At 46.0% G+C, this 72,089-nt stretch overlaps 1 protein-coding gene across 1 annotated transcript; it reads right to left on the reverse strand.

Annotated features, from left to right (window-relative positions):
• Positions 1-20,120: 20,120 nt before the first annotated feature.
• Positions 20,121-52,551, reverse strand: LOC147662011 (uncharacterized). Its single transcript, XM_086951187.1, has 2 exons — positions 52,486-52,551; positions 20,121-21,634 (listed from the first exon to the last, which is right to left on the reverse strand). The coding sequence occupies exon 2, from the start codon at positions 21,395-21,397 to the stop codon at positions 20,429-20,431; it is 969 nt and encodes a 322-aa protein (XP_086807313.1). The 5' UTR covers positions 21,398-21,634; positions 52,486-52,551; the 3' UTR covers positions 20,121-20,428.
• Between the last annotated feature and the right edge of the window lie 19,538 nt (positions 52,552-72,089).

Here is a 72,089-nt window from a genome sequence, read left to right on the forward strand (position 1 = left end):
GAATAAAAATATGATGATAGCCCTTGTACAACATGGTGGTATAAGCGTTCTCTGTAGTTGATGCTTGTTTTATCTCTACAGGTATGAATAACCATCCAAAGTTCCAAATGATGACACTGACCACAAAGGGCAGTTGATGGAAATCCATACTATTTCTTTCCCCTCCTCAGGGTTTCCTCTGGCATGGAGTTGTACTTGTGTTAGAAAAATTCTTTACCAACACTAGCTGTCACATAGACTAATGGTTTGTCTTTGTCTTTAGCCTCCACCCTTGTTCTGTGATATTTTTACATATTTCTTCTCTAGACCGCCAGTTTCGATGTGTTTTTTCATTAATTAAATGAATACAATAAAAAAATGAACTTATCAGGCATCTCCATTCTCCTCCGGTCCTGCTTCGCACCAGGTCTCTGCAACGCAGTGGAACTAACTTCTCCCCGCTCTTTTCTTTTGCAATGCTAACTGCCAAATCAGGAGACTGGATGCGCAGGGTGTCGGCTAACCCTTGTTTACTTACTCTATATCCTGCCACTTGATAGGACACAGGGCGACTTTTCAAAAAACGCGTCACCGCCCGAGCAGAATCCTATCTCCAGAGGCCTGCACCACATTAGGCATGCGCAGCATGCCTAATGGTTTGTGAATGTGAGAGAGGGGCGACGCTCCTCACTCACATGCGCAGACGGACCATCTTCTGGACTCCTCGCCTGCGTGCGCTGTGCCTTGACGCATGCGCACTTTCACCCGTGACGCACAGGCCGGCCAGGAATGTAAACAGACGAATTCGTCTGCTTACATTCCTGTTGCCCAAACTGCAGTGACCGTTTCTTTTGTAGGGCGCCGCCCCGTTGCCCCTATGGACCAGCCGCCACTTTTGAGCTTACAGATACGTCAGAAAAACTGACGTATCTGTAACTCCTTGCGACATGATGCGTCATACTGTAAATATGACTCATCAGGTATGTTGCAAGGAGGGTGCACTGAGAAGTGACGCATCGCTGCTTTCACGCAGCGATGCGTCATTTCTCATAAATGAGGCCCAGGCTATGGAGTCTGTGGCCATAGGGTTAGATTCCTGCCATAGATAAGCGGGATATGCGCTCTGGCAGGATTGGAGGCTCGGGTGTGCTTATACACCTCTTTTTAAAAAATACATTTGAAAAAAAGCAATGGATTGATTACAATGATTTCCCTCGGTCACAATAACTAACTGAATAAATATAAAAGCCGTAGTGGTGTCATAGGCTTAAAGTTTTGCTGAACATTCATGCGTCCGCACGTATCCCTAGCTCTTCATGCCTTGGTAGAGCTTGAGCATCAGAAATAACAGCGGTATTACGTCTACTGTTGCTTTTATTGTGAAGTGAGCGTGGGAACGAGCATAGGTAATGAAGTATGCATTCATGTTCGGTGGTCCAGCAAGGGCTGGGCTCAGCTAAGCTACCTGTACCGTCAGTGATAGTCCCGAACCGGTGGTTTATAGTAACCTGCGGGTTGGACTCAGCTAACTGTATCGTGAGTCGTCAGGAATGCCACATATATGCTGTGATTTTATTGGAAAGTTGAGCGTCTGAAATAGCAGGGGTATTAAGTGTATGCATTCATGTTATGCTGTTGATTTATTGAAAAGTTGGTAGCATAATAGCATGTTAGCACAGTCTGAGCCGATGAATTATAGAAACTTGTGGGCTGGGCTCAGCTAACTATCATTAGTCATCAGGAAAGCCACATAATTACTTACTCTGTGCTGTTATCCTGGGCCCGCTGAACCCCTATCTGGCTGACTGGTTATTTACTGTTATAAACGACAAGGGAAAACCCAAAAGGAATTACACTAGGGACCTTGGGCAGTAGTATATTTCACAGAACAGAGGACCCTAGTTATTTAGGATCATGCAAATGATAGACATACACTAAATAGTACGTATGTCCTTTGTCCAGCCAGACAGGGATTTATTAGTTTCAGTGTTTGATACTGGTTCATATAGTAAACATTTATACACAAGTGGGCACAACCTGTGACCCACAAAAAACAAGACAAAACAGGTGGAAACAAGTTATGTAAGGGCGCACAAGGCGGTCTGTACAAGTATTCAGTTTTACAGACTTGGATACGTTTTAACACCATTGTAAGTAACGTTTTGTGACTTTATAGAAAACATATGGTGTCCTTTGGTCGACGACGTTTTGATGCCTTTAAAAAATGCAAGCATCATCATCAGGACAAAAATAACATGTTTGTCTTGAGAACATTTTCTAAAAAACTCAGCCTGCGTGGGAAACGCGCGTATTTCCAGAATGGGCTGAAGTGTAACGGACTTTATTCGTATTACACTGAAGCAGTTTTAGCCGGCCAATTCGGACGATGGGCGGCACGGCGGGTTACTAATGTAGATGGTTCATAATGCGATTTTCAGCGTCGCTAGCACGGCAGCACGTTGCTCCGGCATAAGGGTTTTCAATGTAGTCTTTCTCGATGGCAGGATGGATGGGGTTCTGGTGCTGCCGTGCTAGCGACCCTGAAAATCACAAGGGGTATGGGCGTCGGCAACCCAGGAGTCATTCCTTGCAAGTTAGGATGGTAGTGGCAGACCGGGGACACAATATTTCTTTGCTGATATGTCCCGGCGTCAGCGTCCACAAGTGGTTTGTATTATGTAATAAATCATAATTAAGGGGGGCGGTATTTACCCGCATGCTAACAGGCTCAATTCCTAGCTGGTACGCATAGCCCTTTCCTACCAGAGGGTTATTCAGCTCCAAAATACCCAGGGGGATGAGCTGTTGCAAAGTGGTAGTAATGCTTTACGGCTGCGACTTGGACTCGTTGCCGGCGGGAATAAGGATTAGAATAATGTCAGCTCTGATGCACAACCTTACTATGTTAAAGGTTTGGTGCAAGTCATTTGGTAAAACGATGAAATAAATATATATGATACCGTAGGCTTTCTCTACTTTGAAATTTAATAATACAGGGTTATAGTGCTACCTATTTTGCCCACAATACCAACACAACTGTTTGATGCCTGGACAAGCCTAGTAGAGGCCGCAGAACCAAGAAATGAGGTCCTATTTTGGAAAACAATTGACCACCTGTTTTTTAAAGATAATGCAACAGGGAGAATAGAAATATTGGTCTCTCACAAAGACTGGATTATGCACTTTGAGAGTATTTCTAATCCATAAGCCTTAAAAATTTGCAAAATAAAGAAGAGTAAATTTATTTTAGTTGAACCCGTAAAAACCCTACCAATCACGTCTGATGGAATTAAAACCGCCCTCCATAAAAGTGCTACCGGTAAAGCCACTGGACCAGATGGGGTGCCCATCGATATTTTTAAAGGTAATGTGGATTTTTGGACCCCAATTAAAGGTATTTTTCAGCCGCGTTAAGGGGGTTCTTGCCTGCATCCTGGGCAGAAAGTATGATCATCCCAATTTTTGAAAAAGGAGACAGAGGGAAGGCAAACTGTTATCGACCCATATCTCTTCTGGACTCAACCTCCAAATTAATGGGACCAATTCTGGGGAGGCTGGAAGAACCGGAAAATGAGAATAATATTTTCTCTGAAGCCCAGCATTGGTTCAGAAGGGTAATTGGAACGGTAGAACAGTTCATAAACTTGGAATTACTAATTGGAAAATCTACATTACTAAGGAGGGTTCTCTTCATCTTTGCTTCGTAGATCTAACAAGTGTGTTTGATCTCGTTAATCATGTCAAACTATTGCAAACCTTGAAAGAGCAGGGAACACCCACTGATATTATTGTATAGCTGTCCCAAATTTATACATTTTTAACTTCCAGAGTTCGTTTTGGGAAAAATGGGAACTGTACAGAGGATTTTAGAGTTACCAGGGGAATACGCCAGGGCTGTGTACTGGCGCCACTGCTCTTTTCTTTATATATAAATAATATAGATACCTACTTACAAAATGAAACTGTAGATACCCCAAAAGTTGGAATACGCAAAACTCCAGTCTTACTTCATGCTGATGATGATGTCCTTTTATTGAGGACAGCGAATGGCTTACAACATTTAATTGAGAAATTTGCTGAATTCTAGTCAAAAAAGGATTTAAAGCTAAACCTTACCGAAACATTCGTAATGACATGTGGGAAATCTAAGTTGAAGCAGAAACAGCACCATGTTGGAGGAGTAGTTATAGGGAGAGTCCCAATGTTCTTCTATCTAGGTCTTCTTTTTAATAGTAAGGACTCTTGGAACCACATATCGACTCATGCAGTCTGAAATTTTTATGAAGAATTAAAGGAATTTTCTGGTTTTCGTCAAAAATGGGAAATAAACCTATAAGGGAAATCCTCACCCTATATAGAAGTAAGTGTGTGATGGATGTTTGCCATGAGTCAGCAATATGGGGGAGAGAAAATATTACGCCCTTACAAACACAAGAGAACACATTTTGAAAAAGACTATTGGCAGTTCCAAATCCCACGGCCAATTTTCTAACACATAAAGAACTATTGTTTTCATATATTAGTGATTTTATTAATATCGCAGGACTTATATTCTGGCGAGGGTTATGGGCCAAAGAGGAGAACAAATTTACAACGGATATGAAAAAGGATTGTTTAGCCCTTATCCTAGTAAAATAATCCCTTGGCTAGAGCACATCTCCAAACTACTTAAATATTGTAAGATGGACTTTAATAAAATAGATCCGGGATCTATTCTAGACATAAGTAAGAAAGATCTGAAGTTGAGATATACTATTGCCAGTGAACAAGACAATTATGATGATACAAGAGAGAAGCAAAGTGTTATTATTTACTGTGAAATTCCCTTGGTGTAGGGTATACAAACACATTTAACACTACACAAGTAAGGAATACCCAACACAGATTTTACCTAACAAGGCTTAGACTTGGTACATTACATTACTTAACTGCATTTTCCGATAAGGAAAAGTGGTCCTATAATTTACGAAACTGCCTGTGCAATGGAAATACCCCACAGTCCACGTTGCATTTTTTAATATTTTGTACCTTCTATAGTGATATCAGGAAAACCTTGATTATAAACATGCTTTTAAATTTCTATGTAGCCTGGACAATATGAAAACTGTGTATTCTGTTATTCGCTTTATAGTAAAAGCAATTAGGAAAAGAAGAGAATTAACACATCTAGATGCATTATTGTATGAGAAACCTGACGAGATTAACTAGGTCTGTCCAACGAAGAACTAATTTAAGAAGCCCCAGAGAGGTGTTTGTCGGTGTCAGCCCAGTGTTGTCTGTTGCCTCGAGGAAGATTAGAGCAGACAACGGCAGAAACGGCAGAAACCAGCAGGTGATAAATAAATTACTGGGGAGCCGGCTGGAACCCATCTCCACGAACCTCACTCTGTCAGGACTCCACCGACAGCCCAATTGGAACATCGAAACTGGCTTGGTGCAATCCCACCAGCCTGACAGCAACAGAGAGAGCCAGCCGAGAAGCCCGTCGCCAATGTGGTCTTCTGTCTCCAGCCGCAACATCTAACTACAGCGGGCAGAGCGCCGGCAGCTGAACGGAGTACTTGGGACTGGCACCACAGTGGACTGGCACTGCTGCAGACTGGCACCACTGCGGACTGGCACCGCTATGGACTGGCACAGGCTGCAGGCTGGCACTGTTGCAGACTTGCACTGCTGTGGACTGGCATCACTGTGGACTGGTAGTGCTATGGACTGGCACCGCTACGGACTGACACCGCTGCAGAATGACACCGCTGCAGAATGGCACCGCTGCAGAATGGCACCGCTGCAGAATGGCACCGCTGCAGACTGGCACCACTGCAGACTGGCGCAGCTGTGGACTGGCACCACTATGGACTGACACCACTGCAGACTGGCACCGCTGTGGACTGGCACAGCTGCAGACTGGCGGTAACACTGCTAACATCTAAATCAGGCCGAGTTATGCAGTGCTCCGCAGGGAACGGTCAAGTCAGAATATGAGTCGCTTCCATCTTTGATTATTAGCGTCCTCGCATATATTTTTTAAAAGCTCTTTGAAATGTGCTCTCTCGAAATGTGTGAATCTGGGAAAGTTTAGAAAAACATATGAATTGGAAAGAGTTTGAATTGCAAACTGCGGTGCCGCTGTCAGATACCACATCAGGTGCGCAGGGGACAGACGCATTTTACTGGTCCTAGTAGTCCAAATGTGTCCCCTTCCATCGATGCTGGGAGCCCCATAATGGATAATCCTTGGTGAGTGAAGAATGAGGCTTGTCTGACAGTGGCAATTTCCTTTTTTCCATGGTCACTTTGGGCTTAAAGCCTAGAGACACCAGGGGAATCAGGGGACATATTAGCAAGAACCTCGTTAAAATTATCACCGTTTTAGCGGCAGGAAATTCCAATAGAAGCCCAGGTTAGATGTCCTGCACATCTAACCTGAGCTTCTATTGGAATTCTATAACGCAAACTAGCAAGCCCATTATCGCAGTTTTAGCGGCAGTTTCCTGCCGCTAAAACGGTGATCATTTTAACAAGGTTCTTGCTAATATGCCCCCAAGATCCCTGCACCTGGAGAAAGCATAGGAACTTTGGTGTTTTTAAAACAGTACATGGGAATGGTCCGGCTCACCTCAGAAAAAAACTGAAACCGTATATTCCTTCTCGACAATTGAGGCAGCGCGATCAGCGGCTATTGTACCCTAAGAGGATTAATAAAATCAGAATGGGTGGCCGCTCAATTTCACATCTTGATCCCTCCCATTGGAACAAACTGCCAGACGACATTTGCGCTTGTCCCATCCTCAGTCAGTTTAAAAAACTTCTTAAAACCTGGTTGTTCAGTCACTAATCAGTTGTCTCTTCTCTTCTCTGCCTGATATTGTGGCGCCAAGAGATCCCCTTGGAGATTATTTGTTTTGCGCCTAACAAACACTAATAATAAAGTGCCGAAAGTAGAACAGGGCTGACGCAAACCTAAGGGGCCAAGTTTATCATTCACACAACTGAGGTTCATGATTGCTAATGCGGGGTTCTTGTGACATGTTAATCAGACATGAAGCAGAGAGGTTCATGAAAGGCTCCATGATTTCAGAGCATGTTATCGGTTATGCGTACTTTACGTAGCAGGAGAAGGTGTATTTGAAACAGCGCTATGTACCATACAGTACGTAGTGCTGTTAGCTAGCTTAATCTTCCCAACAGCCCCCAGTGCCGAGATTCGCCTTAGGGGGTGACTCTTGCGCTATACAAGTACTGGATTTACTGTATAATACTACTGCCCCGTCTTCTCATATCTAGAAGTTCACAATGCATTTTCTAAGTTATAGAAAATAAATAATACATATTGAGAAACAATTTGTGTAAAATATGGGTTTTGAAAAAACCTACTACTGATAGACTATTCTAATTAGGATACAGAACCTAAAAGCTTGGACTTTCATTCATGGTTGGATCCGGTACCAAAGCGATTCATCTCTCCTGATCTTCAGACATACCGTGTGTTCACAACACTCCTCCTGTGGTAATCTCTGGCCATGGCTGAGCCCGGCAGGCACTGAGCGGAGGTACTCTGATGGCAGTACACTGTGGCCTTGGCTGTTTCCAAAGGACACTGAGCTTGTAGTATGGACTGTACCATTGCCCGGAGCATGGACTGTACCCTTGCCCGGAGCATGGACTGTACCATTGCCTAGAGCAGGGACTGTACCATTGCCCAGTGTCCATTGCCCCTGCATGCGATAAATACACAGAGGGCATTAGATACAGGGCACAGACAACAGTCTTATACATTAGACCCAACATTATGGAAGATATGTAACTCTTACTTATTAGACATGTCAGAGCTGGATAGATGTTCTTGGTGTCTAAGCAAACACTGTCTCACCACCCTTTGATAATGTTTGTATTCTCCCCCATGCAACTCCTTGGCCCAGCCCGGCTTCTTCATGGCCCTTCCCGATCCAGAATCCTGGAGCTGGGCTTGGCTGACATACCCCTCAGATCTAGATGGATGCAATGGTGGCCTGTCTTGGGTGGGCGTGGACCCCGTACCAGACGCGACTGCGCCAGTCAGGTCACAGTTGCCTGGACCACTACTGGGCTGTTAATGACCGGTTCACAAGGGCGCAGAGAGGCTCTGAAATGATGCTGCCCGTGATCTGCTGAGGTTTTAAATCCGATTCATGAACAAATATCTGTCTCCGGAGGCGGAGCTTGTAGAGCACAGATAATGACCAGATGGGGGAACCCCCACCCACAGTAGAGCAGGCCACTAGCAGGAAATTGAGATTTTAAATATAACGTGACAGAAATATGAAGTTAAAAAAAAACATTAGTAGAAGTATTGGGGCAGAACAGTGCTATGTTCCGCGACTCTTCAATCACAGCACTTCAAGACGGTATTTTCCCTCTATCATACCCCGGCCAGAATAGCACAATGGGGTGGTACGTCAGGTATAACATGCCCCCGCTGCAATTCAAATGAAGCAGATATCATACACATGTTCTCGCAATGCCCACAATTGTTTACTTTGAAAAAAGCCATAGAGGACTTTCTTGATAAATCACTCAGCCTTAAGATTCAACTCACTGATAAATTAGTTATACTAGGGGTGGGTTGCACGGCAGATGATATGCCAGTAGAGTTTATTTTTGTCTCACTCGCAGTCTATCGTTTATGTGTAGCAAGAAACTGGCTGAATAAAGCTCCCCCCTCATTCCAGGAATGGATTGCAAGCCTTTTGTCAATATACAACCTTGAAAAAGCAATTTATGAAAGAAAAGGAAGGAGGGCTAAGGCTTTAGGTAATAGGATATGGCAACCTATTACGGGGTGGAAAAATAGTAGGATGAACCCAGCACAGTGATTCTGTTTATTTCCTCCCTTTATTTCATTTTATAAACAGTTGTCGTTTTGCTATCAATTGATGTATAAATGTGGGCATTATTTATGTATAGGTTTTTTTTCTATATGCTTTCTGTTTTTGGTATTTCACAAAATGTATGACAATGTACTTAAGTATTTATGTAATCAGTTTGTGCTGTAATCAATTGCAGGACAACGCTGAGAAAAATTCTTTGAAAATGTTTAATAAAAATTTATTAAAAAAAAAAAAAAAGAAGTATTGTGGCCCAAGACTTTGAATGTAAACAACAAAAATATTTTGTCAAAAATATCGTTTGTAAGAATCTTAAACAAAAACAAGTAAAAATATAGTTTTTTTTTTAAATAAATATCGATTTGAAATGTGTTTTTTAAAACCGTTTATTCTTTTAATGTAACATGCATATTTATTCATTTCAAGTATATTTTTTTAATTGAGGGGAATGGCTGGCCTTGCTTCAAGATGGCTGCTAGTATGCGAGGGCTGCCGCATCGATCCCCGATCCCCATCCATCCCGACAAATGGGAGGAGCTGGCAACGATGCGCGTGGCAGCCTGTGGCGGAGAAACGTTGGCAGCATTAATGGGCACATTGTAGTGCGGAGCAGGGCCCTGGCAGCAGCGCAGTGGCGACTAGGCAGAGCGGCGCCGGCCCTGAAAAAAGCTGGTGTCGGGAGCAGACGGAGAGCGTTGTCCGGGGAACGGAGCTGCCTTGTGACTGCCCAGAGTTCTGCTGGGCCCCAGGTAGGACTCTCTGCTCCAGAGGGCATTTGATGGACTATACTTACATTGAGGTCAGATGTAAAGACTAGGTGTCCTTGGTAGGGAGATAACGCCTCCATCCCTTGTGGCTCCCTCTGTGGAAGCTGGACATTGCACTGACAACCTAGGAATAACTCCCTCCTTGCTTTGTTCACGTACCTTAACTGACTTCCAGGTCCTAGTCAGGATGATGAGGCCTCGGTCCGTCAGGGACACATCTGGATTGCAGTAGCAGGGCCAGGGGGAGCCACACCGCTGCAGGAGGGCCCGAATTGGCAGAGCAGCAAGATGCACACAAGGCCCCGGCTCAAGATGATAAACTTGATCAGCTAATCTACATGGTTCACACCTCCAGGCTGGTGTTGGAGGGTAAAATAGACAAGGTAGCAATCGACCTGAACATTCTCCAGGAAGACTATCTAAGATGACGGACCTATTCAAACGTCTTAGGGAAAGGTCTATTCGAAGTTAAGGAGCTCTAAGACCAGCTACGCCACCTTTCCAGATGAGAGGCGAGTCTGGAACAAAGAGTGGAGGATGCAGAGAAGTGTAGAAGGCACAAAACATCCGGATCGTGGGCTTCCTTGATGAGACAGAGGAGCAGAGCTGGTTGCACACATGGAAGGTTGGCTGACAACAGTAGTGGTCCAGCATGGTCTCTTGAAGTTCCTTGTGCTGTAACAAGCCCACAGAGTGCCAGCGCACCCTCCACCAACAGGGGCACAGCAGAGACTAGTGGTTGCACATCTCCTGCACTGTAGGGATAGGGTCCTGGTGCAGTAGAGGGCACGCATTCGTGGTCACATTGAAGCAGCTGGGGTCAATATTGCCATATTCCCGATCGATCCCCAGCAGTAAGAAGCAGATGTAATTTATGGCAACCCAAAAGGCCCTCCGGGAGGCAGGAATCTGCTTCGCATTGCTCTTCTTTGCTCGCCTGAAAATCATAGTGGAGGAGAAAACGTGGTTCAGTGTCAATACGGAGAGTGATTGGACCTGCCTAGAAATGCACAAAGCAGGGACAGACACTGTTACATGCTCCAGGTCACTGCAACCAAAGCACAAAGAAACTTTAAAAAGCAAGGCTGGGAAGACCGACTCGTCCCTCTGAATCTCAGACAGCGCTGGCGAGAGCAGCGGCTCAAGTGCCGTCCATCTTTCATGCCCAGTGGCCCAAAATGGACAGCGAGTAGTGCTCAGAGTCATCTCCTGGTTCTAAGAACAGAGAGCACACGCTGGGATCTTTGCAATGTGGGCCAGCGGTTACTCTGCAGGCAGCAAAGGATGTTAGCTTTATGGGGACTCTTACTCATCAGCCCCACAACAACCTGACTTTGGGGAACCACCAGAGACTGGCTGAGAGGAGGTCGTAAATGATCGATACTCGGTACAGTCTAGCCAGCCATATGGCCTGAGGCAATAGCTGGTAGTCACATTTAAGATGGATCCAGGCAACTGCAAATTTGAGGCTGCTGCAGGAGAAGCCACCTCTTTCAAGAAGGCCCAGCAGACAGAGTAGTACTGGGGCGGGAGGTGTCGAATGGTTTTGTGCTACCAGCTTTGCATTGGTTTGGCCAGCTGTCAGGGGAGGGGAAGTTAGGTTTTCTTGTTGTACTTGAGAAGGGTACGGTGATGCCTATCTTCAGGGGGGAGGAGGGAGCAGGAGAGGGAGGGGGGAACATATGAACAACACACGTAATGCAGACACGACCCTCTAGGTACAACTTCCTTACCCTGAATTTCAGGGGGATGGGCTCCATGGCCAGATGGTACAAAGTCTTAACATGGGGCTCAGAGCAGTCAATGGTAAGTCCTCCTCTGGCAGGAAAGTGGCCAAAACATACAATAATATGTCTCATTCTAGTCGCATGGACTGCATGTTTCTAGACTTAAGACTTTGGTCACTCAAGATGGATATGTGTATCCTATAGAGATTGAACCATAATCCCCGCTGTCTCACTATGGAATCTTTTTGAATTAAAAAAGATGCCTAACTCACTTCAAGGATGGATACTGGTCAAACGACACGCGGCGCGTTAAATGGGCCCAAGTTGTTGACTCCCGGACATTTTGCTTACAATTACGGAGGACCTAGCATTCGGTTTAAAGGAGGTGTCCACTAGGCTATCTAGCGTTGGGGACATAGGGACAATTATTGGCTCTAATAATAGCCTTACTTCCTCAATCCTGCATCATTAACTCGCAGGCCCCCTTTCACAACAAAAAGTTGGTAGGTAGTAGCTAATGCTCTACCACACAACCCCTTCTTAATGTTCCCAGCTAGAGAAGTTAATAAATTTGTTTTTTTCTACTAGCCGGGGATTTTTTAAACTTTTTCCATTTTTTTCACTTTTTCCACACTCACTAGTGTTAGGTCCCTACACTCTCACTGATACCCATGCACCTACACATAGCCTCTGTCACATCTTAAGTGCTCCTGCGTATTTCGTCTGGTCGTAGCACGCCCCGTCCCGTTATAGAGGCGGGAAGACCCCTATGATGAAGCATGAAACTAACGGTTTTTTAGTGTGTGAGGGGTATTTTAACAAGCACATTGTGCTCCCATCTTTCCATGCTTAAGAGAGAGCCTAGTACCACTTCCAAAATAGTTTAAAAATTAAAAAACCATCACTTATTCACTTTTTTGATAGAATCTCTTTGGTTATACAAGTCTAGCTTTGGAGGGTGATTCTGTCAGTACCTCTACGCTTCTCTTTTTGGTTTGAGATGGAAAGACCTCCAAGCTGCTTCTTCTGTCAAAACTGTTAGATTTTGGAACCTAGTTAAGTGGGGTAGAGACGGGCAAGCCCACCCACCCCATAATTCTATTGCCCTTGTCCGTTGCTCATTTTTTCCATTTATAGTCTGAGGTCACTTCCTCTAATGCTGCCAGGAGTGAGCTAAATGATCCATTGTCATCTTTCCCTGTAGCCTCAGTCTGAGGTCCATATGATGGTGCAGATGTCGCTAAAGCCATATATGCAGTTGGCAGAGCCAGGCCCAGGCAGCATTCCTGCTGATGTATTTTTGCAAGATTGGGCAAAGTGGTCTAAGTATCTACTCATTCTGGCGAACGCCATCTCGAGTGGTGTCCCCATTCCTGCTTCCTCCAAGGGAGCTGCACTAATTCCTATTTATAAAAAAGACTGGTGCCTGCCTGGGAACTAGTGGCCTAGTTAATTGACTCAGCCCAAAAATCTTTGCCCGACTAGTTTTGTTTAAAATCCAGGATTGCATAATTGATAATTATATCCTTTCACACTTGCAAACAGGTTACCGCAAGATCAGCCCCATCGATCACATTTTCCGTTTCCTACTTCTATACTGGAGGGTGTGTAAATCGGCAGAGGCGGCATGTATGCTACCTTCGTCGACCTCAAACCGGCATTTGATTTGGTTCCCCATAAGTAGTTATGGTCATTCCTCCTTGACTTGGGCAGGACGTTAGATCTGCTTTCTCTGGTAATTTATATGCACCAAGGTAATTTTGCCCAGGTTCGTTGGGGTGGGCGTGTTTGCCAAAGCTGTGTTTTGACCCCTACTCTGTTCTCCTTGTTCCTAATGGCACTGTTCATTTTCTCTCTTGCTTTCCTACCAACGCCCTAACTCTAGCCAATTCGGAAAACCCCATATTGTTGTTTGCAGGGGATACTTTGCTGATCTCGGAAACACCAGGATGTCTGCAACGTGACCTGCACCATTTCAAGGAGTTCTGCAGAGTGCGAGGTCTTGAGAGAAATGCCATCAAGACGAAATATATGTCTATCAAACAACATAGATCTTGAATCTAACCTACTTGTATACTGCGATGCTCCGGCTCTCACATGAGAAAAAAATAGTATGTATGCCGAATGTAACTATGTAAAATACTTTTATGACATGAATTGTCGAAGTAAAACTTATTGAATTGCTACTAGAATATAACACACTACTAATGATAATAATATTAAAGTATACATTACAAATCACATGCAGGCAACGGTATTAAGAAGGTGGACCTGACAGAAGGTGTAAATGGGAATCATGAATCTTCTGGCACCAACCTAAGGTTTGAAGAACAACATATGTCCCTGAATGTCATCACAGGCAATGATAGATCAATAAGTCAGAGTTGTAATCATAATTTTGCTTATGCTAATATGACCGAATGGCCACATTTCTCTTTGGATGTTTTTATGCATTATATGTATTTAATATCATGCGTGTTTTTATTGCTTTCATAATTTTATTATATTTTTAGCGATCAAATAAAGCTATGGTGAATATATTTTCCTAGAACAAATATTCATGACATTTAGAATAGATAAAAGCCATCATAAAATGTTCTTTTTGATTGTCCTGATGCGTTCAATTACTTCATTTTGTGAGTAAGAGGAACGCACGGTTGGAATGGTCTGCAGATTTGTAGAGCGCACTATCACCCAGCAGGGTAGCCCGATGCGGAGTAGTTGTGAGTCTAGGCATCCCTTGGGCCTAGTGGGACTACTCGAAGCGCCGGGTCTTCAGCTTCTTGCAGAACTCAAGAACCGAGGAGGAGGTCTTTCTGGGTAGCAGCAGTTTGTTCCAAGTTTTAGGATCTATGTACGAGACATTTCGACCACCGAATCTGGTTTTCACTAGGCCTGAGATTTGTGCAAGTAGGAGTCTGGATGAGCAGAGGTGTCTGGAAGGTTTGTGAAAGCAGATGTGATTGTTGAGGTATTCTGGGCCAGTCTTATGTATCACCCCCTTTTGTACCGCTTTTGGCAGCCATAAGTGTGGCAGGGTATGCTCAGACATGAGTCCCTTGCTCACTTTGCCACTGGATTCAAGCAAGCCGGGCTGAAGACGGCTGGAATGCCAGAAACCGGTCCTCGGAAGCTTGTTTCCGGTCCAGGGAAGGCATGGCTTGGCAGTTCGGGCTGGACTGTTCCCATGAGGCACAGGGTCAGACTGATTTGCATATAGCCATGTCTGAACTGGGGTGGCAGAGTGGGCTAAAGAACGGTGATGGACTAAACCCAGATCTGTTGACTGGGTGTGAGTGTTTGATTGGTTCAGATGCTCCGTCCATCACTACCCCCTTTTGTACTAGTCTTATGTAGTGCCTTGAAAGTATGGCAAACGTTTAAATTGTGTTTGCCATCAGCGGGGAGTAACAAGTTCGCTTTTTACTTCACTAATTAAAGAGCCACAATAAGATTATTGATGTTCAAACTGTCAGTGAGTTGTTGCATCTGATATTTAATAGATGCAACAGAATCTGCCTTAGCCCACAACTGACAAAGTTTACCAATGGTATGTATAGCGACAGCAACAAGAATAGATGTAGGATTTGGTATGTTAGTTGGGGGATCAGGAAGGATATTATTCACACTCTCACTGTAATTATAAATTGCATGTGAAGCATAAAACAGTGTACATAACAATAGGTGTAGCAGTTGTAACAATACACATTTTGTAATAATCAATGAGTGAGCAGGGTTAATTATCTTCAATTGATCCCTATGACTTTAATTTATTCAATATTTGTTTAATGGCGCAGATATCACCTGGCCTTCATAAGGTGCTGGAGAAATTAGGATGGAAGCTGTGGTACCTGGCCAGTCTCTGGTAGTTCTCGGTCTGGTGGTTGACTTTCGGCTTGTACAAGACAAGCTCTTGCAGATTACAGTGGGGTTCACACAGATAGATGTGAAATGTGGAGCTTTGCAATGATTTGAACTATAGTTAGACGATCTGACAAGTAATATCCACTTACCATCTGACTAATAATCACACTTATCATTTGCAAGTACCCGAGAGGTGGTTTCCGAGAATAGTATTCCTTTTGAGTGGCGTTGTTAGGGCTGTGAGGACGCAACTAGCGACTTGTGGGAAATATTCTGCGTTGTGCGTTCCTGAGGATTCTTGGGTTGCTGGCAGCTCAACGAGAGGAATGTCTCAATAGTATTGATCTGGTGACTATCTAGTGTCAAATCAGAATGAACAGAACTGGCCACATGGTGAGATTTATGACAATAAAAACCTTATGATTCTTCTTTCCTCCGCGAGTGGTGGGTGTTTGTAGTGGGAGGTGTTATCTCCAACACAAACAATACAGTCATGAAATAAAGAGTGTAATATTCCAGGCCAAATTCAAAATTAGCAGGAGAAAACAATTTATGAATAAAAATAACACTTTTGGAGCTCATTTTTGGATTCCAAATGTAAAAAGGTCTATAAAAACAACCCCTGACCCGGGGTTACCCCCTACAGACATCTTATGGGAGTAAAGCGCATTTGCACTTCTGCTGGGGAGTGTTGTTTAGTTCGAACTGTAATTCTGTGGATTGGGGGGAAAAAGATTTGGCCAAACGAGGGGGTATTCAATCTAGGTGTGGGTGGCAGAGAGTAGCCAGGCGGCATATAGGTGCTTGCAGTTTAGCTCAAAGGTGCAAACAACATGTTTAAAAAAGTATCCGCACCTCTGTGAAAGGAGTGGGAGCGGCTATTGGCCCTGTGGACTGAACGCCCCTTTGATTGATGTTCAAGACGTGGGTGGGAACGAGCACCATTCAGTATGGCACTCTGCATCACAGATGGAGTCCATCATTCAAAACTGTTGCTGGTGGCTGGCAGCTAATTGGCAAAGAAGCAAATCTGTTGGCTTGGCTCAAAGCTGGCACAGTAGGAGGTGAATCATGGCTCAACATGCATGTTGTCACTGGTCTAAGCCATTTTAACATAATTCTCCTCTTCAGGAGAGTTCTAGGAGTTGCCAAACCTAGAGCCCTTTCGGGGGTATTCTGTGATCAGCTGTACTCTGGTTAAAAAACCCTTGCAACATTTCATCTCGCAGCTTCTTGAAGCAATTTCATCCAACCGACAGTGTTTGCAACATAATCGGTCAAATAATCCTGTGAATCAGAATCAAGCCCTGAAGGCAAAGATTCAAGTTGAACCACCTTCATCATGTTAGACTGGATAATGTATACTGCTCAGCTTCTGGCATTATGCAGAAAAACCAGGGTAAAGGGTGATGAGTGGGATTTTTTTTAGAGTGGAAACAATCCCCATGTTCAGGGTCTGTGATATACAAAATCAGTAACATTTTTCAGAGTATGTGGGAGGAGTCAGATTTATAGGACGGTCACTCCAAGCCACACCACAGAAGCCAAGATGTTCGGAATACTGTCTGGTTACCAAATGTAGAATTTTACAGCCTTCCGGTGAATGTCTCAGCTCTTGTGTGCTTCCTGAGTTTTTATTTTATTTTTAACTGAACATGAGTGACAAGACTTTGCCTCAGAGATGCATTTTAATTTTATTTCGGCACATTACAGAGTTCTGTAACTGAGGGTGAAGAGACCCTGGTAATTAACCCCTTATACTTAGCAGGCTGCAGCGCTAACACTGCTTTGAGAAGGGACTGGGGGCAGGCAAACGCAGACAACCAATAAGTTGTCCGCCTTGATCCAGTAGATCACTTTGCCTGAACCAATGAAAGCAAACATTTAAGGATGTGTGGACTTAATCACCTGAGGATTCAAGAACAAAATAAATGGATGTATTTCAGGTGTTTTCGGCAGGTTCAGGTGATATAAGAAGCAGCTTAGGACCATATGTACAGATTTTAGGGATAGGGGTTTCCTAATTGCGATTCTCTTTGAATTACAATTAGGAAATCGCTATCCCAAATGTATGAAACTCTTTCAGTTTTATTCAGCGATTCCTAGGTTGTTGCAAATCTACCTACCTCATGAATATTCATGAGGTAAGTCGCAGTTTGAGACCCACTAGGAATAGCAGCCATCATAGATCACCATATCTGTGATTACTTATTAATGAAGCAACTTTTTTTTAATTAAATGCAGCCGATTTTCTTTAACGGAACACAGGATGCATTTTGAAAAAAATGTGAAGTTTAATTTAAAAAAAAAAAAAGGCAGTGGTCTCCATAGGACCACTCCCTGCTGTTAAAATATATTCTTTTTGCTGTTCTCAAACGGGAAGGGGTCCCATTGTGAATGGGTTAACCCCTCCTTCAAGGAGTCAGTAAAACTTGAAAATTATACAACTGTAATTTGGTCGCAAAACATTCATACATCTCATTCAGATTCAGTATTTGGGCGGGACGTCCTAAACACGCCGCTTTCAAATACTGAATCGCAAAGACAAACTGAAATTCACAAGTCTGCTACCGAATCACAACTTGTGTTTTGTACATGTGTAAAAGTATGTTTTGTACATGTGCAAAAGTATGTTTTGTACATATGTAAAAGTATGTTTTGGGGCAAGAAACGGTCAGACTGCAAAAATGGTTTCTACATACGGCCCTTAGCTTCCAGTGAGTTAAGCTTCAACAACTGTCAGGCAGCCTGGCCTCAGTCTCACTCATGGATCAGTTGATGAATGCTGATAATTGATGTTAGTCCGGGATGTTGTTGACTGATGTCAGCTCTGGTTGTTGGAAGATGTTACTTTATTGTGAGTTCTGGATGTTGTTGCCTAATGTCAGTTCTGGGTTTTGGTAACAGATGTCAGTTTGGGTTGTAGGTGCTGGATGACCCCCCACTCCCAGCCCCACCCCCGATGCAAAGTTGCATCTATCGTGAAAAATGACGGACCATATGTATTCTGCACTATGAAACATTAGGATCAGTTTTACAGTAGCTTTTTCAAACACCTGCACTTCTTAATTTGTGCACAGGGGCAATATTACCATATTTCAGATGTTTGCGTGATTTCATCTTTATAGATAGACTATTTATGTTTTCTTCTGATTCAGGTCTTTGAATAGGCTTTCATTTTACACACAGCAGGAGTCATAACAAAATATCAAGCAAAAGAAGCATCATATTTGAAAAACTGGAGCCGTCGGAACCTCGTTTCTCGCTGTCAGACGACTACATTAGCCACAATGCCAGAAGCTCTGTCACAAAACTATAAAGAATAGAACTTCCATATCTACATCAGGAGGAAGTATTTATCCAGGGGCTTTTCGAAAGCCGTACAGAGCCTTGTAAACAGACACACGCATCGTACCTTGTATCCAGTACCTATAACCTTGCCCATGTGACGACGAGATACACCTAAGTTGCGCTATTTACACTATCAGAGACCTGCAAAAACATGCCCATAATCCTGCTTTTGTGACGGCGAGAAACTCAAGTCGCTCCATCTACACTATCAAGACTTACAAATATACGCACGTACCGTACCTCCTACACAGTGCCTATAATCCTGTTCCGGTGACGGCGAGAAACAACTTAGGTCGCTTTATTTACACTATCAGATTTGTTTCTCGCTCTTTTGGTTTCCATAGACCTGGCTCCAAAAGAATAACACAATCCTTATATATCATAGCAAGCTTGTGTTCCTCTTGTCTATTTCATCCAGACATCCCAACCAGACATCAATTCTGGTGCTTAACTAAGTTGCCCATCACTTTTACTACCCTGGAATTCTTTGAAAGAAATTTTCTGAAGAAAGAACATCACCTTTGTCAGCTTGACTTTTTCCATATGTATATCATAGCGACATAACATATTTGGCTTCTCCAGAAGAAGGCGCTGGACGCCGAAACGCGCGTCGAGGATTATTAAGCCATTTTTACTATTATGTATTGTGAATCATGTATGACATTTGCTAATTTTTTTATGTATTATGTTTGATTATTTTGTTATCTACTTTGTGTATATATAATTTTATGCTAATTTTTGACTATATGTATAAATAAATACCAGAACTTGCATTTATTAGTAGCTTCTTTTTTCCTACAATTCCTCTTTTTCTAAATCATATGTTTTTGCAAACTTTTATTATGATTGCCTAGGTTGTTGATTATTGAGTAGTCATAACAAAAGATTCCATGAGGAAGGATACGTTAGTGAAATGTTCTACATTACTAATCTTTACACTATTGACAAATACTATCAATATCATCCGTGCAAAAATAGATACATTCGTAGAATTGATTGCGTTTTCACTCTCACAGTCAATATCTTTGAAGTGGTTTTAATAGGCCATACAGGGCAACAATTGGTTGCAATTTGTTTTTCTAGTATGACAACGTGCCAAGGCTAGAGTCTCTTTGGCTTTTTGAATAGCAGCACATTTAAATTACCCTGTTGGCTTTCATTCATTAGCTTGTTGTAGGAATTTAGAGAAGAGCATTTCAGTTAACTGCTTCCACTTTTTTGCTCATCACAATTTTCTTTTTTATATATGTAATCGCCTTGATCTTTTCCATGAGCAAAGTCACAGGAGGGAGCAGCTCTCTTACTACTGCAACTTATTTTATGTCAATCTGCTGAACGTTTGGCATGAGAATGTTTATAAAACAGTGTGAGTGTGTTGTGGGTGGGATGTGTGTGGGTGGGGGGGTGTGATTAGGGGTGAATGGGGTGTGTGGTGAGAGTGCATTGGGACTGGAGTGCGTTGGGGGAGGCGGGGACGTTGGGGGGAGGTGGGGGCGTTGGGGGGAATGCAGGGTCGTTGGGGGATTTTGTCATTTAAAAAAAAGCCCTTTACAAGTTCCACCTTAAACAGGTTTGCAACTAAGCTAGATTTGCGCTCACCCATTAAGTCAGATTACCATTCTCACTTTAGCTTTTCAAAGATATTATTTCTCACGCAAACCGGATATTTTCTCCCTCATACGCCTAGGCAGACTGAGTTATTCATACCTTCAAACACTAGCCGCTTGGTTTTGCAGCGCACTGCTAACTGTTTTGGGGCAATTCCATGCTATCTCATCAGTAAGACTGATTTCACTGCACTTGTAGGGGTTCAGTTCAGGTTAATGTCCATATGTTGTACTTTCTTTTAGTTTACATGGAATTATGTGAATGAACATCATTCCTGAGCGGAGGCGTGCCTAGCGTGCGTTCTCTCATGGTGAGTCAGGCTAATTTTGTGGTTGAATCCTTTCTGACATTCACTGCACCAGTAGGGTTTTTCCCCTGTGTGAGTTCTCTCATGCTGGGTCAGATGAATTTTCTGACTGAAGCTTTTTTGACATTCTTCACACTGATAGGGCTTTTCTCCTGTGTGGGTTCTCTCATGATGTACGAGATGGATTTTCTGACTGAAGCTTTTTTCACGATCGGTGCACTTATAGGGTTTTTCTCCGGTGTGTGTCTTTTCATGCTGAATTAGACTACATCTCTTAGTAAAACATTTTTCACATTCATTGCACTGATATGGCTTTTCTCCAGTGTGAATTTTTTCATGCTTAGCAAGAGTACTTTTATCGTGGAAGCTTTTCTGGCATTCAGTGCACTGATATGGTTTATGTCCCAAGTGTGATCTTTCATGTAATGTGAGACTGATTTTATGACGGTAGGTTTTACCACATTCAGAACACAAATACCGTTTTTCTCCTGCATGTGCACCTTCATGCTGAATTAAACTCGCTTTTTTGCTGAAACTTTTTGGACATTCAGTGCACTGATATATTTTTTGTCCCAAATGTGTTCTTTCATGTCGTGTCAGATAGTGTTTTTGACTAAATCTTTTCTCACAATCAGAGCACTGATAAGGCTTTTGTTCAGAGTGCGATTTCATATGCCGAGTCAAGTAGGATTGTTGAGTAAAGGTTTTCTCACATTCGGAACATTGATAAGGTATCTCTCCTGTGCACCTCTTTTTCTGTACTGTCCTGTTCAAATTACACGCTAGGTGCGTCTCTTGTGAAGTGCATGGGTACACTACTTCTGCAATCTGCACAGTCTTATAAATAATGTACACTGTTTTTTTATTCAAATTGTGCTGTTGTTCTGGCTCTTGCTTTACAGTCACAAAACCCTCCATCTCCTCGATCATGTGTGTCCTTACGGCCCCCAATTTAAGGGTTCATTGACATAAGAAATTAGAGAGAATCCAGAAACTGCATTTACAATCAGTCAGCGACTCGGCTCTGTATTGTCGTTACTTACAGACCAAAACCAGCTTTTAGAAATTGGTTTCTTCTAAAATCTCTGGAACATCTCTCTCTTTGTAGTCTATTTGCTGCAAATGACAGAATCCGTAAGTTTTGTTCCTGTCCACACTTGAAGCCACCTGCAGTATAAAAAAAAAAGAATTAAAGTGAAATATCTTTCAAGGTGTAAACTAATTTTAACGAAATTATTTAACAGTGAATGTCAGCATTCTGGAAGTAATGCATGTACTTTTCCGATGGGATAGAGTTGGTAGGGTTTTGAGGAAATGATAAATGAGACCAACATAAAATAAAGCAGATTGATATGTTAACAATAAGTGTGCACTCACTCATATCAGTAACATAAAATGATAAATCTATTTACATTTTGTATAGACCGTAAAAGAATTAAAAACAAATTGTTTTGCCTTGTCGAATGATATCAAAATGAATAAACTAAATTTGAAAATTGCATAATCTTGTAAAAGGCAGACACAGAAAGATGGCTGAATGAAAGCCTTGAACGATTGCGCTGCCGAGCACCCAGCCTAATCCTACAGAATCCAGTACTCTCCCAAGGAGTTAGAGGTCAGACCCCTAGAGGAGGTCCCACACAGAGCCCTTCAGGTGGTAGAGGGGGCTCGGACTGACTTCTTACCATGATCGAGCGCACAGATGCCAAGGTGACTGCCATACAATGGCAGCCCAACAATTGCAAATTGAGTTCGGCGGACCAAGGGGGAGGCAGACTCCACTTCCCGAGCCCCACGAAACCATGATGGGAAGCGCATAGACGCCTGCAGAAGCTTGGCTGAAATGTACTGGCACAGCCGGGCACACTGGGGCTGAATGGCTTCCTAGAAATAAACTGATCGCTGGGGCACGCAATGCTAGTTGGAGCCTAGAAGCCTGGAAGATGGTTGCCACAATGACAGCGGCTAGATAATGGAGATGAGGTCAGCACAGTCCCCAGGCGTTAACTGCCCCTACCCTTCCTGCATTGCGGACTGCTGATGCAGAGAGCGTATACAGTTGCAGGAGGCCTGCCTTAGAAGGCATAGAGGGCCGGGCCTGTGAAGTGCAAACAAGTTGACATACAGGTGCCACCTGTGCAACCCCTTCTCCCTCCCCATTGACGTGATCATATAGTTGGGACTGCGACCCGGTAACCCTGAGCTTCCAACTGATAAGAGGTTGCTGAGAAGGGATCTTCCAGCTACTAACCTTTGAGACGTGGGCGGTAGTGGATGAGAGGGAGGCTGGAGGGCTAGGTCCTTGCTCATGCCTTGGGGGACATTGCCTGGTTGTCCTTCATGTTCTTGTTCTGGAGGTAATACGTGGCAGACAGACCTGAAGAAGACAGTCTGATCTGCAGTGGGCTGGGCCGCTGTTTTGAGAGGGTACCCAGGGGATAGCAGAGCACCTGCTGAGACATAGAATTTGAGGAGCGGGATAGGCCCCTGTGGCAATAACTATTCTGTGTAGTTATGGGCCGAGATAGATCTTCTAGAACAGGCCAATAACAAAAAATGTACAGATATACAGAGGTGGGAGGAGGCCCTGCATGGAACTCGCAGAGCAGACAGGATGAAATGTCCACTCCCCAGATACTGATGGCTATTACCCAACTGAAAGAGATGCTAGAAGAATAAATGGATTCCATATTCATTGATAGTAATATTTGGATCGCCATAAGGTGAGGGAGCGACTGCTGCAGACAGAACTAAATGTGGTTGAGCTCACTGCAAAACTGTCTTCTAATCCTCACCCAGGTTAAACTTCCATCATTAGCAATTTAGGGGTCCTGAGTTCCAATTGTTACCCTTCTTCCTCCCCATCCTCGCCCAAGGTGGAACCCAACCCATCCACCAGACCCCTAAGCATTGGGACTTTACTGCCCCTCAACACAAGAAGCCCATCGAGGACCACCCTTTCACCTATGGAGGGAATTGGCCTTCTCCTGCTACTCACATATCACCCAATGTTCACTCCCATAACAATAAATAGCTATGCCTACTAAACTTCCCATCTCTCATCACTCCTACCTCAAGGAGCACCCCACTGACCCACTGTGCTTCCCAACACCTGGCACTCAACTCCCCTATAGCACAAAAGACACATGGAGGAAAACTGTAGAACACCACTTCCCTCTACTCTTCATACCCCCTCCATGCCACCAACCACCAGCCCCCAACCTCCAATAAACCTCCACTTATACTTTCATCCGGGACTATGTGGAACCTACATTACCTACCACTGTTCCTTTTACGAGGAGACTTCACTCACTTCCTATCACCAGACCAACTAACCACTCCTTATACCCCCGCACCCCCCCTTGAGGTTAAACTGAAAGACATCAAGCAGGGTCTTCTGAACCTACTGCACTTTTCTTCAATGATGGAGGAGCGCTGGAATCTCTACATGCCCTTCAAGAATAATCAATCATGCCTCCCCAGTACGGCTAAACTCTGCCAAAGTCAAGACTCATCTTGGAAAACGAGACACATTTTACCTGGAAATCTAGGCCTCATTGACCATCACGCCAGGCCACATAGAATCACTGACCCTTAGTCTGATGCTGACATTCACTCCTTTCTACTTCATTACAATACCGCCCATAATAAACCTTCTCTCCCACCATCCAAGATCCAGACTATTTCCTCCAACTCATTTAGAGAATCCAGTGTCAATCTCAGAACATTGTCGTTGGAGTCTCCTAAATATCTGATAGGGAGACTCAAGAGAATACAGTTGATGGCGGCCAAGTTTGCACTAATGAGACCATGCCAGTCTTCAGCGTCTCAGGCCTTGGCCGAGCTCCACTGGCTCTCAGTTATGCAGAGGGTACAGTTCAAGTCAATGTGCATAGTCTCTAAGGCTCTGTATGGCATTGGGCCCAAGCCATTACAGAGCAGGTTTAAATGGTATGTCCCCCCCACGTAACCTTCGCTCCTCCTCAGCTAAACTGGTGAGAGTATCCAGGTTTAGAAGAGTTAGATATGGAGGAAGAGCTTTTAGTATTGTAGCAGCTTCGGCTTGGAACAAACTCCCAGCCGAACTTAGACAGATAGATATCTGCTGCCGTTCAGAAAGAAGTTAAAGACCTGGCTCTTTCCTAGGACGTAAGTATGTGGCCGTGACTTTCTTATCCTTTTTGACCCTGTACTCCTTATTACACTCAAGGTTAATTGATCTCACGTGTTCAAGCGCCAGGATACCGTAGGGTTACAGTGAGCTCTATAAATGCGGAATACATTACATTCAATACTTTAAGCCTTGATAATTTACCACCAGTCTCCATATCTCTCCAAGAAACTGATGTTACCAAATCCCACCTCAAGTCAATGCTTTTGAATTGCAGGTCAGAGGTTAGGCATGCTGCGAATACAGCCGACCTCTTATTCTTGCAAGATCTGGAAGGCTACAAGATCATCCGTAAGGACCGCACCGACCAAACAGGAGGAGGCATCGCTATCGTCCATAAGAAATCCATCCGCATCTCAACCAGCTCTGACGTCAATCTCGCTAACACAGAACACCTTCACTTCCAGATCCACATCGACCCCAAGACCACACTCAGAGGCACCCTCCTCTACAGGCCACCAGGACCCCGTGCACAATTCAGTGAAGACATCATGGACTTTATCACCCCACACGCCCTCCCCTCCGAGGATTACATTCTTTTGGGAGACCTCAACTTTCACCTGGAAAAGAACAACGACCGCAACGCCACCACCCTTCTGGACAATCTCGCCAACCTCAGACTCAAACAACTTGTCACTACCCCCACCCACACTGCAGGTCACACACTCGACCCTATCTTCACCTCCAGCAAACATGTCTCCTTCAGCCACACCACAGCTCTCCCTTGGACGGACCACAGCTGCGTTCACTTTACCTACAATAAGACCACAACCCACAACCATCCTCAACCCACTCTGCGAAGAAACTGGAACAAAATCACCATCGACCAGATCGCCTCATCGCTTCTTCAAAACCCCCCTGCCCACTGCTCAAACCCCGACCAAGCAGCCATTGACCTCACCCAATGGCTATCCAACAGCGCCGACATCCTAGCAACGTTGAAAAAACGTCAAATCAAACTAGGCAGCAAAAAGGCCTCCTGGTTCAACGATGATCTTAAGAAATCTAAGAAACTCTGTCGCTCCCTTGAGAAGGCCTGGAAAAAAGACCCAAACACCAGCACCAAGGACGCCTTCAAAAACCCCACCCGTATACACCACCAACTGATTCGGACTGCCAAGAAAGCCGCTCTCAAGGACCGACTAGATAACAACGCCCACAACAGCAAGGAATTATTCAACATCGTCAAGGAATTTACCAACCCCTCAGCCAACTCCAACGACATCACCCCCTCTCAAGCCCTCTGCAACTCCCTAGCTTCATTCTTCCACAACAAGATCGCAGACAACCACAACAGCTTCGACAACCGACCCGAAGACCAACCCACCCAACCCTCCGCAGGACCTCCACCTCCCTTGAACATCCTCAATGACTGGAACCCAATCCCCACTGAGGACACCATCCGCCTGATGAACTCTATCCACTCAGGATCCCCCACAGACCCATGCCCTCACCACATCTTCAACAAAGCAGACTCCATCATAGCACCGCACCTCAGAGACGTCATCAACTGCTCCCTCAACTCCGCCACCTTCCCGGAAAGCTGGAAACGCGCCGAACTCAGCGACCTTCTGAAAAAACCCACAGCTGACCCCACCGAACTCAAAAACTACCGCCCCATCTCGCTCCTTCAATTCCTGGCCAAAGTCATCGAGAAACCTGTCAACAACCAGCTCGCCGGCTTCCTCGAAACCAACAAATCCCTAGACCCCTCACAGTCCGGATTCCGAGCCAAACACAGCACTGAGACCGCACTCATCGCAGCAACAGACAACATTCGAACTCTACTGGACAATGGAGACACAGTCGCCCTCATCCTCCTCGACCTCTCCGCAGCCTTTGACACAGTTTGTCATAGCACCTTAATACAACGCCTCAGAAACATCGGAATCCAAGGAAAAGCACTGGAATGGATCACCTCGTTCCTTGCCGGAAGAACTCAGAGAGTCCGCCTTCCACCATACAATTCAGAAGCCACCGAAGTCATCCGCGGCGTGCCACAAGGATCTTCACTCAGCCCCACCCTTTTCAACGTATAGATGAGCCCCCTCGCGGCCATCGCACGCCAACACAACCTCAACATCATCTCCTACGCTGATGACACTCAACTGATACTATCACTCACCAAAGACCCTAACACCGCCAAAACCAACCTACATGAAGGAATGAAAGAAGTAGCCGAGTGGATGAAGCACAGCCGTCTAAAACTGAACTCAGACAAAACAGAAGTCCTCATCCTAGGTTCCTCCCCCTCCGCCTGGGATGACTCTTGGTGGCCTGAGGCCGTTGGAAAAGCACCCATCCCGACGAACCACGCACGGAACTTAGGTGTCATCCTGGACTCCTCACTCTCTATGAACAGACAAGTCAACGCCGTCTCATCATCTTGCTTCAATATTCTTTGCATGCTCAAAAAAACATTTCGCTGGATCCCCACCGAAACTAGAAAAACGGTCACCCACGCACTGGTCACGAGCCCCCTGGACTACGGAAACACCCTATACGCCGGTACCACCGCAAAACTCCAGAAAAAACTCCAACGCATCCAGAACGCTTCAGCCAGACTCATACTAGACATCCCGCGTAAAGACCACATTTCTGGCCACTTGAAAAACCTCCACTGGCTCCCTGTTAACAAGAGGATTACTTTCCGCCTCCTAACCCACGCACACAAAGCACTTTACGAACTTGGACCCGAATGCCTCAACTCAAGACTTTCCTTCTACACCCCCTCCCGCCAGCTACGATCCTCCAACCAAGCCCTTGCAACTGTACCTCGCATCAACAAAACCACCATGGGAGGCAGATCCTTCTCCTACCTGGCAGCTAAAACCTGGAACTCACTTCCCACTCACCTTCGCCTCACTCAGAACCACCTAACATTCAGAAAGCAACTTAAAACCTGGATATTTGACAAGTAATTCCCCACCCTTCTTCAAGCGCCTTGAGACCCTATGGGTATGTAGCGCGCTATATAAATCACTTGACATCCTACCACAAACTTGGCTTAATGTATCCTCCTCACCAATTTTGGACATTCTAGTTCCCCCTGAATATAACCTAATCACATTGTACAGCCCTCACAAAGTTGGGGGAGGCGTAGCTTGCATCTCTCGCTCAACTCTCACCGGTTGCTTGTCTCTATTTGCGTTTTCTCTCCCTTCTTCTTTTGCCTTCCTCTCTCTATCACGAGTCCGAAGCTGCTGGGTTCTGCTCTCCCTCTTGGCGCGCATGGATGCATGATAATGCAGAGATGACTGCAACTGCTGACAAGACACGCACGGTAAAAGCTGTAACCTGGAATGTGAAGGGCCTGAACTGCGGTAGAAAGATGCAGTTAGTGGCAGCATTTCTTAATTGATATGGAGCAGACTCTGCTTTTTACAACAGCTGAATCTGATAGGAGCCTCGTGTTCACGCCTACGAGCGGGAAGGATGGGTGAAAAGTTCATAGCGGGATACTTCAACTACGCCAGGGGCACAGCCATAGTTCTCAGAAAGGGCTTCTCTTGGCATACGCGCACTGCAATATGCGATCTCCAGGGTCGGTATGTGATAGTGGAGGGGGGTTCTTGTAGGTCGCCCAGTGAGACTCATATCAATATACGGCCCCAACACCGAGGAGCCCCAGTTTTTTAGCGAGATGCGGCGGTTGGCAGACTCCCTAGGCCCCGGGGCAGTGCTATGGGGAGGTGATTTTAACATGGTTCTCAACTCCAATTAGGACAGGTCAAATGGTTCTCGACGGCGTCACGCCTGAGCTGCGGCGCAACTGCAGGCCCTTATGGAAGACCAGGATCTGATAGATGTCTGGCACTGCCAACACCAATCCAGCCGAGAGGAGAGTTGCATTTCCTCTGCGGGTCCCTCGTGTTCTAAAATGGACTACCAACTCATATCCTGTGACGTGGACACTTGGGTTAGACACTGTGCCCATCTTGCCTGAACCCTATCGGATAACGCTCCAGTACTATTAGAATTTATTTTAACAGACGCGCCGAATAGAGCCTTCAGCTGGAGACTTCCAGCTGGTGCCCTCTGGGACCAGGTGTTGCGAGAGGACATTGGATCAGCCATACTTTGACGCCAAACTCAGCTCTGCAGACACCCCGTCCACTCTACGGGAAGCGTTTACAGCAGTCATTAGGGGCAAGTGTATTGCTAAACAAATTGGTGTTCTACGTTCACTGAGGAATGATCTGCAGTGGCTAGAGAAAGATTCACTCGCTTGTATTAGAATTCTTCAAGTCCAATCAGCTCACGACCCTTGGGCAGATCAAGGCTAAGATAGCGGAATTTGAGGATGCTAAACACAGAGAAACGCATTTCCTAGATCGGGAGGAGCGCGCTCGCCAATACGGGGAGGGTGACGAGGTCGTCAAAACCCTTGCGCGTCTTCTTAAAAAGCCTTGGGCAAATGCCCGCCAAGCTCTTCAAAAATCTTATACCTTCCATAATCCCACTATGGCCCAAGATTGTCCATGAATCTCTCCTTCAAAGCAGGATTCCAGATTGCCTCAAGCCTGGCCAAGTGACCTCATACCTAAAAAGCCAAATGCAGACTTAAATGATCCTAACAACTTTAGGCCCATTTCCAATATCATGACCCTAGCCAAACTACTTGAGAAATACGTTCACACACAACTGTGTAATCACATTGATCAGTTTCAACTCCTTGATTAATTCCAATCAGGTTTCCAAGCGGGTCACAGTACCGAATCTGTCCTGACACATATTACTGATGACACTCAGATTTCTTGACCGAAATGAAAGCTGCCTACATTTTTCTCATGCATCTCTCCTCATTGTTTGACACCGTCAAACATGATAACTTGATTGATCTTCTCGAAAAAAGGAAGGGCTTATCAGGCACAGTTTTAAATTGGTTTGCCTCATTCCATACACAATAGCTCACATCGAACCAAAGTCAACCATTCCTTTTCTAACAACACCCCGATCTCAACTGGGGTCCCTCAAGGATCTGCATTATCACCCACGCTCTTCAACTTGTACATGGAACCACTTACAGAAATTCTGAACTGCTCGAACATATCTTATCACATGTACGCAGATGACACTCAAATATACCTAAAAGTCTCTTCACCTGACAATATCATGACATATGGGCTTTGGTGCGCGTAACAGACACCAATAGGCCATAGGCGGAGCTACGCGACCGCCTATGGCCTATTGGGTGTTCTGTTAAAAAAACAACATACACGCAAAGCCCAATCAAAATGGACCTTGGAAATGCACGAGCTGTGTGGAATTTCAAGGTCCATTTTGAAAACCCCTACAAAACGGCTCGCCTACGCGAGCAGCATCACGAGGGCTCACCCTAAAAAGGTACACCCTATATACAGGTATCACATGAAGCCAGAAGTTAACATACACAATGTTAGAATTTCTTAGGCTTGTTGGTCAGACAACCAAATCTTCCCCAGTGGATACCTTCAACCCCGGATGAAGACAGCTCTACCAAATTCAAATTTATTTATTATGTTTTGGCTCTCAAAGAGGGCCACATAAACATATACAATACACAACAGCAAATACACAGAAGATCCAAAAGTTTGAAGAACAAAATTCAATCCACAATAGATATACATCTGCAAATCAATCTAGCAAGGCCGGACAGACAAGATATCTCCAGTTGCATTTTAATAAATAGCTAAAAATCCTTTAAAAAAGTTAAAAATATAGGAACAGAACATTTCGTTCGGAGGGCAATAAAGTGCATGAAGAAAATCCTTTAAAGTGACAATGCTAAGGCGGAGACAAATTACTTTTAGCCATCGATTGCGCAAATTACGTAACATAGGACAAATCAATAATACATGCATACAGTCCTGGGTGTTCAGTTTACATAAATTGCACAAAGCAGAAGTGCCATGCCATTTGGATAACAGTAGATTTAGTGGAATTAAATCATAGCGAAGCAAAAACCAAAATCTACGTATCCCATGCGGTAGATTCCATAGGGCATAGGGTTGTGGCTGCTTCAACCTATAGGAAGAGATGAGAGGTTCCACGTTCCTTTTGTCACCAACTGACTTTTTATCAGAAAGGAAACAAAACTCCCACGAAGCCTCCTTAAGGACATGTTTTAACTGCGTGGGGGAGTAGGAGAATAGAACACTTTCATCAAGTTTAAGTATTGTTACAGCCCTTCTAAAGTTGCTTACGAGTTTAGAGAACTCTTTAAAATTGCCCAATAGTTCATTTTTGAGGAGAACTCGCAGGGTGCCATCTCCCGCTCTAGCCAAACTGGCCACCCATCTTATTAGGGCGCATAGACCCTGAACCCAGGTACTCCTGAGTCCAAAGTCAAGCCTACAAGCGGCTAGTGGGCAAGCATTGTTTAAAGTAGAGAGGGATCTTAAGAGTTTCCCCTCAATCTTATGGCAAAAGTCCCAGTTTTTCACCTCTATTAATTCAATACCATACAAGATAGTTGCGGGGATTTTTGCTCTAAAAACTTCTAGAAGACTGGAAAAATGCCTTTTCCCCGTTGCCTGGTATAGGGACTTTAACCCATTGCCATGGGCAAGAGCTTTGCGAGAGCAGTGCTCTATATGGAGTTTCTCACTCATATTGGCCGAAAATATTTTTCCCAAGAAAATATAGGAAGTTACGACCTCCAATCTATGCCCCCCAATAGCCCAACCGAAATTTGTAGAGCGGCACTTCTTCTTACCAGCTATACACATCACTTTACTTTTGGTAATATTAATCTTCATGTGATGATCACCAGCAAAGGCCTGGAGAGCCTGTAGCCGATTTGCAAGACCGATTGGAGTCAAGTCAAGAATAAGAACATCATCGGCATACATCAGGCAGGATATTGGAGTCCCTCCTATCATCGGGGCAATCCCCTCACTGGCAGACACGGCAGCAGGGAGGTCAGCCGTATATAAGGAGAACAAAAGGGGAGCCAATAAGCAGCCTTGTTTAAGGCCATTCCGAGATGGTATTTTGGCCGAAAGCCCCCTTTCGCCCCCCATTAAGACCCTGCACCAGGTCTCAGTATGCAGAGCCAGAACCAGTTCCAACAGGGGGGTAGGGACACCAAACGTCGCCAGTTTTCTCCACAGCGTTCCACGATCTACTTTATCGAACGCTGTGGAGAAATCGATAAAGGCGGCATACACCACTCCTCCTCTCACCTGGACGTATTTATCTGTAATCACCTGAAGGGCAGTGAGATTATCTAGCGTACCATGATCCCTACGGAAACCGGTCTGTTCAAACGGCAGAATATTGCAGTCCTCGACCCAATCGGAAAGAGAACTAAGGAGGCATTTCGCAAAGACCTTTCCGATGGAGTCGAGGAGTGCAATCAGGCGGTAATTACTAGGGCTATCCCTTGTACCCTTCTTAAAGATGGGGACCAAAATACTTCCTCTCCAGGAAGCAGGAACCATTTTGGAGAGATGGCACGCCTTAAACAAGGGGTACAAAATTTTACTCCAACTTAAGGGATCTTGTTTGAGGACCGTCATAGGAAGCTCGTCCGGTCCCATGGCCCCAGAGGGCCGCATATTTTTTATAGCCGTCTCGATTTCTTTCTCTGAGGGATGGAATACAAGGTCTTCAGGGGCAGCATAAATGGAGTTATCAATACCCGTAGTCCCGTTCCCTGCATAGAGCTCTCGGATATGAGAGGACCATACCTCTTCTGGTATAGGAATGGGGATGGGGCTATGGCGCGTACCACATCCCTTCCCAATTATTGCCCAAAAGTCTTTAATATTACTATGTACAGCAGATTCCCTCAGTTTAATCCAAACTTCATCCTCCCTTTCCTTTTTGATTTTTTGCTTGAGTCTGCTTCTCTTTCTTTTTAACCTAGCAATTTCTTTCCCACGTTCCAGGACTCTTTCTAAATACTGTTCGCAAACTAGTTTATTTAATTCCCTATTCAGAGTACGCAATATATTAGGGACTACTTCTCCTTTCCTAGGGGGAACAGTTTTTTTTGCGTACAATAAAATCTTTCGCATGAATTCTTCAAAATAAACTAATTCGCTGCCATTCCACTCGTTTATTACCATTAGGGTATCGTCCAAAAGGTCCTGCACCCCATTAATGGCGGCAGAGTTCCAGAAGCACCTTCCAGAAGAGGCATGGAAGGTAGCCTCGTTGCCATTAAGCGACCAAGACACAGTATTCAAAGAATTTAAAGACATTGTTAAAAACAATATACTATGATCGCTGAGTGACGTAGGTATAATCTTAAGGTCCTGAATATGGGGAAACAGGCCATAGTCTGCAATAGCATAGTCCAAGATAGATGACCCAAAGGGGGATTTATGGGTATAATTAGCGGGGACGTCAGATGGAAATCTTCCGTTTAGAATAATACCATCCCCAGTCGCTAGTTCTTTTAACAAAATCTTCCCTCTTTTATTTGTCACCAGGTTCTCAGGAAAAAGCGTCTGGGGAATAAAATGAACCTCTTCCTTAACTTTGTTCCCGAAGAGTTTCAGACTAGCATTAGAAATTTTGCAATTCAGATCACCTACAAGCAAAATTACAGGGGAAGATGGTGAATTTTTTATCTGTTCAATATATCGGAGAACCTGCTGCAGACTAGCATTAAAACACTCCTCAGGGGGTATATACACATTAAAAATTACCATAGGATATTTTTTACCATTATGGAACACATTTTCTAGGGTTATTGTGTGGAAAAGTCTACTAGGATCAATATAATGGGAGAATCTCCATTGCAGTTTATTTGACAATAAGCAGGCAATCCCCCCCCTGGCATGCCCTTTCTTAGAGGGCGCAGCTGGTACTTCCAGGACATAAAAATCTTTTGATGGTGTTAGCATATCAATGCACCATGTTTCCTGAATGCACAATATATCCGCACCCAGAGAAGATAAAAAGGCAAATTTCTCTGGGCTGCTGTGGAATCCAGCCGCATTCCAGGAAATTATTTTTAATGCGGTGTTAAAGATGGTGAAACAATTTGGGGTTGTCCTTTGTTTTTGTTGATAATGCACTATGGAGCCAGTTCCACCGGTTATTATCATCTATAAGTGAAGAGTTCTCAGTTAGTGGAAGTGGCTTCACGTGCGAAACTGAGCGTTTTCCCCTAGAGACCCAGATTTTTAGGTCTCTAAGGGGGGAGGTTACCCCGTTTTGCTCACCACCCCCAAACACCTGGTTACATAAAAGATTTGGCTTGCCTGGGTTGGAGATAGGGAGAATGTCAATACCTAAGCGCTGAAAGTTTTCGGCTTGTTCTAGTATCAAGTTTACTATAATAGGCGAATAAAATTTCACCCGTATACTCAATACCCTACTTCCACCCAACAGAGACACCAATTCTATGTCTCTTGATTGAATATGGTAGAGACTTTCAACCTCACTAAAACGTTTGAGAAGCCAAGCTCTATTTAACAAAAGGTCAGTATCGAATAAAGGTACAAAATCTAACACACGCACATCCACCGGGGCCTTAGTAATATTTACAGATCGGGCAGGAGGGCAGTAATTTTCAGACTCTAATGCTACAGCAAAGGGGGGGGCCAAAGGGTTAAGAGCCCCAGATGGATATGAAATTGGCCCTCCTAATGCGCTCCGTGGAGGAGAGCATAGGAGAGAGCCCCCTGCTTGCGGTGTAGCTTCCTGAGTAAACAGACTACGTTGTTCATTTTCCCCCTTTACAGAGGTTAAAGTAGTTAAGTTCAAATCAATGTCCACCTTTAAGGAAGTAGGAGAGGGCTCCACATCGATTTCATCATTCTCCCTTGACGCTGTAATATTTTGGAAAATAATCCTCCGCTGCTTTTTCTTTCTGTATTTTCGAATTGGTTTCCTCTTGTTACCTTTATTAATTTTTTGTTTACCATTTTTTCCCCTTTCTTCTTTTACCTCCGGTTTATCGTCCAAGGGATCTTTTCCGCTCTCAGGCACGAAAATAGGAAATAACTCCTGGACTGTTTTAGGGCCAGGCAAAGGTTTATCATCCTCCTCTATCTCCAGAACTGAGTTTTTGATGCAGTTGGGAGCTGCAGTAAAAGGCATGTCCTTGTGAGATTCCAGAGTAGGAGATTCAGACTTCCTATCAAGATTCCCTCTGGTGTCTCTGGTTTTCCCCTCAGACAAGTAATGCTCAGACTTGGGGGGAGAGGCATTCCTCATATCAGGCGATTTCTGCAGCAATGTCTTTAAAATTTGAGTGACTGATTCCAGAATACAGTCCGAGCTGCCTACAAATTTCCCCCAAAAACAGTAAGATTGAGGCTAGGAGTTGTTCCAGAGCGATCATGGACTCTGAGATCGGCTTTTCTCGTGCTTCCACAGAGCAACTATTATCCAAGAGATTAAGATCGGGGCTCCTAGAAACATTTAACAAGTCGGATATTTCATGGCCATTTAACGAGGGGGTGCTACTATACAGCAATAACCCAGAAGGGGTGGCACCCCCTGACGCTTTAAACTGCTCCAAAGTCTCCACTTTAGCTGGGCTTACGTAGCGTCCCCAAAGTTCCAGGTCAATAGATAATGCAGACAAGTCGCCCCCCGGCCTATCATTCAAAGGGGACTGAGGGATCGGTGGTATATGCACTAGATCACCTACGGCCATCACCTTCCCCTCTGTAGAGTCCCGTAAGGAAGACCCCCTACCATTGATTGTAGGGCCCCTTGCTGTACCAGAGGCAGTTGGGGGTCTATGGGGGCTGGTGTATGAAACTCCAGGGCTTTAGTATCCGATCTTTCTGGAGTAGCAAGTTTGGATTTTTTTACACCAGATAGATCCCAAAGTTCAGATAGTTGGCATTGACCTTTCAACGGTGGGTTATTCACTGATTTGTTTCTTGTGCGGGTGGTAGTTAATTTTCGGCCAGGTTTTTCTCCTACTACCCTTCCTGAACGTAGCGTTTTAGACATTTTCCGCACTATTTTCCACAGCGATAAACTTAATCAAAATGTAAAAAAGTAAAACTTATAAGAACCTGGAGTGGCGTCAGTCCCTGGCCGGCCAAGTTAGTTTGAGGAACGGTGTAATAATATCAGTACACGGGTCGTTCACAAACCTACAATTGTAAACACATGTTCATCGAGGCAAAAACAAAATGTAAATGACCGGGCCCAGCCCAGCCTACCTCGGTCACTGAGGGCCACAGAGGGCCCGCCCTTTGCCCGGGCTTCGCTCCGGGCGTCCCGCTCGCGTCCCGCGAGACGGGGGTGTCGCCGTATTTCAGCGCCTCCTGGCGCGAAACTGACGCGGCAAATGCTGCTAGGGCCGCTGGGATTTGTAGTTCTTTAACCCTGCTCCGCTCTCAGCGCTCCGCTCGATGTTACTCACAGGACGTGTCAGGAGAGCGGGAGGCGGGCGGGCAGGCAAACACGCTGTTTAAAGAGCCCCTGCAGCAGCGTTCAGTAGCAAAAGCGGTTCTGCCAAAAGCTTCCTCAAGTGACAGCTCTACCATAGACCACTGTGTTTCAGACCACTTACTCTCACTGCCTCATCCAGCTCCATCCCTGATCCAAAGTCCAGCACTGAATTTCACCGGCTTTACCTCCTTGCTTTGCATCATACCATAATTTATATGGAGTTTACTCCTCTTCTGGTGACTATTCCACCTGTCTAACCTATGGCCTCCACCCACGGTTGTCCGTGATAACTGGCAGCCACCCTTTCATCAAGACAAAAGGACTGTAGCCCATGACCTCACATGGTGTGATGTGGTATGCACAAGCCACAAACATCACAACTTCCAGTTCAGGCCATTTTCAGAAATGACCATAGGTACCCAATATGCATTTACTTTACCGGCCATTCTCCCATATGGGTCCCATCACCTCAACACTAACTCTTTACCAAGACATACGGGGATTGTTTACTGGGAATAAAGTTGGACTGAATGTGAGCTGTGATTTATCAGAATGTATGCTTCCATGGAATCCTTCACCTTCCTTGTCTATCCTAGGCCCCCAATACAATATTCTTTAGTTAGCTAAATGCCCCCTGTTGTGTCAAGAGTTCTCTTTCTCAAACTTTCCAGAGAAATCACAAGTCTGCCCGCAACAATAATCCATCCTCTTCAGCCAATTCTTCCTTACTTCCTATTCAGTCCATTATTCATAAGTTAATAGCATCTAATATACTCATTCATGCCTATCAATTTTTTGTCTTCCATACGTTTTTGCTCCAATTTCTCATGGCTGAGGCCATGGATCTTTTTCCTTTTACAATCATGTAATAAAAAAAAATTCCATTCATTCTTTGGTACTTTTTTGATGGGTAATGGCATCAGACTTAAGTCAGAATATTTTTTTCCACACTTGGCACATATTGTACAGTGTCATTTAGACAAACAACTTAATGGCCATGTGAGCCAATGCAGCCACCGCCACCCACCACAACCTCATCAGATACTCTAGAACAGAGCTCTTCAAACTTTTTTACTCTGAGCCCCCCCTAAGCAAAATGTTTGGAGGTCGGGCCCCCCTCCAAAACTTTATGGCTAGGATTGGGGGAGCGGGAGGGACATGGCTGCATTCAGGGAGCGGAGCTTAAGAGATGATTTCAGGAATACTTTTCTATAGCTTATGAACTGCAAACTGCACCACTTACGAAACTTATAAAACAGCAAATGCATCAAACAAAAACCGATATCCCAAACAAACTGCTCCCCATAATTGGGGTGTTGTGATCCCCTCACACTCTTTGACCCCAATGCAACTATTCTTGCTGCACTAATGATAACCGCAGTCCTGAGTAGCAGGCTGTCTCCTCTGCCTCTTTTACCTCTTCCCCACCATGATCGATCATCACCTCTGTCCTAATGCTTGAAAGGACAATACGCTCGGATGCCACTTTTTTTTAAAGGTAGACAGTCATAATTGTGATGCAGTGGGCCCCCCAAATTCCTGAGCCCAAGTCCTTCTGCATCTGCATCTACTCCTTTATGATAACCAGCAGTGGCCACTTACACACTTGGCAGCAGTACCAGCTTCAATAATGTCCCTTTAAAAAAACACTTATATCATCCCCTTTGGGGTAGCTCTCTAAAAAAGCGGTCTCTGGCCATTTGTAAACCTAAAAATTAGTTTGCGCAGAGTGCTCACTATTCTGGGCCTTCTCTTTGACAATATCTATGAATCTCGCTCTTTTCCTCGGTCTCCCAGACCATTTCTATGAGGCCCCAAGGATTGAGAGGATTAGGGCTCTGTATTTGAAAGAAACTCTGCTGGCCTTCTACCAGCCCCCCCCATGGACTCAGCTTTCACACAAAAAACTTTTCCTGAATCGTTAATACTGACTTTGACATGCCTGTGCCTGAAGTCGAAGTGGGTGGTGGTAGTGCAGAAAGTTAAAAAGAAACCGACCTTCTTACCAGCCATTAATTGATTGAGTCACTTAAAGCCAGGGCCACTGGAATTATGAGTTTCTGCAGCAGCAGCGCTTTCCACATAATTATCAGTTTACTGCATTTGCTACATAATCTCCAGATTTCAATGACAAAAACTTGATTCTAGCTCAAACGGAACAAAAGTTACTTAAAGCGTGACAAAGTGTTCCGGAGCAGTGGAAGGCCCTGCAAAGACTAGTAATCTTTTAGTTGCTTACTGCTGTATTTGTTTGTTAAACTGGTACTAATGAGGTGAAATATTTCCCCTGACAGCGTTACTGCGACTTAAAATGACAAAATAGTGAAGTAATGATAACTACAAAATGTGGCACATTGTGCCGCATAACTTACCTTTTCTTGCTGGATAATTTAGTCAAACCTGCCGCATAATTTTGTTCTTTTCTACTGAATAATTCCAGTGGATCTGTTTAAAGTTTTATGGTGGCAAAGATCTATTCTTTTTAAGATGTAATGTAACAGAGTTATCAGCTGGGATCTGGAATAGTGGAGACACTTACAAAAATGTCTGCATTAGATACAGTTTGATTACTTATTACTAAAAAGTATATTTTGTAAGAACTTGTTTTATCTCAATCACTGCATCATTTTGCAGCAGTCTAGCTTAGAGTATGTAAATACTGTTTTAAAATAATGACTTACATATTCACAGTGCTTTCTGCCACAGGCTGAGACTTCATAGCACTATAAACAGGGCCATTGGAATTATGCGGCAGGAGAAGGCCAAATTAAGTAGCATGGTTGGCTAAATTCTGCAGCAAGCAAAGGCGAATTATGCTGCATATTTTGTGATAGCATTACTGCACTATTTTGCTATTTTTACACTTCTTAACATTGTCCTGGCCTTTATAGCCCCTCATAAGTACCACATTAACACCCACATATAGCAATAAGCAACAGAAAGGTGACCAGTCAACCTTTAGAAAGGCCCTTCCACTGTGAGGTAACATGTGTTGCTGCATTTTTAATCTGCAAATTATGCAGCAGACGATTGATTATGTGGCAAATGCGGGAAAACCATAACTATGCGCTGTGAGTGCTAGGTGAGCGTGAAAGTGAAGGGTGAGAATGAGCAGTGAGTTGTCTGAATGCAGGGCGGATTCCCAGACACTTGAAGTTAATCAGCATGTTATTGGCGGGATGCTGGGTTTCAGATATAAGTTAAACTATTGCTATTATGGAATTAATCAGGGAATCAAGGGTGAAAGAAATAAATAATGTGCTGATCCTGCATCAAACTTCCAGTCTTATGATTAGGGTTGCCAACTCATTATTTTGATGTTGCAGACGGCACAAAAATAAACAGTCACCTAAAGCCCTATTTTCAGCACTTATGTGTGCGTACTTCGAAAAGCAAATATAAAGTACTTTTACATGTGTTCTAGGGCTGCCTGAATGATTCATGACTGAAAATAAAAGGAACAGACAGAAAGTCACATTACAAATGAATACATACTTTTTTATTTAAGACCCTATTTAGTGTCAAAGCAAGGTCTTTGCAGGCTCTTTAAACATACATGGCTGCCATTTTTTCTATTGGCAACCCTTTTTTGTATTTCTTTTCATGAAATGCATTTTCACACTACAGCAGTAAGTTTAAAATGCAAATGTAAGGAATAGGCAGAGTCGGGGCACAGGGGGTACTGGAAAAGGAAAAAAAACTAAGCTTACTTAGGCAACCAGTTTCCAAAAGTATGCAAATGGTCTTTAAAGACCTGTGAAAAACTCGGCTGTGCTGGAGTCTTAATAAGACTCCAGACACTGCCCAGCCGAGCCCCCAGCAGCACACCCACTGACCTCTGGCCCCACGGCACTCTGAGGCCTTCAGAGTAAATGAAGACAGCCTGGAAATGCAGCAAATAAACATTGCTGCACTTCCAGGCGTCTTCATTTACATGTGCTGGCAGAGGCCTTTGCGCCCCCCTGAGAACCCATCCACGCCTCCTCAGGGGGCGCGCCCCACAGTTTGAAGAACTGTGCTCTAGAAGAAAGCACTCCAGGGCAGAATCTCCACCCACGCACACAACAGCAAGGAACTCTTCGGCATCATTAAAGAGTTCGCCCACCCAACAGTGAGACAACCTACTTCCCCCCTCACCTCCCCAACAGCTCTGCGACAGACTCAGCACCTTCTTCCACCACAAAATCAAGACCATCTACGACAACAACAACCTACATCCACCACCCCCATACACCACGCAGCTTACGCTAGACAGCTGGACTGCTGTCACCATTGAAGACACCCTGAAGACTATGAAGTCAACCCACTCCGGGGCTCCCACGGACCCCTGCCCCACCAGATCTACCACAGACCAGCTGACATCATCGTCCGAGCTTCATGAAATCATCAACAGCTCCTTTGAGACTGCCACCTTCCCCAACGACTAGAAACATGCAGAGATCAACCCTCTCCTGAAAAAACCCACGGCTGACCCAACCAACCTCAAAAACTACAGACGGATCTCCTTACTCCCGTACCCAGCTGTAATGACTGGATTTTCTGAGTAGATGGGATCAGCCCCTAGGGGCCCCTCCAACCCAGCCAGAACGTAATCACATCCCTCCTCAGGACCAACTATCCAGGCACCTGAGTACCTACCTGAGGATGGGGAACTCGCAATATACAAGCTCATATTATTAAAAACACCACTAAATCTATAGGGATACTAAGAATACTCACTAATTACTAGGGATATCCATACCCTACACCACACTTATATTCACATCAGTTGGTCTCGCGGCCACTCAGACCCAGACCGGTCTACCCTAGGGCAGATATTGCGCACAATCCGGTGCGACTACACATGGGCCTGCAGAACCCAATGCTCCCTTTTCCAAACGATCAACAATCCTGTCGATCTCCACGCTAGTTCAACCTCCTAGCGCTCTCACTTATTCAAGCCACAATCTTGTGGGTATCCACACTGGTCTCCCACCCAGTGTTCTCACTAACGCCGCATATCAACGACGACCACATTCCTATGAACACCTTTATATATATATATATATATTGGGAAGTCTCTTCACTAAGGGTCTGCTACTACAATATTAGGAGTTAGCCAATTAATATCATGCATCTCCTATTCTTGTCATCATAGGTCCACTCACTCCCTATTTATGTGGTCACCACTTACCTGATTGGGATTACTCATCCATTCATGCAAACACTAAACCCCTAGGAGATACATTTACCTATATTGACCAAAAATATGAAGCGCATGGCAGTTCATTAATAAACTGGGGGTCTCTTTAATCACAACAATATAGATACATACACAGATCTGTATTATGATTAACACATGTAACTGACAAAGACTATAGGTAGAACACACCGCTGAAAGAGAAAAGATTAGCAATGCAAAAGCCTAGGGAATAAAGATAAGATTAAGATGCAAGTGTAAAGTAAATTAATATAACAGGAACGCCTTTACCTTATTAGTGTGTAGTCTTGTTCTAGCTGTCATCTGGGTTCCTCTCTCGTCTGTGCCTTGGCTCATCTCAGACTCCCTCTCTCTCTCCTGCACTCTTGGGTACACCTCTGCGCTGATCACTCTGTCTCTGGACTCCTCTCCCCCACGCGAACTGTCTCCACCTTCCAGATTCAGTCTTAATGGTTCCTGCCGCTCTGATCACCGTTCATTCCACTAGCTTATTCACTCTGTCTCTGCGCCAATGTCCAATTAACTCCATCTGCTCCCATAGGTTAGTCCACGATCTCTCCTCCGTCTCTTCTAAAAAGCATTACTTCAGACTCCAGCTATTCACACCTCCTCCTGATAAGCAACTGCTTCTGACTGCTTCCTTCAGTTCCAGCTCACTATTCAACTCAGCTCTTCTCCAGCTTGAACCCTCTCTCTCTGCCAACTCCACTCCACTGCTTTCCACTCCTCCACCTTAACACGACCCTCTGGCTTCACCACCTTCACTCGACTGCAACTCTACTCGACTCGACTCTCTGCTTGACTCACTGACTCCGCCTCTGCACTTCACTGATATAGAATGCTGTTTCCTCATGGAAAGTTCCAGCCAGCAGCTTCCTCCCACCAATCCCATGCACCAGGCTCCTTGCGCTAGACGCTCCCACAGTGACCAGTCTGCTTGTTTCGTCTAGAGACCTGAGCCCGGGAACAATTCCTGATTAGATTCAGCTCTGGCCGGTTCTCTCCGGTCCGCTTAGGGCGAACAACAGTTATAACTATAAACTTTGCCTTTGCCCTGAAAAGCCTCTCAGCTTCATCAAGATGGAGTCCCTCTAGCTCTAGGCCTGTAGGCCTGAAAGGGGTGAAATGCTCCTTAGCTCTGTCAGAATACCTACATAAACCATACCAATGTGTCTAATATGTCAAAGCCAATAGGCAATAGACAGGTTAAAGTCAAGAATAAAGGCATATTAAGCAGCTATCCTCTTCTAGGTCTGGAAAAAGGGCTTAAAAGGGCCAACACAGGCTAAGAATACCTATACTAGATGCGAGCAAGATTAATGATCTATATCACTGCTAAATAAAGCCAAAAACGCTGTCATTACACCAGCAAAGGTCATCGAAAAAGGCATCAACAGCCAGCTTGCATCCTTCACAGAAGAAAACATCAATGACCCCTCTCAAACTGGCTTCAGGAAAAACCACAAAAACAACAAGTGATGGACCGAATGTGGATCAATGTCACACATTCCCCCAGTCAAAAGATCTGGGCCCAAATCCATCGTTTTTTTGCACTCCACACCACCCTGGGTTAGACAATGGCGATATGCATATCAGCTCTGACCCTGTTGCCCCATGGGAACAGTCCAGTCCGAACTACAAAAGCCATGTCCTTCCCAGAACGGAATCAAGCATCCGAGGACCGGACCGGTTTCGAGGTAACACCTCTCATCAGCCCGGCTAGCTTGACTCCAAGTGGTGTGGAGTGCCTGGGACCCACGTCTGGGCATCCCCAGCGCACTTAGGGCGGCAATTGCAAAAACAACAAGTGATGGACCGAATGTGGATCAATGTCACACATTCCCCCGTCAAAAGATCTGGGCCCAAATCCATCGTTTTTTTGCCAGATCTTTTGACTGGGGGAGTGTGTGACATTGATCCACATTCAGTCCATCACTTATTGTTTTTGTTTTTTCAGGAAAAACCACAGCACCAAAACTGCCCTTCTCGCCGCAACAGACATCCGCTCCCTCCCTGACAGAAGAGAGACTGTGGCCCTCATCCTCCTGGACCTAGCCACAGCCTTCAACAGTTTCTCAAAGCACCATACCCCACAGACTACATGACGCAGGAATCTGGGGCATGGCCCTCAGCTGGATCCGCTCATTCCTCTCCGGCAAGACACAGCAGGTCAGGCTCTTGCCCTTCCTCTCAGATCCGAAACTGACCACCTGCGGAGTTCCCCAAGGATCCTCCATCAGCCCCAAACTGCGACTATATGGCTCTGCTCGCACCCATCGTCAGATCCCATGGTCTCAACATTGTATCCTACACAGACGACACCCAACTCATCCTCTCCCTATCCAACAAACCAAACATCTTCATACAAAACTTTCAAGAAGGGATGGAAACTGTCGCTAGGTGGATGAAGAACAGCTGGCTACAACTCCACATGGACAAAACCGAAATACTCATGAAGGGGCCACACCCGATGCCTGGAACGACACCTGAAGGCCCCCCACCCTTGAGAACCCACCCTCCCACACCGCCCACGCACGCAACCTTGGAATCATCCTGGACTCCGAACTCAAAATGGACTGTCAAATCAATGCTGACTCCTCCCGTTTCCATACCTTCTGCCTCCTACGAAAGACCTTCAACTGGATTCCTCTCGAGCACAGAAAGACCGTCACCCACACCCAGGTAAGCAGCAGACTGGACTATAGTCATGCACCCAACGTCGGGATCAACAAGAACCTTACCAGCAAACTCCATAACGCCTCCACCAGACAAGTCCTCAAACTACCATGTCATTGCCACATCACCCAACACCTGCAGACACTACATTGGCTCCCTGTCGAGAAGAGAATCGCCTTCAAGTTCTCACTCACGCCCACAAAGCCCTCCACAACACCGAACCCGCCTACCTGAACCACCGCCTCTCGTTCTACGCACCCCAAAGATCCTTCCTCTCAGCCCAGCTCTGCCTTGCAACGGTGCAGCGCATTAAGAAGACCAGAACAGCAGGTTGCTCCTTCCCCTTCCTCGCAGCCAAGGAATGGAACACCCTCCCTCTCCACATCTGGCACACAAACCCTCTCCAAGTTCATGAAGGACCGCAAGACCTGTCTCTTTGACGAATCACTGTGAACTTCCAGGAGCCTCCCCAGCGCCTTGAGACCCTCTCAGTTGAGTAATTACGCTTCACCAACCCATTGATTGATTGAAACTGGTGAAAGGGTTTAAAGCCCAAGGAATATTCTGTTTCTGCAGGTCAAACACAAAGGTTATAACTAATTCACATCCTTTCTTACCACTTGGGTCAGTACTGTTCCTAACCAGAGGCGCAACTAGAGCCATATTTCGGGGGGGGGGGGGGGGGGGGCTTAGAAAAAATTTAGGGGGGGGTGAAACTTTAAGCAGTAGGTAGAGTGGCGCTGCAGGGGCTCATAGAAAGGGGGAAATATCAACAAAGCCTCTTTAACATGCACATGGTCTTTTAAAGACCTGTGAAGGGCTCGGGTGCAGCTGTGTGTGTGCCAGGGAGCTGTCTGAGTCCGGGCTGCCACACAAGACGGGGGGGGGGCTGAAGCCCTTTGATTCCAATGGGTGTTGCTCGCCTGTTCCTAACCCATTACCAATTGCAGCAATAGTTACTACACCTTTCAAGATTGAAACCACATTCAGGCGGTGCACTACAAATGTCTTTATTTCGTTCACTAAACCCTTCCCAACACTACTGGCAATTCAAATGTATACGTATTATTTAGCAGTTGCCTGACAGTGTAAGCATTTTCTAGAAAGATATTCACAAACGTTGTGTAAAATTCCACGAGGTATAAAAGCGCCCCTGTATCTTCTTTACTTTTGGGCGGAGGGGCAGTGTTAATTGACTCCATCAACTTCTCCTTTGGTTTAATACCTTCCCGGCCAACTTCTTGCCTCAGACATGCCACATCACCCTTAAGTGGTCAAAGCTTTTTGTTTGAAAACTCCCAACCAACTCCTTCGAATTTTTATCGTGCCCATTTTCATGGTAGTGATTTTGGGTGTATTGGCGAAAAAAGTGCAATTAAAAATACCTCCTTTCCTGTGTACCGTATTTTATTAGCCATGAAGGGGTAAGGTTAAAAACTGGTGAGGTGCTTGGGTGGATGTATTAATGGCCAACTGTACCTAAATGATTATTGTGTTGGTGAAAAGTACAGACTGTCAAGGCCAGCCTGCTCCGCTCTCCAAAACCGACGTCAGGTAATTTTAAGTAGACGCATGCCCAAGAGCCTGTTGGCAGCATTGATGGAACTGAAAGTTAAGCAGTATGGGCTGAGCAGCTGGCAGCCCGATTCTGAAATAATTGGGGTCCTCTGACAGGGATGTGGAATTCCGATAGCGCGGAGGGATAGATTATATGAAGTGAATTTTGTTACATGACAAGTGGATTTATAAGGCATTCTATTACTTTCTATAGCCCTGCTCTGGGCCAGCCCACAAATTACAATTAAAAGAGTCACATTCCAATGCAGCTCTGGGTGTATACAGCATCAACCCTGTACTCCCGAAGCCGCTTGTCAGCACTGGGTGTATACAGCATCAACCCTGTACTCACGAAGCCGCTTGTCAGCACTGAGTGTATACAGCATCAACCCTGTACTCCCGAAGCCGCTCGTCAGCACTGGGTGTATACAGCATCAACCCTGTACTCCCGAAGCCGCTTGTCAGCACTGGGTGTATACAGCATCAACCCTGTACTCCCGAAGCAGCTTGTCAGCACTGGGTGTATACAGCATCAACCCTGTACTCCCGAAGCCGCTTGTCAGCACTGGGTGTATACAGCATCAAACCTGTACTCTTGAAGCCGCTTGTCAGCTCTGGGTGTCTACAGCATCAACCCTGTACTCCCGAAGCCGCTCGTCAGCACTGGGTGTATACAGCATCAACCCTGTACTCCCGAAGCCGCTTGTCAGCACTGGGTGTATACAGCATCAACCCTGTACTCACGAAGCCGCTTGTCAGCACTGAGTGTATACAGCATCAACCCTGTACTCCCGAAGCCGCTTGTCAGCACTGGGTGTATACAGCATCAACCCTGTACTCCCGAAGCCGCTTGTCAGCACTGGGTGTATACAGCATCAACCCTGTACTCACGAAGCCGCTTGTCAGCACTGAGTGTATACAGCATCAACCCTGTACTCCCGAAGCCGCTTGTCAGCACTGGGTGTATACAGCATCAACCCTGTACTCCCGAAGCAGCTTGTCAGCACTGGGTGTATACAGCATCAACCCTGTACTCCCGAAGCAGCTTGTCAGCACTGGGTGTATACAGCATCAACCCTGTACTCCCGAAGCCGCTTGTCTAATATCAGCTACCTTTTTACGACTCCTCCCTTTCCAAGTCTTCACACTCTGCCGACTTGGAAAGGGAGGGGATGCCGCATTTGCAAGATGGTCTTGTGCTCTAAACAGAATACACCGCACATGCTTCTGAGCCTCATGTATTCTATTTACAGCATTAATGCAGATAAAGAGCTACAGCTGGGCCTCTTAGAAAGGCAGCGTCGTGGACTGTCGGTGTGCAGAGCCTCCGGCCCCTCTAAACATACCCTCATAAACATCAGCTTCATTTATAGTACAATACATTCACTGGTTTTATGCCTCACCACTAACCACTTTCAAATTCCACCAGCCGCCACTGCACTGCTGTGTCCCCAATTGACATCGGTCACAAAATGGTTGAATTGTGGAAACATGTGGAAGATTTTGGGAGAATTCATCATCTGACATTTGAACCCCAGATCTCAATGTAGCTAATCTGCACTGCACTGGCAGCATGCGGCCTGAAATTAGCATCTGGATGGTAAAGATCACTGAAGTGCATTACTACTGGGCAGTTATTCCCCTAATCTAATATCTGTCAATAACTCATGAGACTCATGGGGAATAATTGCTTCCTTGCAAATTTAGAAAAGTACGAGGAGCATTGTTGACAGGATAATAGATCTATAATAACGTTAAAGGAGCTACGATAAATTGATATCTTTAATTTCAATATCGAAGTAACACTTGTCAAATTATTTCCCACCCCCAGATATGAACCACTTAAAACTCTGTACTGGCATTTGACATGCCGAAACAATGCCAAAATAAAGGTTATATAGGACTAGAGTGCAAAAAGCAGTGTCTCTATCTCTCTCAGAAAATAGGAAATAATTTAGTTTGGTAAATGAACGTGTAAAACAAATACTAACAGTTTTCTAAAGTGTCCTAATGGAGATTCCTTCTTGCACATGCTCTCTCCTCAAATGAACTCTCACTTCTGGGCACCCGCTGAGAATCAGAGAGTGGATTTTGTCTAGAATCACACAACTGAATCAAATGGAGAATCCAGGTTTCAAAGGATGTCTCCCTCTACTATCATCAGCAACCTGTCCACTTGCCCATATCTTGGCCGATGTTCTTCCTGTACAGCATTATTTTGGCAAAAACAATAGAATAAGAACTTTATGATCGTGACGGAGATGTACTGAAAGTAAATAAATATTAATGTTCCAGGATAAAAAGTGTAATTGATACTGCTCTACCTGTCACAATAGTTGTCATTGTTAAACAAATTGTATAGGTTTTGTCAGAAACTTGACAGTTCACACAAATAAGTTATAGTCGTGTTGAACATGCAAACACCACTTGACCCACACACAAATTAAGGATTAAGCAGAGGTTTGGACTCACAAGTATCTGCTATACATAGTCAAGTCAAGTCAAGTCAAGTCAAGAAATTTGTATAGCGCACTACATACCCAGAGGGTTTCAAGGCGCTTAGGAGGGGAGGAGGATTACTTGTCAAATATCCACGTTTTAAGTTGCTTCCTGAATGCTAGGTGGTTCTGGGTGAGGCGAAGGTAAGCGGGGAGTGAGTTCCATGTTTTGGCAGCCAGGTACGAAAAGGATCTGCCTCCCATGGTGGTCTTGTTGATGCGAGGTACAGTGGCGAGCGCTTGGCTGGAAGAACGTAGTTGGCGGGAGGGGGTGTAGAAGGACAGTCGTGAGTTGAGGCAATCTGGTCCGATGTCGTAGAGTGATTTGTGTGCGTGGGTAAGCAGTCGGAAAGTGATCCTCTTATTGACGGGTAGCCAGTGGAGGTCTTTGAGGTGCCCAGAGATGTGTTTGTTGCGTGGGATGTCTAATATGAGCCTGGCTGAGGCGTTTTGGATTCGTTGGAGTTTCTTCTGGAGTTTTGCGGTAGTACCTGCGTAGAGGGTGTTTCCGTAGTCCAGTCGGCTCGTGACCAGAGCGTGGGTGACTGTTTTCCTTGTTTCGGAGGGGATCCAGCGAAATGTTTTTCTGAGCATGCGAAGAATGTTGAAGCATGAAGAGGATACGGCGCTGACTTGTCTGTTCATTGAGAGTGAAGAATCCAGGATGACGCCTAGGTTCCGTGCGTGGTCTGTCGGGATGGGTGCTTTTCCGAGGGCTTCCGGCCACCAGGAGTCGTCCCATGCAGAGGGGGATGTACCTAAGATGAGGACTTCAGTTTTGTCTGAGTTCAGTTTCAGACGGCTTTGTTTCATCCATTCGGCAACTTCTTTCATTCCTTCGTGTAGGTTAGTTTTGGCGGTGCTGGGGTCGTTGGTGAGAGAAAGGATCAGTTGAGTGTCGTCCGCGTAAGAGATGATGTTGAGGTTGTGTTGGCGTGCGATGGCCGCGAGGGGGCTCACGTATACGTTGAAGAGGGTGGGACTGAGTGAGGATCCTTGTGGAACGCCGCAGATGACTTCAGAGGCCTCGGACTTGAATGGTGGTAGGCGGACTCTTTGGGTTCTTCCGGTGAGGAACGAGGTGATCCATTCAAGAGCTTTTCCTTGGATTCCGATGTTATTGAGGCGTTGTAAAAGGGTGCTGTGGCAGACTGTGTCGAAAGCTGCAGAGAGGTCGAGGAGGATGAGGGCGACTGTGTCTCCATTGTCCAGTAGAGTTCGAATGTCGTCTGTTGCTGCGATGAGGGCGGTCTCAGTGCTGTGTTTTGCTCGGAAGCCAGATTGTGAGGGGTCGAGGGATTTGTTGGCTTCGAGGAAGGCGGCGAGCTGGTTGTTGACAGCTTTCTTGATGACTTTGGCCGGGAATGGAAGAAGCGAGATGGGGCGGTAATTTTTGAGTTCGGTGGGGTCCGCTGTTGGTTTTTTCAGAAGGGCGGTGAGTTCAGCGTGTTTCCATCTTTCCGGGAAGGTGGCGGAGTTGAAGGAGCAGTTGATGACGTCTCGGAGGTGCGGTGCTATGACGGAGTCTGCTTTGTTGAAGATGTGGTGAGGGCATGGGTCTGTGGGGGATCCTGAGTGGATGGAATTCATCAGGCGGATGGTGTCCTCAGTGGAGATTGGGTTCCAGTCGTTAAGGGTGTTCACGGGGGGGAGATGATCAGCAGATGGTAGGGTGGGTTGGTTTCCGGGTTGGTTGTCAAAGCTGTTGTGGATGTCTGCAATCTTGTTGTGGAAAAATGAGGCTAGGGAGTCGCAGAGGGTTTGAGAGGGGGTGATGTCGTTGGAGTTGGTCGAGGGATTGGAAAATTCCTTGACGATGTTGAAAAGTTCCTTGCTGTTGTGTGCGTTGTTGTCAAGTCGATCCTTGAATGCTGTTTTCTTGGCTTTTCGGATCAGTTGGTGGTGAGTGCGGGTGGCGCTTTTGAAGGCGTCCTTGGTGCTAGTGGTTGGGTCTTTTTTCCAGGCCTTTTCAAGGGAGCGGCAGAGTTTCTTGGACTTCTTGAGATCATCGTTGAACCATGAGGTCTTCTTGCTGCCAGGTTTGCTTTGACGTTTTTTCAGAGGTGCTAAGGTGTCGGCGGTGTTGGATAACCATAGGGTGAGGTTGGCGCGGCTTCGTTGGCGTTAGAAGAGAGGGCTGGGGAGTATCGAAGGAGTGATGCGGAGATTTGGTCCGCTGTGATTTTGTTCCAGTTTCTTTGCAGAGTTGGTTGGAGGTGGATGGTGGGTTTTGGCTTGTTGTAGGTGAAGTGGACGCAGCTGTGGTCAGTCCAGAGGAGGTCCGTGGTGTGGCTGAAGGAGACATGATTGCTGGAGGTGAAGATGGGGTCGAGTGTGTGACCTGCGATGTGGGTGGGGGAAGTGACCAGTTGTTTAAGTCCGAGGTTGGCGAGGTTGTCCACGAGGGTGGCGGTGTTGCGGTCGTTGATCTTTTCAAGGTGAAAGTTGAGGTCTCCCAGAAGGATGTATTCTTTGGAGGGGAGTGCGTGTGGAGTGATGAAGTCCGTGATGTCTTCACTGAATTTTGCGCGGGGGCCTGGTGGTCTGTAGAGGAGGGTGCCTCTGAGTGTGGTTTTGGGGTCGATGTGGATCTGGAAGTGAAGGTGTTCGGAGTTGGCGAGGTTGGCGTCAGAGCTGGTTGAGATGCGGATTGATTTCTTATGGACGATAGCGATTCCTCCTCCTGTGTGGCCGGTACGGTCTTTGCGAGTGATCTTGTAGTCTTCAGGGATGGCAATGGTGATGTCTGGTGCGGAGGAAGCATTCATCCATGTTTCCGTAAGGAAGGCGTTGTCAGGGGAAATGGTGTCTAGTAGATTCCATAGGTCAATGGCGTGCCTGTGGACTGAGCGGGTGTTGAGAAGGATGCATTGTAGGTGATTGGGGTCGGGAATCTGTGGAGTGGTCGTAGCGGAGATGTTGACGGTGCCGATGAATTTGCAGGAGTAGCAGGAGAAAGGTCCATGGGTGTGTCCAGGAGCAGCTTGGACGCAGTTGGGGGCGCGACCGGGGTTAAGGGCTAGGAGGGAAGCGGCATCGTAGGTAATGCGGGAGGGCTGGGCAGCGCGAGGGGCAGGGGGTCTGGCGCTGGGCGCGGTCCGGGCGCGGACGGGCGTAGACGGGCTTACCTTTGGCGCACCTTCGGCGCGGGTTGGGCGCGGGTTGGGCGCGGACGCTGCGCGTAAACGCTGCACGCAGGAACTCCTGTCATATATGGAGAGTGGAGGGGGAGGGGCGAGGGCGTCTCAGCTGGGAGGCGGGGCGGGCACACGAGGACAACAACAAACAAAATGGAGGCGGAGGGGGGAGCAGAGCGGAGCGCTGGAGTCAAACGCGCTAACAGGGCTAGAACAGCAGAGGGAAATTATTCAATCAAGCGCTAGCGAAGCAGAGCGGGAATAAGCTACACAGCTGGCGAAATGTAGTAAAATCAGAATCAAATTGCACAGTTAGAGCAGTCCAAGCGGAGCGGCGCTACGATATAAACCACACAAGAAAATGGTATGAAATTGCACAGTAAGCAGTTAAGCAAAGCAGCGCTACGATAAAATTAACACAGCAGGCAATGAGAAGGCGCTTTTTAAAAGCAAGTTAAGCAGTGCAGCGCAACAATACCAGATGCCTGCAAGAGACACTGGGAGCGACCTCTCTGCCTGAAGCGAGGAGCTTTCAAGTTAAACACGGAGGTGGGCGTCCACTGTGAGCACGAGCCCGGCTCTGGCTCGGGTCGGCTCGAGGTTCTGTTGGAACCTCAGGGCCACAGGGAGCCGGTTTCTGCTGCCATTCTTGCTCTACTCTGAACGTGACTTTGAAACTTGGGAACCAGGTGCGACTCTTGGCATCAGCTCGACATCCCGTGACTCCGGGCAAATACTTTAATCTGAAATAAATGAATGTGACCTTGTGTAAAAAGTAACTAGTGGAGGGTAAAGTACTCGAATAACTTCGGGTAAGTGCAGAAAAAGGTAAAAAACAACTCCTTAACATTAAAAAGGAAATACGAATAAATACTCACTTAGTGGCCGATTTTTACACGTTGAAACCAGAAATACTGGACAAATCGCAGCTTCCCAGCAAAAATTGTGTGATCTTAGGCACATATTTAATTTCACCCAAACTCCCTTTACTCCATAATTATGGATTAAAGTGTCTTCAAAGACGTGAGTTCAGGATGCCCCTGTATAACAACCTGTCTTTGATTTCATGGACCTGAATGTTGCCCGATATCGACCTGGTCCACATACAGGGCTGACGTGGCACGGGTCTTCCCTCTTAGTTCACTGATGACTCCATGGCAACATTTTAAAAGAGGGAGATCTATAAATAATATTAAGGAGAATGTATTTTCCCCTCATTACCTTTTATTGAACAGAGGCAATTTAAGGGGGGAGAGAGATGAAGAGAGGTTCATTTTCGCTCGAGGAGCCGAGCCAGGCACCGGGCTCGGGCCAGAGACTGGGCTCGGTTTTCCCTGTTGCCCTGCTGCCTCTCCCGCTTCTCGCGGCCGCCCCCTCCAGGGCCCCCGCACCCTCCCCAGCTCTATGGCGTCGAGGCCCCTCATCACCTGCGGCGCTTCTCTCTCGGGGCTCAGCAGTTCACACCGGACACAGGGAAGAGGCATGGAGGTCAGAGACGGGCGCAGTACGCATGCGCGGAGCGCAGACACGGACCACCAGGAAGAGCCCGGCCATTGGAGCATTCCCGGAAGAAGAACCCGCGGGCAAAGGTCGCGGTGCCGTTTGAGGCGCGTAACTTCCGCTCTGCCTCGACTCTCAGCTCTCTTGCTGCCGCGAACATGAGGCATGTCCTCGTTATAGTGAAGGAAACTTGTACTTCTGTTATGAACGCGGAGGCGAGGATTGTGCGCAAAGTTATTCACTTTTTATTCACGGCAGTTTGAAAGTTAAAAGGAAGTTTAAATGACACTGCCACACTACAACTCCCATGAGTCCGTGGGACGTGTCCATGACAACCATCAACCAATAGCAGCGCAGTCCGTCAATGCCGCCATCTCTCCTGCTGCCTGCAGGCCTTGACTCTCTGCATCCCACTATCCTGGAACCAGAGCCAAGGAATAAACAAACCCTTTATTCATCCAGTGGAACAATTTATCAAAACCACATACTTCCTGTTACTCAGAGTTGGGAATATCCCGACAATATTAAAACATATACCTCCTGTAATCCAGCGCAGTAAGAAGGGTAACATGAAATGAAATGAAAAGGTTCTTTTATATAGCGCATGGCGACCCAGGAGCATCCCAGCGCTGTCGTGGTTACCAGAGTTGAACTGGACCTCTATGAAAAGGGGCCATATCTAGGAAGCCAAATTGCAATCGTAAGCACTGAAATTCACAGAATTTCAGCATTTGCGATCGCAATTTAGGCAGTGTGTAATGTAGCACACAAAAACCCACTCGCAAAATTAGGAATCGCAAAATTTGATTTTCATTATTTTGCGAATGCATTTAAGGAATCCCAATATGCAATTCCTTAAATGCAATGTTGGAAGCACCTAAGTTGTGCAATTTTGGCTTAAGGAATCCCAAATACCCACCAACTTCAGGTTGGTCGTAATTTGTGATTTCTTTGAAAAAAGCACTTTTTTGCATTTTTCAAAGTGCCATTTGGCGCACACGCATGCACTTAGGGAATGTTGTGCACCACATGTGCACACATGCTTATTTCAGGGGTGCGATAGAACAACGAGGACAAGACCTCAGGCAGGTACTGGTCAGGGTAAATGCCCTATGGGATAAACAACACGTTCTTGATGTTTAGCAACCCCTCACCCACCCACCTAGTAGGTGGCATGCTTCATCATCGGGGCCCAGCTGGATCACCGAGTGTGAACCAGCTGTGCTGCAACGCCTGTCTACAGCGGAGCGGGATTTGTTGTGTACAAGTGAACAGTGCTATGTGAAGTGAGTTATATGTTAAAAATGTCTATAGGAAATACCCTTTTAAAAGTTTTAATTGAAGGGACCTATGGCATAGGTAAAAACTGTAATCGGATATGTTTGAGGAGGTGATGCCCCTCAATATCCTAGAAAAGGTGTAGGTCAACTAGTTTCAGCCTTCATCGATAGTCGTGAGTCTTTCATCAGGACCAATAGTGAGCCTGGCCAAAAAAGTAGAGTAGCCACGGCGGTGTGTCTTATATATCAACGCGAACCCTGAAGCGCATTGTGTATGTAGTGGGTCGGTATACTTACTGATCCCATTTGTAAAGTACCTGAAAAGGAAGCAATGCGAAGCATATCTTACCAACATTGATAATGTAAACAGTATTGTGCTTATGGTGAGTTAAAAATGACCAAGTGAAGGTACCTGCTATATACAAACTCAAACGAGTGCTGTATGCACGGGCACACTAGAAAAGAATGACCTTGCGTGGCTACGATGTGCCAACGTGGGCTTCTATCTGTTACTGACGTGAAGTTTTACGGTGCTTAGAGATAATACTATGGCACATCCTGTGGCGACGTATCTCTAAATGGTTAAAATGTTAAAATAACATAACGCGTGATATCAGAAGTTTGGGAATCAGTGGCACATGTGCAAAGACACTACAAGACAGACCAACAGATTACAAAAAATAGAATGCTCACGTTGTCTTTACGTGTAAATAGCTACATGGATCCTGACTCACGTGTGGAGTATTGGGGGACCCTGTGAATGGAATTGCAAAGCCTTAAGGAAAAAGGCGCCCACATATATTGAGCAACGATGGCCAATCGTCAGGGGTGCCTTGCCTAATGCGATCAATAGTGGAAGCGGTCATTACTCACGTTTGTCTCCTCAAATGAAACCATCAAACCTAGTACGGAGCACAGGACCCGGCAGCTCAGCGGTTCCGGGAGCTCGTACTAACAGGAAATGTGTGAAGTCACGTGATCGTAGTGGCGGGTCACGTGGTCTAGAAAGGCTAGAGTGCTAACCCTGAGCAGCGTGATGGCTGCAGGGGGATGTATTTACGCAACTAAAGAAGCGTTGCCAGTTAATGCGAGTAACGGAACTTCTAATGTAACTCCTAGGTGGGAAGGACAGCGCCTCGATGTATCGACGCAGGCGCCCTGCATAGAGTTGTAAACTTACTGTAAAGCGTTTTACATGTGGCACATTATTAAAATATCATCAGCACAGGGAAAGACAATAGTGCGTGATAAGGCGCTCGTGGGTAGGCGCTCTAAAGAGGTGCTATCGGTTAAAATAACAGGCTGCTCGATATGGGAGACATGGTAAACCCAGTATGATTAGGTGGCAGTCTGCATGGTATGAGAGGCATGGCAAGTATTGTAAACACTGTAAGTATAATACCGGTGTCCTACAGAATATAAAGGTCGATGTGATTAAAAACTGGAGTGGTGCATTAGGGACCCTGTTATGTGTCTAAGGGAACCCATAAGAATTAACAATAGAGAATTCACATTTAAGAATTAGGTGGAGGGCTAGACTATGGAGGCAAAGAGATTGATAGACCTGGTAACAGATCAGTTGTCTGAATTAAGAGGGCGCAGAGACCGCCTTGATATTAGTTTAATGTCTTTGTATTGAGTTCCACGGTACGTCATCATTGAGCCCTGAAACGTGGGTCCAGAGTCTATAAACCCAACTTTGTTCTTTCTCAAATAGGGCATTTTGTAGGTTGTGTCTATTACTCTCTAGTTGTTCTATGACAACCCACGTCATGTCATTAGTGGTATGTCCTGTGGTTAGAAAATGATCCGTTAGTTTAGTAGTGTTACGCTTGCAACGAATGTTGCTTCTGTGTTTGCAAATTCTTGTTTTAACCTTTCTGGAGGTCATGCCAATATATCTGAGGCCGCACAGGCATGTGATCATGTAAATTACATTTGCTGAATTGCAGTTCGTATGTTTCCGGATGTGCCAAATCTTTCCTTGTTCGAGATTCAGATTTTTGGTAGTCTTGGTCAGGTGGCATACGCTGCAATTACCGCATGCGTAATGTCCCGTGATATTTGGCATACCCCATGAATTGAGCACTGTGGCTTCTCGGGTCGGGTTCTGTCTTGGACGTGTGGATACCAGGCTGTCTTGAAGATTTTGCGATCTTTTGTAGGAGAATAGTGTTTTTTCCCACTGCAATTTCCCTGAGGTCAGTATCCTCCAATTGGCCTGGATGATCTTAGCCACTTTGATAGAGATGGAGTTATATGTAGTAACACAAGTCAATGGGATGGTAGTTTCTTGTTTGACTGTGGGTTCCAAAAGGGCTTCCCTATTTTGATTTCTGGCCCGTTTTTGTGCCTTATGGACTGTCTTCATAGGGTACCCTCTCGTGGTGAGTTTCTGTTTTAGGGCATTCGCTTGAGTTTTATAGTCTCTGATTTCACTACAATTACGTCTGAGTCTGAGGTATTGTCCATATGGGAGGTTTTCGCGTAGGGCTCTGGGATGGAAGCTCTCATACCTCAGAAGGGAGGCGGCATTGTCCTACAGAACAAAGCTGCCTACCACCAGGAGTGCCTGCGACTATTGGAGGATGACAAAAATTACAAACAACTTGACCAAGACCCGACTGACAGGCTAAAACACAAAATCGATACTTTGGTCTGGGAAGAGGAAGCAAACGGCGACATCAGTAGAGAAGAAGCTCAGTGCCTGACTTCTGGAGAAAAACGCATTCCCTATTTCTACACAATAATACCGAAGATTCATAAGAAAAAAATCCCTCCACAAGGTCGCCCCATTGTTTCTGGTATCGGATCTTTACTGGAACCATTATCAAGTTTTTGTGATTTTTTCTTGCAACTGCTGGTGCAGGCAACACCTGCATATCTTAAAGATACAAAAGACCTACTGGCACAAATAAAAGACATCCAATTGGATCCTACCACATCCATCATGGCTAGTATGGATATTGAAAGCTTATATACCAGCCTGCCCCAAGATGACACTTTGGAGGTCATGCAGATCGCTCTGGAACAAGCGGATTGGCCGTACAGAACACCGAGGAGCTTCATTCTACAATGTGCAGAACTAGTCCTTAAAGATAACTTTTTTGAATATGAAGGCACGCTATACCTACAACAGTATGGTACATCAATGGGCAGCACCCTCGTGCCGAATGTGGCAGGGCTTTATGTCTCCAATTCTGAATCCAAACATGTGCTTAACACAGCATCCCCCTACCATGATGAACTAGTATTCTATAAAAGATATATTGACGATGTCTTGGAGCCATGTTCCAGTCTCCTGGATGTGCTTTGTAATCATTCATGAGTTAAATTAAAATGTGATTATTATAATCAAGGGAACACATGTGTAATTAAATATGAATACACTGGTCTTTTCTCGGTATATACTTACTTACTGGAGCTGAAAAGAGCTCATTGATATTAACGAGGTGGCTTTGTGTGTTCCATGTAGCGGTAACACACAGTCCCTATATCATTCCATCCCCCAGGCACCATCCCATTCTCTCGTCCCCTCCATGTGATCAGTTGAACGTTCCGGACCTGTCCATCCTCTTCTTGGGTGGAGCAGTTGACTGGGAGAACCTTGTGAGTGTTTGATGGTTCATTGACCGGCTAATGCTATAATGTGCATGAACATGTGACAGCCGTGCTCTTGCACCATGACGCTGATCCCATAATGACCAGTGTAGTGTCAATTCTCTTTCCCTAATAGGCTCTGCGCATTGGAATAATATACACTATAGTTTTGGCATAGGACTGAGGTCAGTATGCCTCTATCGAGTACATTAAACTCAATTACTTTGTGTGCCAGCTAACTCAGAGGCCACTAGAAACTCCTTGAAAAACTAGAAGGGAGTAGTTTCTGGCAACCGCATAAACATGACAACTTTGTTTTTCCCTTTGGAATCGGAATATGTCTGAGAATCGTGGAAAAAATAGATAACAGTTTCACTCAGTCAATCGTGCATGCTTAGTTTCTTTAGAATTACACAGAAAGAATAGACGGGCTTTCCAATAAAATTGATTTATTGAACAGTCTTGTTTCTCGTGTAAGAGATATGAGCTGTTACAATCGCAAGACAGTATGCAAGATATATTGCGTACAGCGTAAGCAGTAAGAAGAAATAATACTGCAATAGCATTGACTTTTAGCTATGACACATATTCATATACATATACATAAATAAGACAGGCTAAAAAGTGGATACTCATCTGATGCATCTCACTAGTTCTACCCCAGTGTACCTAACCTAAGTGTAGTACAAGGTAAGACGTAGGTGCTGTATTCTATAGTATGGTAAGCTATAGTTTTGTATGCCAAGAGTCCCTCTAGGTTCTAGTCTGCTCCATACCTTAGAATGAGAGAGGTGGGAATCTCTTTCCAGGTCTCAAACTCTAACACCCCGCGAAAGGAGTCAGAACACTGGAAGCTGGATTCTCTGCGAGCAGGGATGACAGCATCTAGTCAGTGCGTCAGGCTGGGACATAAATTCTCCTGGAGTCGTGGTTTCTTCCGAACTTGCCGAGGCGAGCCAAGCCGTATCAAGCCGTGCAGCCGTCATTTTGCTTGGTATGGGAAGGTATATTTATACCTGGTAGGTGCCTTGGAATGTTAGCATTGACGTAAAGTCGGGCAGAGGAAGACATCGTGAATGAACCATTAAGGCATAGCTGTTCATGCATAATAAATGAGTTATTGGAGAAATCAATAATCCTAGACTAGGGAAAGTCCCAATGGCTTACGGGTCTGGTTTCTAAAAACTCGTGACGTTGGGGTGGACGGATGTAGGTGACCATGCCATATTTGGAGAGCATGGCTAATGCCTAAATAAGGGCTGCGATCTTGTGCCTACATAAGGGTAATGCAAAGTGTGCCTATATAAGGGCATGTTTTAGGAAAACCTATATACAGACATCTAAATCGAAACAACATCAGTGCTGTGCGGACACCGTTTCAGACATTCCATAACTTCAATCGACGATACTGTAGGGTTTGAACATTCTATGATGCGGAATATTGCACTGCTTGGCATTTACCTCCCAGCAAAGGTGAATTATAGCTGATGTCCACCTTTCTGCCCTGATTTTGTCAAGACTTTTCGGAAGTACAGAGCTGTTTTCCATGGACAAGTTCCACAAGGTTTTACCTGACCAAATCTGTCCATGAGTAACCCAGTGAGTGCAGTAGTGTTACTTTTTTTTTGCAACATCCCTTAGATTGGAAACTCCAGTTTCAGCGCAAAAATCGAACGTACAAAAATGTAATGAAGGTGTTTGTGGTGTCACAATGAAGGCATGATGTAATGTTCAGGCCTTGCTCAAATGAAATTTGAGTTCTAAGATTGACAGTTCTATTTTGTAAACGACGTTCTAAGTTTGGAATGAGAGTTCTAATTTGGAACGGAAAGAATTCCTTTAGAATGTAGATTGGAATAACGCTTCTAATTTGGAACGCAGGAGCTATGTATGGAATGCAAATTCTACATTTGGAACGCCTCTTGCACAAAACATAAATTTTTTTAAGGTTGAAGCCGCAGCTGAGTGTGATCTCTTGATTTTTTTAGTAGAAAACAGGAGATTCCAAGACTACAGATTCATTGGGCACCTTGACCCCCAGGGTATACAGAACTACCTTCTATTTCATGAACTTGTGCAATGCTCTTGAAGCTGTGCGTAGTCACACAAGAAGGAGTCCATGGCAGTCTTCACACAGACGAAGACTCAGAGCCCAGGCATACGACCGCTGCCAGGCTCTGCTAGTCAGTGCAGAAGAAAGATGTAGGGTGTCTTCTGGTGTCTTCAAATCCTTAGGTCCCACCCTGACATTTGAATACCTGAACACACCTGTGAAGTGGGCAGAGCAGATAGGAAGAAACAGAATGAAAAGCTGTGCATTCCTGTGCAGTGCACTAGGCCCATCTCTCCAGCGCCTTTACAGATTCTGTTAACATGGGTATGAAGGACATTCTTTTTGGCAGGAAAATTGATAGATGACTTGTTAATTATTGACCATCGAGGCCACATCTGTAGAATAATCAATCAAGAGAGTGAGCAATTCTGAAACAAATCCTCTGACCCATTCTGTCTTTCTAGGCAGCTTAAAAATAGCAGTCGGTATGCAATAAAGAGAACACAGGAAACTGACTTCCTTCCCTCAATCTTCTGGTTCTGTGATGTTATGTGGCAGATGGGCCCACACCTACCAACATAATGTATCACTGGTCCCCCCCAGACAGCCATGAGTGCTATCAGTATTTCCCATCAATGGCTTGTGATGTCATCAACTACATCACACCCTTGACCCTGGCAGGTTTGTGACATCATCTACTACATCACACCCCTGGCCCTGCAGACTTGAGTCATCATGTACTACATCACACCCTGGCCCTGCAGGCTTTATGACATCATTCACCTCTTAGCTATATATAGAGGTGTAGTCGGGGATGCCTGCAGTGTGAGTGCAGTCTGTGGACTGGGCTATGAATGGTGTGAAAGAGGTGTGAATGGGGGATTTGGGGGCACCGAGCTAACATCAGACTCACAGGATGGCCGCAGCAGTTCTGCTTCTCGAGGCCTCTGCCATGTGTTGTTTGGCTGTGGTTCCAGCGTAGAGGGTGTTCCCGTAGTCCAGTCGGCTGGTGACGAGGGCCTGGGTGATCCATTCCGCAACGTCTTTCATTCCTTCCTGGAGGCTGGCTCTAGCGGTGGTGGGGTCGTTGGAGAGGGAGAGGATCAGCTGGGTGTCGTCGGCGTAGGAGATGATGTTTAGGTTGTGTTGGCGTGCGATGGCTGCGAGGGGACTCATGTAGACATTGAAGAGGGTGGGGCTGAGCGAGGATCCTTGCGGAACACCGCAGATGACTTCGGTGGTCGCGGATCGGAACGGGGGGAGGCGGACTCTCTGGGTTCTTCCGGCGAGGAACGAGATGATCCATTCCAAGGCCGTTCCTTGGATTCCGGTGTTGCTGAGGTGTTGTATCAGGGTGCGGTGACATACAGTGTTGAAGGCTGCTGAGAGGTCCAGGAGGATGAGTGCCGCTGTTTCCCCGATGTCGAGCAAGGACCTGATGTCGTAGGTAGCTGCGATGAGGGTGGTCTCAGTGCTGTGGTTTGCTCGGAAACCGGACTGCGAGGGGTCGAAGGATCAATATGTCTCGAGGAAGGCGGGGAGTTGTTTGTTGACGATCTTCTCGATGACTTTGGCAAGAAAGGGGAGGAGCGAGATGGGGCGGAAGTTCTTGAGGTCCGTGGGGTCTGCGGTAGGTTTCTTCAGGAGGGCGCTGAGCTCGGCATGTTTCCAGCTCTCCGGGAAGGTGGCAGATGCGAAGGAGTTGTTAATGATGTCCCGGAGTTGGGGTGCGATGATGGAGTCTGCTTTGTTGAAGATGTGGTGAGGACAGGGGTCAGTTGGGGAGCCGGAGAGGATGGTGTTCATCGTGCAGGTGGTGTCTTCGGTGGTGACCGGGGTCCAGTTGCACAGGGTGGTGGTGGGGGGTGCTGGTTCGGTGGTTGCGTGCGTGGTCTGTGCGCCGAAGCTGTTGTGTATTTCAGCAATCTTGCGGTGAAAGAACGAGGCGATTGAGTCGCAGAGGTCTTGCGAGGGTGTGATCTCGTTGTTGCAGGCGCTGGGGTTGGAGAGCTCTTTAACGATGCTGAAGAGTTCCTTGCTGTTGTGGGTGTTGTTGTCCAGCCGTTCTTTGAATGTTGTCCTTTGGGTGGTGTGGATCAGCTAGTGGTGTTTGTGGGTGGCATTCTTGAGGGCTGTCATGTTCTCTGTTGTCTGGTCGTGGCGCCTGGCTTTCTCGAGGGTGCGGCCGGTTTTCTAGGAGTTTTTGAGGTCGTTGGTGATCCACGAAGCTTTCTTGCTGCCGTGTCTGCTGGGAGGGTTCTTCAGTGGCGCGAGGTCATCGGCACAGTTGGTGAGCCACTGTGTGAGGTTGCGGACTGCTTCGTTGTGGTCCCTCGTGTTGGTGGGAGGGTTCTGGCTGAGGGAGGTGGTGAGATGGTCGACAGTGATCTTGCTCCAGATTCTGCGGGGAACCTGTTGCGGGTGGTGGTGGGTCGTGGTTCTCCTGAAGTTGAAGTGGACGCAGCTGTGATCTGTCCAGTGTAGTCCGGTGGAGTGGCTGAAGGAGATGTGCTTGCTGGAGGAGAAGATGGAGTCAAGCGTGTGACCCGCGTAGTGGGTGGGGGTGTTCACCAGTTGCTTGAGTCCGAGGTTGGTGAGGTTGTCCACGAGGGTGGTGGTGTTGCTGTCATTGTTGTTCTCCAGGTGGAAGTTGTGGTCCCCTCTAGGAGGATGTAGTCTGAGGAGGTAAGGGCGTGCTGGCTGATAAGTCTGCGATGGTTTCGCTGAATTGTATGCGTGGTCCCGGGGATCTGTAGATGAGAGTGCCTCTGAGGGTGGACTTGGGGTCGGTGTGTATCTGAAAGTGGAGGTGCTCGGCGGCGGTGATGGTGTCGTCGGAGTTGGTCGTTATTCGGATGGGGTTTCTGTGGACGATGGCGATGCCTCCTCCCCTTTGGTTCAAGCGGTCCTTTCGGGTGATCTTGTAGCCGTCCGGGATGGCTATGGCGATGTCGGGGGCTGAGGAGGCGTTCATCCAGGTTTCTGTGAGGAAGGCGACGTCTGGTGATGTTGTGTCGAGGAGGTTCCAGAGTTCGACGGAGTGTCCGTGGACGGAGCGGGTGTTGAGCAGGATGCACTTGAGGTGACTGTTGCTGGTGTCTGGCTTGGCGGGGATTGGTGCAGGTTCGGAGGCAGGTGAATTTGCAGGATTGGCAGGTGAAGGGTCCGTGGGTGCGTTTCGGGTGGCTCGGTAGCAGGCGGGGTTCCTGGGAGAAAAGAGGCAGCACCTCGCAGACCGCCAGTGAGATGCATTTTGAGGTGGGGGCGGAGCCTTCCATAAGTTGTGGTAAGGCCTTATGAGGCTCCTTGTCGTTTCAGTAAACCGCTTTTAATAGCAATTCCTGAGGTTCTCTTAGCAGGCATATTGAATTTTGCCTTGAGCTCCAGGAACTCTGGCACCGCCCCTATCTGGAGCTGGGTGCGTAATGTCTGTGGGTCTGATGGAAAGCAAGGAAGTATGAATGAAGGTGTGAATGGTGTGAATGCCCAGTAGCAAAGGTCAAAACCTTGGCGTGGTGCTACTGCTCACAAGTTTACCCATTAACTTGTGCTAATTTGACCTGTTTTGGATGAAAGGGGTGTGCACTGTTTTCTTCCTGTTCTGTGCCTTGTTCCTGGATGCTTTCTTCCTGTCTTTTCTCTACTGCTTCCTGGAGTGTTATCAGCATTTCCCAACAATCCCTTGTGATGTCATCTACTACATCACGCCCTTGGCTTTATGACATCATTCACCTCTCAGCTGTGTATAGAGGCGTGGTCAGGGATGGCTGCAGGGTAAGCGCAGTCTGTGGACGGGGCTATGATGGTGGGAAAGAGGTGTGAATGAGGGACTTGGGGGCACCGAGCTAACATCAGACTCAGGATGGCCGCAGCAGCTCTGCTTCTCGAGGCCTCTGCCATTTGCTTGTTTGATCGTTCAGTGGGAGAAACCAGGCAGCACCTCGCAGACCGCCAGTGAGATGCACTTTGAGGTGGGGGTGGAGCCTTCCATAAGGTGTGGTAAGGCCTTATGAGGTTACTTGTTATTGTACCAAACAGCTTTAATAGCAATTTCTGGGGTTCTCCTTCAGGCGAATTGAATTTTGCCTTGAGCTCCAGGAACTCTGGCACCGCCCCTATCTGGAGCGGGGTGCGGAATGTCTGTGGGTCTGATGGGAAGCAAGGTAGTATGAATGAAGGTGTGAATGGTGTGAATGTTCAGTAGCAAAGGTCAACACCTTGGCGTGGTGCTACTGCTCACAAGTTTACCCATGAACTTGTGCTAATTTGACCTGTCTTGGATGAAAGGGGCGTGCACTGTCTTTATCCTGTTCTGTGTCTTGTTCCTAGCTGCTTTCTTCCTGCTTTTTTCTTTTCTCAGTTTTAAAATCTACATCTCACTTAATTCTCCTTACACTTTCTTTCATTCCTTCCATGTTTAATTCTTCTGTGGGCTTTGTGTTTCTTATTTTATTAGTCTTAATTTTGTTCTTTTATCTCATTGCCTTCCCAGGCTCCTCATTGCTTTTCTTCTTTGTAAAGTTGATTTCTCTTGTCCAGAATATCTTTTCTCATTCCTTCGTCCATACTTTATCTTTCTCTTTTGTTTCTTCGCCATTCTTTACAATGTCTTTATTACATTTTTTAATTTCTTTATCATGCATTTTTACTTTCATCATGTTATTTTCGCTGCTCCTTATGTCATTTCTTTCCGACATCGATTTTTCATGTCTTTTCTTTTCCTCACTTTATTCGCTGCTGTTTTGTTTCTCATCTTACTCTGCCATTCTTTTATTTCTTACTTGATTTTGTTTGTTGGTGCAATTCCCAAGTTGTTTTATTTGCTCTCGATTTTAGTTTTTACAAAATGCACAAAGATGATGTGATAGGGCATCGGGCCATCCATAGTGACGCTGCGGCACCAGGAGGATGGGGGGAAGGGGTGGGCCAGACCGGCATGCGCAGGTAGCCTTTCTCCAACCCTTAGCTGTGCTGTACAGCCAGATGGAGAACCAACACAGACTCCCAGTTCCTGTCTGGGGTCGAACCAGGAAACAGTATTCCCAGCATGAGAAAAGCCCTGGGATTGGCATCTGGGATCCTGCCCAGTGGGCAGCAGTTTCTGACGTCAGGAAGAAGAGGATCGGAGCATGTGGACAGCCATCGGAGCAGGTAAGTGCAATGTTACATATTTTTAATTCTGCCTTCCGTGATGTTTTTAGTTTGTATTCGCCCTCTCCCGCTTCACCACTTTGCAATGGGAGCAGCCGCTACTTCGATATTCGAGTGCCTAGAATTCCTTCAGCGTGTCTCATCAGTTCAATAGTTGTACTATATAAACATTTATTTGAAAGAAACACACATTTCAGACAACCCTCACATCTCCCAGACCTACCACAAACCCAGAACTCATGGTGGTTGCATGAGGGAGTGGGTAGTACACAATACCTGTCCACAATAAGGTTTACAGCGTATTTCTAAAGACTCCCAAATGGTTAACACTTTTAACAGAAGTGGGCGATACATTGATATCGCTGCTGGTGAGGCTGATGTAAAGGCAAGTGAGGAAGCGACCCAATGTTTGATGAGAAACCGTCTGTTGCAGGCGCTTTAACATAAGCTAGGCACTATATTTAGTTGATACCGGAATCAAGCATATCTATAGGGTTATGCCTGAAATACTTCAAACATTGGTCTTTACTAAAACTTTGCTGCTGAGACGTTTTTTGCATTTTTCTACAACTGGAGGGGTTTCCCTCTACACGTCATTCACCACAGAAGCACACCTTAAGCTAGACGCATAAAATACCTTGCAGGCGTAACACAAACTGCTACCAAGCAACAACAGATATACATGGACGTCAATTCACCAAAATGCCAGGGGTAGCGGAAGTGACATTACACGCCCTATGACACCCACTTTCATTCACACACACATACTTACACATTAGTGTGATAAAGAATTGACAGAAAATAAAGAGTTGAGCCCAAGCTGACCCTGTGTTCCTGGCACTGAATTTGCCACCTCCGAGGCCAGGGGTCGCAAAGGCAGTGCCAGGGGTAGCAAAGGGCGAGCCAGGGGTCGCAGCTTCGACCCTTAAATGACGTCCATGATGATATACAGTTTAATGATGCATTGTGGGTGATTTTGGTGGGAGAAACGTTCCCTCTTTCCTGGTACTTTCAGTGACTGTTGCCCCTGGGGTGAACGCCTGGAGGCCTGCAGGATACACGTGGGTGCTGGTGGGGCATGTGTAGTGCCTGCTCCAGCTGTTAAGGTGCATTACACTGGCAACCCATTTCATGTGTCTCTAAGTTCAGGAAATAGGAAAAACAAACTGGGCAAAAGTAGCTAGGAAAGATCCTGCGCTCAATAGGAGAGAAGCAGAGAGACACGGAAAGAAAGGCTCCGCTTTCATAAGATCAAAAAAATGTTGAAATCCCCGCACCTGTCCATAGAGGTGACAATCTCTGGGTGGAGCTTCTCGGCACTACAAGTACCTTAAACATAAAAAGAGGACTGGGCAGTAAACCGTGGAGCTACACCCCCACCCACAACCCCAATGCCTCCCCCACGGATCAAATTATCCACATGGTCAATTAAGGTGATGAATGGGAGAAAAAATGTCCCTGGAATTATAGATATCCATTTGCAGTAAAGTGCCTGGTAATTTCGTGTCTACGTCATCTTTCTCCATTCTGGAAACACAAGCTCGTCATTGCATGTTTCAGGGGTGCCATACCCAGCTGGAATCAGTAATTTTACCAAGCAACTGGTACCCAGGCACATGGTCTACTGTGACGCTCATCTTGAGATCCACTGATGCCTATTCTAGCTTGGGGTCCATTAATGCCTGTTAGAGCCTGTGGACCATTGATGCATATTATAGAATGAAGGCAATTGTTACCTGTTACACCTTGAGACCCATTGATGCTGATTACAGCTGGAATCACATTAATGTCTGCTACTACTTGGGGCTGATTGATGCCCAGAGCTGCTTGGGGCCAATGAGGCCTTTGAGCGTGTCACAGGCTTGGGGCCTAATAACGGCAATTACAGCTTGGGACCTACGGCAACCTGTTACAGATCGCTGCCCATTTGATTCAAATTAAAGCTTCTGACCCACTGAGGCCTGCCACAACTCACTGCCCATCGATAGATACATGCTACATCTTGGGACGCACTTCGGCCTGCTGCAGCTCGCGGCCCACTGATAGATGTTACAGCTTGGGACCCCCTGTGACCTGTTACAGCCTGCTTCTCATTGATTCATGTTACCAGAAAGCTGGGTCTGGGGCTCAGTGGACTAATGCATCCACTTCAGGGTCCTGTGTTCGACCTCATGGTCACAGGTTCAAATCTTGGTGGGTCCACTCAGCCTTTCATCCATCTGAGGTCGATAAAATGAGTACCGTTGAGATGGGTAACAATAAACATCTGTTATTCAGTGCCAAGATACCTCTGGGTGAACATGCGCTTTACAAATACTCTTCTAATGTTATGTTACCTCTTGGAACCCAGTGAGACCTGTTACAGCTCGCTGCCCATTTATACATACGACAACTTGGGCCCACTGCAGCCTGTTACGACACGCTGCCCATCGATACATAATAAAGTTGGGAAACACTGAGAACAGTTTCAGATCGCTGCCTATTGTGTTACAGCTTCGGACCCACAGTGAATCGCAGAAGCCAAAAGGGTTAAGAACCATTGCTCTAAAATATCTGGTCAAAAATCTTGAATGTGTTCCTTCTACATATTAGAACAACTTAGAAGCTACATTTTCTATGAACTCAGAGTACTTTCACCGACACCTCCCGTTCTTGATGGCTAATCCTCACTTTTTCTTTCCATTCATTCAAGTACTTGTTTTCCATCACTTTCATATTTCAAATGTCGCTTTTGGTCCTAAATCTCCCCATGCCAATCTTTCAGGGGGGCTCATTACCCTTTTTCTACCTTAGTTTTCTTGTATTACCGTCAAATGTGTCCACAGTCATCCCCCTGAGCATATGGTCTCTCCTAGTACCCTCCTTACTCTTCTGTTGCAAACGTTCTCCTAGATGATGCAAATGAATATTATATTTCCTATGAGTCGTATTCATAGCCTCTTTGTAGCAAAAGCGATTCATGACTTAAATTAAAATGTGATTATTATAATCAAGGGAACACATGTGTAATTAAATATGAACCAACTGGTCTTTTCTGGGTGTATACTTACATACTGGAGCTGAAAAGAGCTCATTGATATTAACGAGGTGGCTTTGTGTGTTCCGTGTAGCGGTAACACACAGTCTCTATATCATTCCATCCCCCAGGCAGCATCCCATTCTCTCTTCCCCTCCATGTGATCAGTTGAACGGTCCGGACCTGTCCATCCTCTTCTTGCATGGAGCAGTTGACTAGGAGAACCTTGTGTGTGTGTGATGGTTCATTGACTGGCTAATGCTATAATGTGCATGAACATGTGACAGCCGTGCTCTTGCACCATGACGCTGATCCCATGATGATCTGTGCTGGCACCGCATCAGAAATTCCATAACTTCAATCGACGATACTGTAGGCTTTGAACATTCTATGATGCGGAATATTGCACTGTGAGGCATTTTCCTCTAAACACTGGAGAATTATAGCTGATGTTCTCCTTTCTGCCCTGATTTTGTCAGGCTTTTCCCAAGTACAGAGCTGTTTTCCATGGACAAGTTCCACAAGGTTTTACCTGACCAAAGGTGTCCATGAGAAACCCAGTGAGGGAAGTACTGTTACTTTTTTTGCAACATCCCTTAGATCAGAAACTCCAGTTTCCGTACAAAATCGAATGTACAAACTTGTAACGAAGGTGTTTGTGGTGTCACAATGAAGGCATGATGTAATTGTTGTAATCTCTCTCCTTTTTCCCCTGGCTCCTTCCTCGCTGTTGTTTCTTTCCTCCCTGCCCCTTTTGGTATCTTCCCCTTCTCCCCAACTCCTCCTACCTTTTGGAACGTTACCCTAGAGTTCTCTTTGGAATGTTGGACATGTGGCCAGTTACGGCGAGTGGATGACAGAATAAAGGTGCTTGAACTTACCTTGCTTCAGTCTCATCTTTAATTTCAACACTGGCGACGAATTGGCAAAGGGGGCCATTCCTGTCATCTCCCCTTTCTTTACTCTCTCCTTCCTGCTGAATCAACTTGATCAGTTCTGATGTATTGATTACAGAGAAGTGTTCTCTTTAGCTATGAAGAATTTTCTCCCTTTCTGATGGAGCGGAGGTCTCACTGAAGGTATACCAGAGACTTGCTGATTCCTCAGTTGTATTCGTTTGAATTCAGAGAAGGTTTTCTCAATGTCTTCCTTTGAGATATTTTCTCATCCCGGTGGATTCTCTGATTTTCTCCTATCTGTGACACCTTACTGGGCATCCGGATTGCCTGCGCCTGCTGTTTCCTCAAGGTCGTGGGTTGCCTGAAGGAAGCTGCTCTGCTGATCGCTCCTAGCCCTGCTGTGTTGGCGTTAGCGGGTACCTCACGCGTGTCTGTTTTCTCTGAGGCGCTGTCACCATTCCACGCGGATAGCCTTTGTTGAGGACCCTGTTTTCGCTGTTCCTCCTATCCCGATGTCCGATGTGGTTGGTCGACCGGAGAGTGTTTCCTCATGAGTGTACTACTTCTGCTGTTTTCCAGGACATCCTAGCGTGCGAATCATCATCCGTCGAAGTGTCTGTTAGGAGGAGTCCTCACCTCACTACTGTCCGGCGCACCAGCCCCTCAGAACCGTACTACTGTGAAGAGCCCTGTGGGGTTCTCCATTCCAGTGACGCACCAGCTTTTCCAGCTCAGCTGCGTCACAGCAGGACGGCTGCCGGCGCACCACCCTTTTCAGCACCTTTCCTTTCTCTAGGGCTGTGGTGGTCGCCTGCATGTTCGCTTTGCCTCAGTCTGTCATCTCCAGAAGGCACCTCTTGAAAGCTGTGGTGAGTTGAACAAGCGTTGGTACCAGCAACCTTTGTTGTAACAAGTAAGCTTTCCTCGCTTGGTGTTTCAAGGGTTTTGTCCTTTTCACGGCTGCCTCTGACTTTTCTGCAGTTTGCCGAAAGTTCCAAGCCTCAACTTTTACTCTTCTCACCAGAATGTTCCAGCCTTCTTGTTATTTTGCCTATTTTCCCTCCGGTTGAAGGAACTCACTTACTCTGCGGCATCAAGTTTTTCCACGTTTCTTTTGACATTTGGCAGTCTATCAAGCACTCCATATCCTCTTGGTGGTCAAGGTCTCCTGTCGTCGTGTCCTCCACGGTGATACACACACCTTAAATATATTTTTGTACGTATACCCCATGGTGAAGTGGACACCTGACATTCTGCATGTTAGATTTGGGGGTCTCTGGTTGGCACAGGTGAGTACTTGTGACACCCAGGGACCCTCTCCTCTAGTCAGGGCAAGGGACTTACTCTTTAAAATAACCCCTGCTCACTCTCAAGGTTGCGTGGCGTGAGCAGACAAGGCTAAACTTCAGAGCATTATGGGTTAAGCATTTATGACCACATACACTAATTGCAGAAGCCCTTCAGCTGGGCTAAGGAGTAGCTCTCTAGTCTCTCTTCTTCCCATTCTATTCCTTCAATGTCAGAGTCTACAGATGCCGCCTTTTCTCCATTGACTGAATCAGGCATAACTTTTCTTTTTTTTAAAAAGGGAGTTCTCTTGGCAAAAACAAAAATCAACATGTATGTGGCTGCGTTATTGGTCTGAACTCATTACGTGGTGTTCACCAATTACTGTATATTAATCACAAATCGAAATTCGAAATCCTCACCGCTGCCTCCAATGTTAGATTTGGGGGTCTCTGGTTGGCACAGGTGAGTACTTGTGACAACCATGGACCCTCTCCTCTAGTCAGGGCAAGGACTTACTCTTTAAATAACCCATGCTCACCCTCTAGGTTGCGTGGCTTGAGCAGACAAGGCTAAACTTCAGAGTGTTATGGGTTAAGCATTTCTGACCACATACAGTAATTCAATGACACAGCACAAATGGACACCAGTCTAGTTTTGTATCAAAAAATAAGTATCTTTATATAAGGCTTAGCACAAGACTCAAATAACGTTTTTAAAATGAGGCCATAATACTATTTAGCAATAAAATGAGGATTCTGTTAAAAATGCGTAATTCTTGGTTCCTGTGCACGTTGCGCAGTCTTGTCCGACTCTTACAGTTGAAAAACAATGTCAAAAACAAATTAAACCAGCGTTGTGGACTCCGTGGTCCGTGGCGTACACACTGTGGTACGCGTTGACTGACAGTACCTTTTCTGCGATGGGGAGTCTGGTTCAAATGCGGGGTCCGGGACGTGCAGGCAACACAAAGATGCCGGTGGCTCCTCTGCGAGGCGGGCCCCCGCTCTGGTAGGCGTCTCGGTGTGAGGCGTAGAGCAGGGGGGCCTTGAGGAGCAGGGTGGGCGATGCGGGTTGCCTCCGGCGTTCACGGCGTTCGAGCCGTACCTTTGGTTTGTAGCTGCTGATTCAATGCGGGCAGGCGCGGCACGAGGCAGCCAGTACAAGGCGTACGGCCAGGCTCTCTTAGTGCGGCGCGTCCCCGGTGATCACGAGAGCGATGCGAGGTGGCTGGTACCCTTCGTGCGTACGGGCCGTCCTTGGCTTCGGGAGGCACTCTGTTCGGCTTCCAGCAGTGGGGGCGGCGAGGCGAGCAGAGTGGCTCGAAAAGGGGGGAAGAGTGAGGCAGAGTGCGGGCGGCCCAGCGGTACGGTGCAAGGAACGGCTCAAAACAAAGCGGGCTCACATGGTGCAGGGCAAGCTCACCCACAAGTCCTTAGAGATTGTTTGAAGCACAAGTAGCAAAAGTATCTTTCAGTCCTTTTTCTCTCCTTTCTCAGCAAGGCACCCACTGCAGGCTAGTCCACCAGATCAGGGACCAGTACTCCTCCTCACAGCTTCTTCCAGGTCCTTTTCGTCGGTCAGAGGTTCTTCTTGGTCAAACAGGATCTGATTTCTTAGGAGCAGGGCTTCTATACTTATACTGCATTTCTTTTGTTCTTTCAGGACAGGGGGCATTTTCCTAGTTAAGTCCAGTTTCTGAGCACTTTGTTGATGGGATGCATGCTTCTGCTTTCAGTGTGCAGGGTAGAGACATCAGACACTCCGCAGGAGGTGGAGCCAGCATTGTGGTGCGAAGTACAGTCCAGGAGTACTCTGTTGACAGTCTTCCCTCTCTCTTTACAAGGTGCAGGGCAGAGACCTCAGACATTCCACAGGGGGTGGAGCCAGCATTGTGGTGGCAGAGCACAGCCCTATTCAGAACCTAGGTGCACTCCTCCCTCCCTTCTGGCTGTCATCTTCCTATTCACCACCTGGCAGCCCCAGCCTGTCTCATGGAATTCCCCAGCCCTGTCACACACAGAAACCAGACAGCAGATACACATCAGAGCAGAGGCGGGCTGAAATGGTTAGGCAAGCAAATACCAACTTTCTAAAAGTGGTATTTGCAAACACAGAACTTTAAAATAAACTTTACTAAAAGATGTCTTTTATTATTCTGAGTTTAGGCATACTAAACTCGAATTTCTACCATGTTCCCTGAGTCTGTTAGGAATGTAGAATGTAACAATTCCAACAGCCCATT

Source organism: Lissotriton vulgaris, unplaced genomic scaffold, assembly GCF_964263255.1.
Source record: "Lissotriton vulgaris unplaced genomic scaffold, aLisVul1.2 SCAFFOLD_3507, whole genome shotgun sequence".
In the NCBI taxonomy this organism is placed as follows: domain Eukaryota; kingdom Metazoa; phylum Chordata; class Amphibia; order Caudata; family Salamandridae; genus Lissotriton; species Lissotriton vulgaris.

Coding starts and splice junctions, on each gene's coding strand:
- LOC147662011 (XM_086951187.1), bottom strand. CDS start 21,397: ATGATCGAGGAGATGGAGGGTTTTGTGACTGTAAAGCAAGAGCCAGAA.